This window comes from Gossypium raimondii, chromosome 1, assembly GCF_025698545.1.
Source record: "Gossypium raimondii isolate GPD5lz chromosome 1, ASM2569854v1, whole genome shotgun sequence".
NCBI lineage: Eukaryota > Viridiplantae > Streptophyta > Magnoliopsida > Malvales > Malvaceae > Gossypium > Gossypium raimondii.
This window is the reverse complement of record NC_068565.1, coordinates 9,203,293-9,264,240: the sequence shown is the minus strand read 5'-3', so window position 1 is coordinate 9,264,240 and position 60,948 is coordinate 9,203,293. Positions and strand designations below refer to the sequence as shown.

Below are 60,948 nucleotides of genomic sequence, written 5' to 3'. Positions count from 1 at the left end.
AATTTGGAAACATTTCGTAAAACAATACTTGATAACAATATTTCCAATTTTTAAAGTAAAATTGTCTTATTTAGTTACTTCATTTTAATTTCAGAAAAACACATACAAAATTACTTAATTTTGCAACGGGAACCTCAAGTTAAAACAAAGTTTTGAAAATCATAATTTGGTTTTGAAATTCAATGCATTGCAATTTGAATTAAAATAATCTACAACATTAAAGCAGTTCAAAATGAAAAATAAAATCCAAAACATAAACAATCCCCAAAAGTCCAAAAACAATCTAACAAAAAATAATATTTAACTGAACAAAGCAATTAAAAAAAACTTTTTTCAATCGAGCTCCCACCACATCGGTCTGTCCTAAGTCTGTTGGTTACCTAAAAGAAAAACAAACATAAAGTGAGCTTACGGCTTAGTGTGTAACACATCTCAAACAACAAATCATTAGCATGTAAATTAACAGATAGTATTTCAGATTTATGCTTAGATGCAGAATCAGAAATATTTTTATTAATAGAAACAGATGTAGAATCAGATCTACACTCCATCTCTGATCATCCTCACACACCAATTAGGGTATCAAGTATCCATCTAACCCCACACACCAATAAGTGAGTGTATGTCACTTTTCAGAAGTAGTGCAGTCAAGCTGCCAGTTAATAATATGCGGTAAATCGCCAGAAGCATATATACATGGCTGAGCCACTAGAACATATATATGTGGTTTTAAACCACCAGATAAGCCAGATAATTAATCTGCCAATGTTTCTTTCATCATATTATATCTCAACCCAATGCACATGTACATACTAACAAGTAATCAATATACATATGTCATGTATGCCTTTCGTATGTAATCATGCTTTTAGAATTGTCATAACACAGATCATACATATATGATTCACATACCTTAATCTAGAGGTGATCATGGGTTAGGCTACCCGGCCCGGCCAGACAGCCCGCTCGAAAAATGAGAGGGTTCGGGTAAAAATATAGGCCCAAAATATGGGTTTGGGCAAAAAAATGAAGCCCGTTTAGAAAACGGGCCGGGCCTCGAGTAAAATTTTTTTTGCCCAGGCCCGACCCGGCCTGAATTATATATTAAATATATATATATTTTATTTTTAATCAAATATACTTTTTAAAATTTAATATGCTATTTTCTTTTTAAAATATGCTATTTTAGTGTTGTAAAATTTAATATGGGTCGGGTCGGGCTCAAGCTTAGCAATTTTCTTTTAGGTCGGGCTTAGACAAATTTTTAGGCCCATATTTCGGGCCTGACCTGGACCTAGAAAAACGGGCCTAAAATTTTATGTGAGTCTGACCTGAACCCGACCCAGCTCGACCCATGATCACCTCTACCTTAATCATATCACCTATAGACGCATATTAACAGATATCATGTTTTCAATACTCATTTTAGCAATATGGACCCTACGAATAGTCTAAATATAAATCGCAGATCAAAATGACCCTACGTGAATTTCCAGAAAATAGGCCCACATGACCCAACTAGCTTAGCGCATGTGACCCACACAGCCTACACATGCCCCAAACAACTCAGACCGTGTGGTCCATATAATTTGGCACACGACCATGTGACGTCGACAATGGGGTTTTTGGCTTTTTGCTGTTTATTGTTTTTACGAGATCGAGTCACACACCTAGATATTTTCTGATGCGAAACCAACAACGTGAATATCAGAATCTAAAATCGACATTTAATACGCTCAAATCAATAACGATTATCTAAAACTAACCTATTAAATCAACAACATATGCCAAGCGGGCCTAAAATTTTATCTGGGTCTGACCTGAACCCGACCCAGCTCGACACATGATCACTTCTACCTTAATCATATTACCTACAGACGCATATTAACAAATATCATGTTTTCAAGACTCATTTAAGCAATATGGACCCTACGGATAGTCTAAATATGAATCGCAGATCAAAATGACCCTATGTGAATTTCTAAAAAATGGGCCCACATGACCCAACTAGCTTAGCGCATGTGACCCACACAGCCTACACATGCCCCAAACAACCCAGACCGTGTGGTCCATATAGTTTGGCACACTGCTGTTTATTGTTTTTACGAGATCGAGTCACACACCTAGATATTTTCTGATGCGAAACCAACAACGTGAATATCAAAATCTAAAATCAACATTTAACACACTCAAATTAATAACCATTCTTTAAAACTAACCTGTTAAATCAACAACATATGCCAAGCGGTAGTCCTAACATCACCAATTAACCACAAGCCCAATTAACAATTACATACCCAAAATGAGCAACAACTCCCAACAAAAATTAATTTACTGGAGGAACGATTGTCTCAAGATCCTCATTCACACATATTAAATCTACGCCACATAAAAATAATAAGTTCATCCTTCAAAAACCTCTTTTAAAATCTAGTAGCAAAACACTTACGCACAACTGCACGAAAGATTAATAGTGCGAAAGGTAGAACACAAAGAAGCAGATTTCCAGCACGAAGGTAATAATAATGAAAGAATGAGAGGGAACAAAGATTGTATCACAAGAAAGGCGTAAGGAAGAAGAAGAAGAAAGAAAATAAAATAAAAGAAAAAGAAAAACAAGAAAGAAAAGAAAGTAACATACATGAAAAGAAGGGAAAATAGTGGACGGCAGTAGTGGGGAAACTTATGGGCAGTTTTGGAAAATAAAATTCAAAAAGAAAATAAAATTAAACTAGCCACTTACCTACTAACCTAGTCATCATCTAAACTGATTTTGTTTTTGTTTTCAGAGTTTAAATTCAACCGAAATACTTCTATATGGACGGCACATTGAAAAGTTAGCAAAAATTATTCTCGTTTGCTCACGCAGGGATTCAAATACAAGACCAAAAAATTAGCTGAAATCTTACCACTGAAGCAACATGTTTGTTCCTATCAATGGACGCGCACAAATAGTTTTTAGCCTAGATACTCAAACTTAGGGGTTTTAGACAAAATTTAGCCAAAATACCAGGAAAATGATTTGAACCCGAAACCTCTTACACACTACTCACAACATTTAATCACTGAACCAAATTAAATTACTTATCAATTTCTAACAATTCAAAAACTTAAAATTTTGGGGTGTTACACATAAATGCCTGGATCCCATCCAAAAATTCGTCACAAGTTGACTAATCTTTTCAGTTTGAAAATTGGCAGCTTGGTTGAATTCGTGCATGTATCATTCATCATTTTCTCGAAAAGATTCATCCTCATATATTGCTTTTAATCGAATCTTGGTTTGATTTGCTTGGCCTTTGACCTTGTTGTTGGGCCTTGAGGTAGTGTAAGCCCATCACATCTATGGGTCTAAAATTGGGCCTTGAGACTCGCATTAGCTTATTTCTATTCCTAATTACTTTATGCAGTCCATGATGTTTCTCAAGTGTATCTATGAGGAGATCGAGTGTGTAGACAAGCAATTTATTTGGGGAGCATCGAATGGTAGGAAGAAGATGACTTTAGTTAATTGGGATTTTTTGTGTCAACCTTTTGTTTGTGACGGCCTTGGAATCTGACACTTGGAAGACAAGAATGCTTCATTTTTTATTAGGTTGGGAGTTCGCTATAGTCTCAAAGGATAATATTTTATGGGTTCGTGTTCTTCTATTGAAGTATATCATAAATGAGAGGATGTCAGATAGTATAGCCAGAGGGAGAAGTTCATTCTTTTGGAGGGCCCTTGTTAAGGTATGACCTTTACTTCGTGAGAATTTAGTGTGGTTTGTGAGTGATGGTTGATCTATTTGATGTTGGAAGGACTCTTGGATTCTGCACTTAGGGTCATTGTTTAAACAAATACCCTTTCATGGAAATCTTTTATCAGATTGTCAGCTTAATGAAATGGTTACAGGAGAGGTGCGTGGAATCTTGAATTGTTTCATGTTTGGCTATCGAAAGATTTTGTTAAAAGAATTGTGAGCATTCTCGCTCCTCATCCATCAATAGGACTGGATTAGATCACTTGGTTAAACACTCAAACAAGGTCTTTCTCTATTAAAAGTGCGTATTGAGCTATTTAGGAGAGTTCATGGCATGTTAAAGCAAGGTTGTGGAAAGTCCCTTGGATGTATAAAGGACCACAATGAGTTCGAGTGTTCCTCTGGCTTGTTTTCAAACAATGGCTCCTTACTAATGAGGAAAAAGTAAGGCGGGGCATTGGACAAGATCACTCTTGCTCGTTTTACCATAACGAGTCAGAGGATATTCTACATGTGCTTAGAGATTGCTTAGCTACAAAAGAGGTTTGGAGTGAGGTTGTGTCTTTCAATCAATAAGGTAGTTTTTTTTCCCAAAAATTTACTTGAATGGTTGGAATATAACTTAAATGATCACTTATAGATGCCTAGTGTGGGGGTTAGCTGGTCTTGCCTTTTTGGGTTGCTTGCTTAGCGTATCTGAAAAAATAGAAACCTTTTCACTTCCCAAGGAATAACTTGGAGCCTTCGTGAAATTGTAAAAGTCTTTGATAGTTGGGTGAAACAATATGCTTTGGTTCATATGAAGATCTCACTTGGATAGCACGAAACTGATTCAGGTCCTTCTTATACAGGTAATTGGTGCCTCTTACATACTGATGGGGCAGTCAAGTCGGGTGTAGGCCTTATTTCTGCAAGGGGAGTGTTGCAAGATCATAATGGAGAGTGGGTCTTTGGATACAATCATTATTTGGGGAGTGTTGTGTTTGATGTTGAACTATGAGGGGTTTTGGATGGTCTGATTCTCTTTCACAGGCAAGGACTTGACAAAGTGATAATCTACATTGTTAGCTTAGAGGTGGTCAAAGCTATTTAAGATGGGCAATTGATAGTTTCGAATTAACCTTGATAAGGAGGGTTCTTCAAGTTTTAGACTTATTGGACAATGGAGATTAATGTATGTTCTTAGGGAAAAAAAATAAAACTGCAATAAGAAAGGTGTTTGATTTTTTAACGAAGTTCTTGGGGGAGCTCATAAAAATTTGGTCAAGTGAAACTTTTTCATAGTAGTTTAATATAATTATTTGTTTATCTTTCAAAAGAAAAAAGAAAAGAAAATCAAAAGCTTTACTTTTTATTTGTACCAAACAAGGTAGATTGCTTCAATACCAAACATTTTCTTTTATTTGTCAAAGGAGCCTTTAAATTTAATATAAGAAACATGTGCCATGAGATGAATCTGGCTACTTGCTATACATTTTATTATTTTCCTGTTACTTTTGCTTATTTCTCACTCCTATTTCTCATTTTTTAATACTGACTTTGACATTATTTAAATATATTTTAAAATTAAGGATTTGTTTGAATGTAAATTAAATGTTAAACATTTATTTAAATACAATAAAAAAGTTCTATGAATGGAATGATAAGAATAATTCTAAAAAAGGCAAATATACTGAAAAAATCAAAGGGAAAAAGGGAGATTTGGACAACAAAAATATGGAACTTTTTCCTCCATTTATGGTTAATGAATAATGATTTTTTTTTGAAAAATAATGTAAGAAAGTTGAGAAATAAGTTGTTAAGATATATAAAAAAGTTGATTTTGTTTGAACAGCTGGCTCTTGCTCATGGTTTCCCATTACAGATCTATAATATGGCAGACACAACATGTAATGTATCAAAACAAACCCAAAATAAAATTTTGGGAAAACAGTGTTGAAAGATGTAACATCTTTTGTTTTAATGTCTAAGCTACATCAGCATGTTTCACATCATCATTTAAAGTTGATTAAATGTAAAAATTATTGATATTATTAATAAAGTATTAGTCCGGTTAACATTGATATTATTATTTATAGAAGAAAATATGAATTTGAATATGTTGAGGTGCGTTTATTTTCTTATTTAATAAAAAATTATTGATTATTTGGTTTCTTCTAGATAACCTCACAAAAAATCATATATTTAAAATAATTATATTATTGGTTAAGCAATTAGTAAATAAAAGTGGGATAGTGACCCAATGTTAATCCATTGAAATCATATGGCACGAGAGAATATATATTTAATTGTCCAATTGGAATCATAAAATGTCCTAATCAACTACTATTTAGAGCGTTGAGGGCATGCCCTATTCGTTGGGTCCATTTTGATCATCACGCCAATTTATAGATGAGCCTCTACAGTTGTTGGTTCAAATCTTGTGGTACATCTTTATATCATGCATTTTTTAAGGGTAAATTAGAAAGATAGTTATTTTTATTTGTCTCAGATTATATTTTAGTTATTTATGTTTGAAATGTTATGTTTTAGTCATTTACATTATCGTTTTATTACAAAGAAGCGACTCTGCCGTTAAGTTCCGTCACCTCCCTAATGACAGTCCTATATGGCAGTCCAAATGAATTTTAAATGCTAACTTGGATGTCCAATTGAGATAAGAATAGTTTTTTAGTCAAAATGAAAAAAAAAAAAAGAAAAGAAGATAAACAGTTTTTTTTCCAATTCAAAGTGTAATTAATTTAAAATTTTTAATTAATTAAATTTATTTAATTAAATACCTATTCTCGTCCCAATTGGACATCCAAGTCAGCATTTAAAACCCATTTGGACTGCCACATAAGATTGCCATTAGGGAGATAACAGAACTTAACGGCAGAATGACCACTTTGTAACAAAACAATAACGTAAGTGACTAAAATATAATTTGAGGCAAACAAAAGTGACTATTTTTGCAATTTACCCTTTTTTAATGTATTTAGTTTTTATTATAAATTTATTTATTTTCTGAAATATATTTTTTAGTATCCAGGTTAATTTGTTTTCATTAATTCCATCAAATAATTTTAATTTTTTATCTTATTTAAATGTGTAAAATATTTGTCTAACTATAAAAATGCTAGATATATACACACTATAATTTTATAGATCTATAAGTAAATTACAATTATATTTTAAATTTAATTCATCAACAATTTCAAATATTAAAATATGTTTTATTTTATCTATTTACTTAGGTAATATGTTTATAAGGTTAAAAAGTATTAACTTATATGTCTCTATCTTTGCTTTGTATCAAATTAATTTCTAATATTTAATTTATATCTAATATTTTTGTTTTTTAAATTTAAAATGAGGTCTAATTAGATACAAATCTAAAAATAATGATTTTCTTAAATACAAGGACATAAGAAAAACAAAATAAAACCCATGTTCTCCGCAATAACTACCAAGGAAAATAAATATCTTGCCTATTTTTTATTGAATGCTGTTTAGTCTAGTTGTGTAGAGCATGCCTAATATTAACATATACCATTTTTTTATTTTAAAAATTGATTTGACTTTGACCTTATCTGTAATTAGTTAAAAACTCAAAAGTTAAAACAAAATTACTAGGAACAAAAGGACAATAAAATGTACAGAAGAACGACCTTTCAATTGTCCTATGGCTGCTACCGACAAGTCAAGGAATATAATATAAAAGTAAACTAATCTCCCAGTTTCACATTTCATTTTTATTTTAATTTTGAGGTATTTTTTTCTATATTTAGAACTTATATTAACAAATTTAATGGAATAATTTTAACCATTTTAATAATTGAACTTAAATTTTAAAATATGAAAATATAGAAATTAAGATTTTAAAAATAAAAATAAAAATATTTTACTCATTAAATCAATTAACTTTATTTTAAGTTTAGATCTAAACAATAAAATTAGGGAACTTTTTATTTGAGTGATAACAGAACTTGAAATTTCCAATGGATTTTAAATTTAAGAGTTTTTTCTTTTATGGGGATGAGACGGGAAAAGGCAATTTTTTTCTTTTTTCTTTTTGCTTGAAAGGCGGGCATGGAATAATTTTGACATTTTCTTGCTTCGCTCCGCCTCCTCTCGTCTCAAAAATTTGAAATTACCATTTTAACCATACATGTTTAACTTTTAAAGAAAATAAACGTTAATTATACATTATACAACAAACATTAAAATATTTAGATGAGATATTCATAGATCCCGAGTTATTGCAAAGTAAAAAAAACAATGAAATTATGGAAGTAAATATTCTCGCATTTATTGCTACAACACTGTTCATTCTAGTTCCTACCGCTTTTTCACTTATAATATACGTAAAAACTGTCAATCAAAGTGATTAATTTAAATGAAACTTGACTTTTTATCAATGAGTTAAAAAAAAAAGATTCAAATCTCACGTCTTAAATAAAATGAATGGACTAGAATCAGCAGTATCCTATAAAACTCGATAGTATGGTAGAAAAAAATATGAATCTTTATGCTTCTATATATGTGAAATGCACGTTAAAATTATTAAAAATAAGAGGAATATAACGAGATGATTGTGAATGTATCCAATAATAAAAATAATTAAATTAAATCTTAGATCTAACTTAAATTTTATAATATCTCAATTAATATTTTGGACATATTCAAATTGATAAAAGAAAAGAAAATTGAATAATTGATGTATGATTTATAATTTTAGTGGAATAAACAAAATCAAAATCATATTATACTTTTGGGGAAACTTAGGATACCTTTTGAATAATAAAAAAAAGAGAGAGATCCTTGAAATGTTGCATTGAAAGAGGGGAGGGAATCACAGAGCAACACTTTTAGCACTCACGAGCTTTCTCATCTCCTCACACCTGCACCATCACTACACACAAAAAGCTCCCTTATCTCTTCTCTCGCCTTTCATCATCTTCACCCCCACTTTTTTTTTTCTTTTGTATATCATATTTTTATTTGTTTTGAAATATTACGTCTATAATTACAAGTAATAAATTTAGAAACAGGGTCAAATTAAAAACCCATAATTGATAAGTTTTCAAAGTTGAGGAATACTTAAGTAGCAGAGGTGTTTATGTATCGAGCCAGTCGAAGTTTAATTCTAATTTTTAAAGGACAAACTCGTTAAGTCTATTTTATATATTTTTATTATTAAAGTTAAATTCAAATCAAATCAGATGAACTACTCAACTTATGAACAAATCTAATAAACGATGTTTTGGCTTCTTTTAAATATTCTAATCTCTTAAATAATATTTTATTTTGATTTATAATTGAATTAAGCAAAAGGAAAAATGAAGAAGTTGGAGATTTTTATTGTATAAAATAAAACTCATAACTTAAAGTAGATAGGACTTAAGAAAAGAGGTATGCGTCTCAAATAGCAATGGGTGATCTCACCGCTGACATCATAATTAACTTCAACATCAAACAACAATTTTTTCTTTAAAAATAATTCTTATCCACTATCATCTTTGCATATAAAAAGTAATCCTTTAATGATTATAAAAAAAACAAATTGTTTATGGGTAAGTTTGAGGCGCTGAATTTAAGGTTTTAAAATTAATTAAATCAATTATTAAAATTTATAATAAAAATAAAATATTATTAAAAGTAAAAACTCGATTCAACTAATTTTTTAATCTAATTTAATGATTCCAAATAGTTGACTTTTTATTACATGTCAATCAATTCTAACCATCATAATTGAATCAAAATTGAATTTTATTTTATATAAATTAAATGCGGATTTAAATTAGAATTTTTCATATTTTATAATGGATAATTATTTAGATGGGTATTATTAATATTTGTTTTAAAAAGAATTTATAAGGTTAAAAAACAAAATTACTTTTCAAATGTAAAATAAAATTAGGAGATTAGAAAGACTAATTGCAGAATAATTTTTCAAGTAAAATAATATTATTTTGTAATTTTCCCAATTAAAGAAATTGATGTGTAAATAAAATTAACGAAAAGGAAAAAGAAAAGGAATTTTACTGTGAGATAGTTTCATACAGTCACAGATAGTAGAAGACTCCTTCCTCTCTTTCTTCTCTCTCATTTGTCTTATATAATATATATAAAGGAGAGAGTATCTGTATATTTTCGTTTTCTTCTTGACTTTTCACAGCTTATTTTTCATTTAATTTGCTCTTTCTTCTGTGGATTCAATTGATCACTGCATTTTCCGGCATTGGCGCCGCCGAGCTCACTCCGGCTACTGCTTTTTTGGCCATTCCATTTGGATTCGTTTTCGAGTAAGTTTTTGAACTTTTGTTCCTTAAGATCTATCTATCTATATATATTGAAAGAAAGAACATATTTTTCTATAATTTTTAAAGTATAATTTAGATCTAATTTTTTTTATTTTTTATTTAGTTAATTTGGAGCGAATATGACTGTGGATGAAGTGATGGCCGTGCATGCGGTGGAGGAGGAGATGGCGGCATCGTCTTCGTCCAAGGTTGAGACTGTGGTGAAGGAAGATCACGGGAAAGAGAACGAAAAGGAAGATTCCAATGGCACCAATGGGAAGACTGTCAGGGAAGACACCGATGGTGACGGTGATTACGTTTTCGTTAACGGAAACGAAGCCGAAAACGGAGATCTAGTGGAGTCGGATCTTGACAAAAACGGCAATGGCATTGGTGTGGAAGATCAGGGGTTTGAGAGTTTGGAGACTAAAGGAGAAGTCAAATCTAAATTTGATTTGGTAGAAAAGGATGAATCTTGTATTGGAATTGTGGATCAGGACAAAGAATCAGTGGAACTGTGCCACGTGAAGGCTCCCGTTGATGAACAAAAATCGGGGGATCTTGTCGAGGGCGGTCCTGTTTCTGCTACTAATGCTGGGATGGCTGATCAGAATGGAATCTCTGAATTGACTGAAGATGTATTTGTTGATAAGAATATAGTTAAACACACTGTTTCAGAAGCTGCTGTTGTTGATTCCAGTGCTAGACAGAGTGATGAGATTTCTCCTGTCCCTGGCCCTGATGGTAATGGCTCGGCTAATGATAGTGCCCTTGATTTTAGGTCAAAAGAGAATGAGGGCTCCGAAATAGCTGTAGCTGATGATGGTGATTGCAGTGGAGATGGTTTAGTTAATGATAGTGTTGAAGCCCCTGTTTCTGAAGCTGATGTTCTTGATTTCAGGTCAAAAGAGAGTGAGGGCTCCGAAATGACAGTAGCTGATGATGGTGATTGCAGTGGAGATGGGTTAGTTAATGATAGTATTGAGGCCCCTGTTTCTGAAGCTAATGTGCTCTATTTCAGGTCAAAAGAGAACGGGGGCTCTGAAATGGCTGTAGCTGGTGATGGAGATTTCAATGGAGATGGTTTTGTCAATGACAGTGTTGAGGCAACTGTTTCTGAAGATACTGTTCTTGATTTCAGGTCAAAAGATAATGAGGACTCTGAAATGGCTGTAGCCGATGATGGTGATTGCAATGGAGATGGTTTAGCTAATGATAATGCTAAGGCCACTGTCTGTGAAGCCAGCGTTATCAATTCCAGGTCAAAAGAGAATGAGGGCTCCGAAATAACTGTAGCTGATGATGGTGATTGCAATGGAGACAGTTTAGCTAATGATAGTGCTAAGACCACAGTCTCTGAAGCCAGCGTTATTGATTCCAGGTCAAAAGAGAATGCGGGCTCTGAAATGGCTGTAGCTGATGGTGGTGATTGCAATGCAAATGGTCTATCTAATGATAGTGCTGAGGCCACTGTCTCTGAAGCCAATGTTATTGATTCCAGGTCAGAAGAGAAAGAGGGTTCTGGAGTGGCCGTAGCTGCTGATGGTGATTGCAGTGGAGATGGTTTAGCTAATGATAGTGCAAACGCCACTGTCTCCGAAACTAATGTTATTGATTCCTCGTCAGAAGAGAAAGAGGGCTCTGAAATGACTGTAGCTGCTGATGGTGATTACGGCGGAGATGGTTTACCTAATGATAGTGCTAAGGCCACTGTCTCTGGAGCCAATGTTGAGGAATCTGAAGTGGCTGTAGTTGTTAATGGTGATTGCAGTGGAGATGGTTTAGCTAATGGTTCTGCTGAGGCCGCTGTCTCTGAAGCTGCAGTTGTTACTAGGAATGAACATAAAGGGGTCTGTGATGATGAGGTTCCTATTGTCTCTGTGCCTGACAGTAACGGGGATTGTTTCCCTGATGTTAGTGAAAATGACACTGTTTCAGAAGCTGTTCTTGTTGATTCCAGGGTTGAACAGAACGACAGTGTTCCAGGCTGTGTCTCTGGTTCTGATACTGTGGAAGATACTTCAGAAGTTTTCAAGCCTGAACAGAATGAGTCTGAAGCTGATTCTCCTGGTCCTGTATCTGATGGTGATGGTTATGGATACAGGCCTGAGCAAAATGGGTTCTCTGGAATTGCTGAGACTGTGCTCCCAGATGTTGCATCTGGAAATGAATTGGTTAAAGATGGGGAAAGTTTAACAGCTGTGGATGACTTTCCTGTGGAAAGTGGTTCAGATTTGGAACCAAATACTGAACGAGATTTGTGCTTGGAGGCAGATATCCATTTAGAAAAAGAAACCGGTAATGGTTCTTTATCTGATGAATGTGGAGAGGCCTTGCAGGATGTTCACACTCAGGATGGTATTTCAGAGGCAGTTCAGATTGACAACTCCAGTGATTCAGGTTTAAACTCACAACAAGGTCAGTCTTCTGAATTTGTGGAAAGTATAAATGAGAATGTGCATGTTGAAAGGGCTACTACTAATGATATGGTAACTGACTCAGCTGATGTTGCGGAAGGCTCATCCTCTAAGGTTATGCTCAGTAATAATTTAAGTATTGAAAATGGTGTTAGTGATACTACAGATAAGACTTTTCCACCTTCTTCTGTTGATGATGAGAAACTGGAAACTGAAGGTGAGAATAGCAGAGTGGGTTTAGATCCCTGTCTTGTTGAGAACTCGGAGATGGATATAAAGGCTGAGAGTGATTCTGTTGATGATAAATTTAAGTCAAGATGTGTGGCAAATGATGATGATTCTATCATATCCAAAGAGGCCGAGGTTTCAAAAGTGCTTGTTGAATGTCATAGCACTGAAACTGATGAGAAATTGGTAGCTGTGGTTGATGTTCAAGATGATAGTAACTCGGTTGCTGCTGTAAGTAATGATGAGAAAGCAGCCGCCCCAATTGAACAATTGTCTGCAGATATTTCTGACAATGATGAGCTTGTATATGAATCTAGAGAATCAGATTGTGATACTAACAACAATGAGCAAACTTGTGCTGTCATAAAGGGTGGAATTCAGTTTGGTAGTGTTGTTACAGGTCAAGAACCAGAAGAACCAGAAGGCGTTGATGAGGTTGAAAGGAAAAGTCCATTTTACTTCTTGATCAGGGTCCCAAGATATGATGATGAAAATTTAAAAGAAAAAATCAGGCTTGCTCAAATTAGAGTTGATGAAGAAACTCAAAGTCGGGATGCCATTCGAATTGAAATACAAAAGATGAGGGTAAGAATGTTCATGATATCCTTTCTGAAAAAGAATTCATATATTTGTTTGTTTCTTTTCTAATGGTTGATAAAATGCTTAAATAGGCTGTTTGCAAGAAATATGGCGATAACATTGATGCTGCCATATCCCAAGAAAGAGCAGTACGAGATTTGCATAGGTCCAAACGTCAAGAAATAGACTCTATTCAATCTATGATGAACATTGAGGATATTGATGCTCAGGTAAGTTCCTGTTTTATTCCATTTTGGATATTTTTGTCTATATTTTCTTTTTAAATATATGATTGATTGTTCTCACCATATCACCTGCAACCAGATACGAAACATGGAGCACATGATACAACATGAAACCATGCCTCTTAAGGATGAAAAACAGTTTATTCATCAAATCAAGCAATTTAAGCAAACTCGTGAACGGATCTCTTCTAGTATGAGCAAGCAGGATGAAGTTCAGCAGGGTTTGGACCAAAAAGACCAAATTAAGGAGCGCATGAAGGTAGTAATTTCAGTTTACTCTTGTTATACCTGCCTTTATGTTTTTTTTTTCTTTTTCCTACTTTGCTTTATGATGATAGATTCCCTTAGTATTGTCTACTAAAATTGTGAAGAATTGAAGGGAGTCATTCCTTAGTTTTATTTATTTGATAATAATTAATGTAGGATGATATCCACCATGTTAGTTGTTAGACCGTACATCTTTGTTCTGTAGTGTTAATACTTTTTTTTATTGCTTATTTAATTTCATTCTTCTCCATGTACAGCCTTTAAAGAAAGAAGCAGATCAATTGAAAGTCAATCTCCTGAAGGCCGAGGCAGTTACTAAGGCTGCTAAGAAAGAGTATCACGATGAAACTGAAAAGTTAAATAAATTGCAGTCCCAGTTCAAAGCTGCTGATGACATTCGCCAAGAAGCTTACGCGCTGCTGCAGAGTTTGAGGAAACAATCATATGAGAAGGTACTTCTAATCCCTGCGAGCCTTTCTTATTATGTATAGGAAGATGGTCATTATTATATCTCTCTTACATCATGCTAACTTCTGGTCACTCTAAGATCCAAAAAAAAGTGAAAGCGCATATTATAGGAATGAGATGTGGAAGTTATTGTACACTTGTTTTTATGATGTATCATGCATTGTTAGTGTTTCATCCATTGAATTGTATATTGCATACCAGGATTGCTTTAAGAATGTTTTCCCATTATTTTCCTGCTGTATCTGTTGATTCAGCAGGTGTTCCTGCTGGAACTAATTTTGTGGTTTTTATTTTCTATTCTGAACTATGTTTAAGGTCAATTGAGTTACTGCTTCTTATCTTCTAGGCTTCTTGCTGAAGGTTGATCACCATTCCTCTAGTTTTTTACTTCGTATCTCTTCAATACAGTCTGGTGTTGTAGTGTAATAAAATTGCATTTTATTTTTCTGTTTAGGTTGAATATTTGTTTATGAAAGTAAAATATTGATAAAAGATGATGACCTACTCTTGAATTTTGCAGAACAAATACTTCTATCAGTACAGGGATGATGCAAAGGCAGCAAATGATTTGGCTTTGAAAGGGGACAAAGAGGCACTCCAAAATCTGTGTGTTAACCAGGTGAGCTTATGCTTTTAATTTTAATTCTTGAATGTCAAAATCGTATGTATATTTGTCTAAAACAGTTGATGGTTCAGGTGGAGAAATTTATGGAATTGTGGAACAACAATGATGAATTCCGTAAAGAGTACATCCGATGCAATACCAGAAGCACATTAAGGAGGCTGAGGACATTAGATGGCCGTGCACTTGGTCCTGATGAGGAAGCACCTGTAATTCCTGCAATTCCTAAAGTTGTAAACGAACGAGTGGCCAAGGATCAAACAGTTTCCAGCTCAACTTTGGAAGAGCGAACTCAAGAGAAGACTGCACCTGCAAAAGCTGAAATAGCTAAGGCTAAACCTGCGGCAAAGTCCATGGAACAAAAGAACCTGACAAGTAAATCAGAAAAGCCTGTGAAATCTGTCCCTCCTGCAAGTGGTTCAACCACTGCTTCTAGCAGGGATAAAATTGAAGAAGCAGAAGAAAAACCGAAGATAACAAAGGAGGAAGAGGAAATGGCTAGGAAGGCAGAGGAATCGAGAAAGGAAGAGGAAGCAGCTAAATTAAGGGAGCAACGTCGGTTGGAGGAGATAACTAAAGCTAAGGAGGCACTAGAAAGGAAGAGGCGAAATGCAGAGAAGGCACAAGCCAGGGCTGCACTAAGAGCTCAGAAAGAAGCTGAGCAGAAGGAGAAGGTAAATTCCTCTTGTTCATTCACACTATAATATTCGATATTGGGTCCTTGTAATGTAGCAATACTCGATACATTTTGCTTGTATACGGATTCAGTGGAATAATCCTTCATGCAGGAAAGAGAAAAGAGGGCAAAGAAGAAAGAAAGAAGAAAGGTGGCTGCAGCAGGAGTAGGGGATGCAAGTGTTACAGACGAAACCGAATCTGCTCTGACTTTGGAAACTCCAGCTGAAACTCCAAAAGATTTTGAAAGTACAGAGAAACCTGTGACAGTGGCAAAGAGGTCTCAAAAGCCACCACAGTTCACAAAACAAAGCAAGGCAAAATCCATTCCGCCGCCACTTCGTAACCGTGGTAAGAGAAGGATGCAGCAATGGATGTGGGTCCTTGTTACATCCCTGATTGTTTTGGCCTTGTTTTCGGCCGGAAACTATAACTTCTCTTTCAACTTTGGGCTGCTGCAAAAGTTTAACTTTTAGACACACACATATATATATACATATATTGGCTCAATTAGCTGGCAAGTAATCAACATAGACTGGGTCGATATCTCCATTTGATATAGGCAATTCTTTTGTGCTCTTCTCGGGGTGGGGTTTTTTTTTTTGTCATTATTTATTCCTTAGTCTTGAATTCTATTACAATAGTGTCATTGGATTAGATTGGTTGACGGTCAACTGCTAAGTTAATATAAGAGAACTTCCACTGGTATTGTTAAGTTGGTGTGTTGATGGACGATATATTATTATTATTTTATTATTATAATAATAATAACGAGATACTATACTGGTTTCTTTATAGACTTCTCCTCTACTATTTCTTTCTCCTTCATCAGAATTATTTTGTTAAGGAATCTTACTTTTTTTCCTATGTTAAAAATACTCAACAATTAAACTCTGCGGTCATAGAAATTATATTATCATTTTATCATAGAAGAATATCCACAAAAGAAATAGATACTTATTTTCGGAAAAAAGTATTGTTAGATGGCTAAACAATCTTATTTAAGGGTAAGGGTTAAAGTGGGGCTTTGGATAGTTCTAGACATTATATATATAAAAGAAGAAAGAAAAAGATGGCTAAACCATCATCCTGAACTATTTCAATACGAAAATATTTAGTACAAAATCAGTGAAAAGGACTTATTTAGAAATAAAATAAATTAAAAGTTCTTGTTTATTGAAAAATATAAATTAAAAGTTCCGGTTTATTGCAAAATTAGAGATGAATAACACCACGGTTAACCCTTGAATGCCAATGAATAAAACAATTTTGGATGTGATTTTGTCATCAATATATACTTATTATGTACCAAAGGTATGAGACTTAGATCCATATAAAAAGTAAGAGTTTTCCTAGTGGAGTTTATATGGATTTAGACTAGACTAATTTTAATAACTAACTTTTAGGGTGTGATTCTTTAAAGATCTATATCACCTTTAATCGAATAATTCAAATATTATAGGATTCATTCTTGAATTTTACGTTTGTTAGTTGTTTAAATATGAAATGACACAAACCTTGAGAATTTACACTTAATTTTCTTTAATTATTTGTGAAAATTAAATAAAATCAAATTCTTATGTATAAAATTGCACAAAATCATAGTTCATATATAACATTACACATTTGACTAAAATCTATATATAGTTTTAAGATTTATCCATAAGCACAAAAGATAAAAGACCTTGAAGCCAAACATGAGAATCAAACTCATTTTTTACCCTTAGTCAAATGAGTTCCAACATTCAATCTTTTATCTCAAGTGGACTTGATCTTTGAAAGTGGAACTCAATTGAGCTCTAGCCAAACTTTGAGCTTGAGTTTCGACTTGTGCTCTACTTGACTCAATTACACCCCATAAACATACCCCATAAACATACGTCCATGAAAGGCGCATACAAAAATCAACAACTTATACTAATTTAAGCGTGCCCTCCAAAGTTCCATTTGTCTCCGAGAGGATGATGATGGATATAGGCAAAGAATGCAAAATCAAAGTTATTGCCAAAGCCCTTGCTTACTCCATCATGTATTTTACAGGTTCTATTACACATCCCCGTCCCCCAAAAAAACGAAAATAAGGTGAAATGATGAAAGCTTATGGTCTATTAGTGCAGCACATTTAACATATCTTGATCAGCTTCGACCATGTAGAGATTTGGTTGCTTTTGAGGCCAAAGCTAATGCCTTGGCTCGTGTACTTGTCATCATCCACTCCCTCTCTGCACGGCGCTGATGCTGTCTTGCATTTTTTGCACGCTTTGGAGCTAAACGTGTGTCTCTTTCCACAAAGGCAAGTCTAAACTTTTCTGCTATGGATACCTCATTGGCACTTGAAAGTGAAGGAGATATTGCCTTTGGCATAGATCGACAAATAGACCATGTTTTGGGATAAATGTCCTCAACAATCGGATCATCCAAAGCAACATCTGGAAATGCTTCCCTAGGAACTTCAGTTCCTTTAAAACAAAAGAGTGAGGGCTTCGGATTTACAATTATCCGTGGGCATTCAGCCGACAACATCTCCAATGAGTCTTCATCAATTTTCGGCTGCCGAAGAAAAGCAACAAGGTTTATTATCAAGCCTTGACCACATAGATTTAACGGGATGAAAATAAGAAAAAGCACGTCATTACCCACACAAGCCAACGCAAAGACTGTGCACCATGACCAATCTCCATGGTATCAAGCTCCTCCCAAGAATCTCCCTCCACATCATTCAGCTTTGGCTTCAGTATGCCTAAACATCGCCGGGCTGTAGACTCGCTTGAAGGGCACCCTCTGCAATATTAACTTTGGTTCATAGCCTGTTTATGAGGTTTATACCCCTTGTCAAACCTTAATGTCCTGCTTCAATATCATTGCATGCGATTGAAACAGGAAAATAAAAAAAGGGTCGAAAGTACCAAGTCTAACTAGTTTCATGCGCAAAACAGTTCAGTAAGCTACAATTCTGTCTTCAGGGTCTGACAAGTTCAGAACATTTTAGAATCAAAGTGCTTATTCATTAATTGAAAACTAACAAGGATCAACCAAAATACCACACATCTATCTATTCTACATAAACCATCTGATATGAGATCATTATTATTTATAATGTTAAAGCATTCAAGATTATCTTGTTAGTGAACCCATAAATTTGAAGAACTTAGAGTGGAACTCAATTATTCATATATATAAAACATGAAATTTGCATGAACCCTAATAAATAACATGCATGGAGATGAGAGTTTACCCGCATCTCATCGTCTCCAATGAATGACAGTGCCGTACAAGTTCAGAAACACCATTGGCAGTAATTTTTTTGCATTGGCTGCATAGAAGCTGTCTCAGAAACCGGTTTATCAATTGAATTCAAAAGATAAATTACATATTTTCATACCTTATATCCACAGCCCGAAGAGATTTGCACATTTCAGCTACTTTAGCTAAGCCAAAATTGGAAACATCTGAACCAGAAAGGTCAAGAATTTCCCAAGAACTATCGGCCAAGGAGACGATGACATCATCATTCAGTAATTTTCTTCTCCTTGCTATTGCTGCCAATGGTATCTGTCATCATCCAGTAATGTGACTAGGAATACTAATAAAATACTTCTCAAGCAAAGATTGTAGAAATAAAATCAGAAAATACAATTAAACAATCCAACAATGCAGTTCCCATAAGCATAAAAATGAACCCTAGAGAAACATAAGATAATACATTAATCATCTTCATCTTCCCTCTAAAGCTAATCCTTACAATTGCTGCCAATTTTATCTGTCATCATCCAACAATGTAGCTTAGAAGAATGCTAATACAAAGTTTCTTCAGCAAGGATAGTTGATATAAAATCGGGACATATAATTAAACAATCAACAATGAATGAAAGCAATTCCCCCAAGCACTAAAATGAACCTTAGGGAAATAAATGACAATACTTAATCATTTACGGGATGGAACTATCAACCTAAGCAAACAAAGTCTTACAAATACATCATCTCCTCAAAAGCTAGTCTTACAATTGCCAGCAATGTGCCCTAGAAGAATGCCAAATACTAATACAAAGTTCCTCAAGCATGGTTCTAGACATAAATAGACATATCATTAAGCAATTCAATGAATGAACGAACGCAATTCTCCTAAGCATGAAAATGGAACTATAAACCCTGGGGGGAAAATACATTAATTACCTACGGATGAAACTATTAACCTAAGCAAACAAATTCTTCCAAATTAATCATTTCTTCGAAAACTTTAGGAAGCAAACCCTAATACAAGATTATTCAACACACGCAATTAAGGATTAACAGATAAAATTAAATTTCACCTTAATATCCGCGGGAAAATTAACAGCAATTTCACTTAAATCCTCGATAATTTCCTCCAGATGCCGACCAATAACTCCAAGGCACAAGCTCACTAAACTAGGAGGTTTCGTCTTCTCAATGCGTAACTCTATCATAAAAAATCGTAGTCTTTTTTAATTAATTCAATTACAAAAATTTTCTTGTTCTTTCAATTTCAATTACAAATAACATAGAACTTGCATCAAAATTTAAGAGAAAAAATGCAGAAGAGAAAAAGAGAATACTTGATGAGTGAAGAGAAGGTATCAAACGAGAGGATTTAAAGTTCCGATCAGCGTTCAGATCGAGCTTCTTCAACGAGATTTCTACGGCTTGTCGAGCAGATTTTCCCTTTTCCATCAAAATTTTATTTTTTAATTATTCAATTTCGTATAGAAAGAGAGGCGATGCGATGAATTTGGATTTTTGATTAATTTCGCTCCTCTTTTATACGATGAAAAAACCATACCAAAATGATTGCCGACTTCATCAAGAGAGAAAATAAATAAATAAACTTCACCAATAGTCCCTATATTTTATTTAAAATTACGTTTCAGTTATCAAAATTTTAAAATTAACAAAATTATCCGTTATTAAATTATTATAAAATAATCACTCTTATTATTGAATAATGTACATTTGATATCCCAACATTTTGCACATGTATTGCCACATAAATGTTCTTACAAGAACATGATACACATTTAAATTATTTGGCAATTTGCAATTGTAGCATATCCTAGGGCAAGTACTTGGAGTCTGTGTTGTTTAGCGTATCTTATAGTATAGCCTTTTTATATGTCTCAGGGTGTTGGTCTTCGCTTGAAACTTATGTAAAGGAGTTGATATCAGGATTACATAAAATAAAGTACTTTTTAAGGGTGATTGCACATAATGATGAGTACAAATTGTGGCCCTCAAGCTGAAGACCATATGGATCATGTCAAGGCACACAGGTCTGAATACGGTTTAAGAAGGCACAAATGCCATACCAATGGTCATGTCGGAAGAGCTAAGCCCCAAGGGCAGCCATTCTATCGAACATGGAAGAGATGGAAAACCAAATGAGTGGGCAGCAACTGTTAGTGTGAAATTCATTCTCCCTAATGCGTCTACTTGATGAACAAAACCAAAACCTATGACAAGAGTCAGAAGGGCTATATCAAATACAACAAAAGCAAAACGGGGAGTTAGCATCGTCCAGCCTCGGTGCACAAACACCAAGTCCTTTGAGGCCAATCGCAAAGCAAAATAAAAGAAGCATAATAGGAAAACTGTAGAGATAGTCAAAACCAAACACAAAGGAGCAAAGGAGGAATGTCATACCAAATGGGCAGAGAGGAAAGCATGATGGTCGCAAGGTGGGGAGTGAGCGCAACCAGCCAAGCCACTCACATGGCACTCAAAATACATGGTTCTGCATTACAAATTATGCATCTAAATTTGATATATAAGTGTAGAAGCCCAAATTTCCTCGGGCATGCACCAAACAAACAGCCCACATAAACAAAAAATTAATAAACAGTCCATGACCCAAAACCCAAATTACACCCGGGGCCCATTACAAGCAAACCCAAATAAAACCCAAACCCGAATGGCCCAATACCCTTCAGTCCAAACCAATACCCAAGCCTGAAAACCAAAGTCAACTTAGGGTTTCAGTGTCTGAAACCCTAAGCGCCGCCTGCTTCAGACCTTTGGTCTTCTACCGCCACCACCGCGCGTCTGCCACCACCATCACATCAACCGTCGCCCATCAACCTTGCAAAACAGAGAACACGCAAGCAACAAAATAATACAATAAAAATAGCATAAAAATAGAAGGGGATCGGCTATAAAAGGCCGGATTTCCCCTCTGTATTTTTTCTTTTTTTCAACGAGATCAATACAAAAAAAAAGCAGATTAAAGAAATAGAAAGGTTGATCCCAAAGTTTTTCTTTCTTGTTCTGTTCTTGCGCATTTCCATTCACTGTTATTATTATTATTGTTTACTTATTTTCTTTATTCTTTTAAACTAAAAGAAAGTGAAAAGAGAAAGGGGGAGAGGGTACCTACCGGTTTCGAAAGCCTGTCGCCGGAACTCCTTTCCGGTGTTGGAATCGGACCGAGAGGGGTACGAAGGACCCCTCTTTTTTCTTCTTTCCGAAACTAAAGGGGACAGATCTCTAGCGGGGTTTGAAGGTGGGGTTAAAAACCCGATTTTTGAAGGCGCTGACCACCGCCTGCGGTGGAGTCACGGCGGCCTTTGGCCTGGAGGCCCGACGGTCGGACTTAAAGAGGGAGAGAACTCTTTGTTTTTTTGCTATTTATGCAGGCCACCATACGGCGCCGTTTTGAGCCTGAGTATTGTGGCCAAAACGACGCCGTTTCGCCTAATGCCCGTGACCCGACCCGTTGGCCCTTAGGATCCGCGTGTTTCTACGGTGAAAGGGTTATTTGCAAAAGGGCCCTTTCTCTTTTGAGTTGTGGTGCAATCAAGTCTTCATGGTTTTTGTAATTTTGGCCATATAATTTTCCGATTCTTTTCTTTTAGTCCAGATTATTAGAACACTGTGTTTGGGGGCTGGGAATATTTCCTAGTTGGTCCCTCATCCCCTAAGCGCATTTCATTTTAGCCCCGAGCCATCTTCTTCGTTTATTTGCGACTCTGACCCCTAAATTTCGGTCCGTTTTTAATTCGGTCCTTAATCTATTTATTCATCATTTTTATTTTATTAAAAGAAGGAAACAAAGCAATTTTATTTAACACTTCATTTAATGTTATTTACATACTTTCGTTATTTATTTATTTTCCTTTTTGGTCAATATTACTTAGGTATTTATTCATCTTTTTATTCGATCCTTTTATTAATTTTAACCGATTATCATTGCAACCTTATTCTATTATTTATTTGTTGTTTTCATGCGTTTTAACATTTAGATTTATTAGTGTTGTTATTTCATTACTGCTATTGTGACATTATTACTTGCATTATTATTATTCATATATTGGCACTAATATTTGTTGGTTTTAATGTTGTTACTATTATATTTCATGATTTATTATTTATTCTTTAAATATTCTATAATTATACTTATCTTATGTTATTATCGTGCTTTACATTATATAAAGTAATTGTTTGCCTTCACATGATATTTGTATAAATTAAATTTATGTCTCGTTAAATATTTTACTACCCTTTTTACTCAAAATTCAAAAGGAAAATTTTCAAAATAAAATAACATTTTGCATTTAGAAACTCAAGAAAATCGTACCCTAACTTACGGGGTTCTGATTTTCTCGAAGATTTAAATAAATGAATCACTTCAAACCAAGTTTTAAATCTTATCGGGGATTAATAAAAATTTTGTGTCCTAACTTACGGGACATAATCCTTTTATTAAAACCCGAGATAATCAAACTCTTCCAAAATAAAATTTTCTGGCATTATTTCTCTTATCGAGAATTTTAGATATCATGTCATAATTTACGGGATGTGATTCTTTTTCACGTATAACGTGAAAATATGCCCCTTTTTCCAAAATTTTCCACATTTTAATATAAGGATTGCATTTTTAAAGTTCTTCCAAGTTTTTTAAATTTTCGACATTAAGACATTAACTAATCAATTAGGTATCAATTTTGGGCGTTACGAGGGTGTTGATCCTTCCTCGTACGTAACTGACTCCCGAACCCGTTTTTTTGAATTTCGTGGACCAAACTCGTTGTTTTAATAAAGCTAAATCATTTATTAAAAACAACATCTTTTCAAGGTGACCCGATCACACCTCATCGAAAAGGATTGGTGGCGACTCCCGTCTTCGTTTTCATTTTTTAAAACCCAAGTCGACCCTGTTTTCAAACAAAAAATGGTGTCAACAATAAGTAGACTTATACATTAGTTGGATTGCATTAGAGGTGTAATGGGTCGAGCTAGGCCCTGTTCAACTAAAATCTTAAGCCCATTTGTTAGGCTCGGGCTTAAAAATTAGTTTAAAGTTTTGTCTAAGTTCGGCCTGAATAAAAATACTAAAACCAAGTCTGACTTGATCCGGCCGTATTAAATTTTTTTTATATAAAATATTTTTAAAAAAATATAATACATCAAAAATACAAAAAATATTAAAATAAATATTTCCCAACAAATTGAAAATAAATTTAAAAGAATGTATACTTAAATAATGCTAAAATAGATGCAACTTACTAAGTAACTGCTTCTAAAATAGTAATAAAATTAACAATAATACAAAAGTTATACAATATATCCAAACAATAACAATAAAATAGGAGCAACATAATAATAAAATGGTAGTAAAATAGTGAGAAAACAATAAAAAAATAACAACAAAACAGTAAAAAAAAGCAAGAAAACAACAAAAAACAGTTTTTGTTTTATAAATTCGGGCTGAGCCGGACTCGCACAAAAAACCTTAACTTCTAAACGGACTTTATTTTTGTCCAAGTCTATTTTTCAGATATATATTTTTGCTCAAATCCTTTTATTTTTCAAATAAGTATTAATCAGACCGACAAGTTATGAAGGGACCAAAACTGAATTTAATAAGTACAATTCAATAACTCATTTTTAAATTTTTTATAAAAAAATAAAAGTAATTTTAATATTAACTCCAATTCATGAACGTGTGTGCGCCCGGGTAACAGCTGGTGGGAGTTAGCAGTCGACGGGGTGGGACGCGGATGCTGACCTTTACTTGCTTGACTTAAGAAGCAAGTTATACATATGGTCAACCTTGTTGACAGAAAAAGAAAAAGAAAACTAATATCTTATCTAAAATTTCAAACAGTAAAATGTTGAAAAGAAAACAAAATTCAACAAGAAAATGTGCAGTTCCTTTTGGCAAAAGCAAAATCAAATTGGTGGCTAAAAGAGGCCAACCTGCCAAGCATCAGTTCCGATAGCCAAATCGAAGCAGAACAGAATAATCTAATAATATTTGATGGACTATCTAACATTTATAAATATTCAGATAATTTTTAATTTACTAATAATATATATTCCAATGGATTTTGATGGAGTTGGGAACCATAGCTTTTTCTTCGATTTCCAGATTCTTCCCCCTTTTGTTCTGTTTTCAATCAAACTCCATCTCATAATTATTCCTACTCAAACAATCTCGACCATCCACGTTTCAAAATTCTGATCACAACTCATCCAAAAGACAACCTTAACGTTAACCACAGTTAAACCTCCTTTTCCTATATAAACACCCCGCTTCCCTTCTCATGTCTTCATCCTCATCATCGTATCAAATCAGAGCAAAACTTCCAAAGCTTTCAGACAAGACTAGGTTTGGTTTCTTGTCAAAAACCCTTTTCCTTTCTTAGCTTCATGTTCTTGTTTGGTGCTTTTATGGGATGATCTTCTAACAGTTAAAGGTTTGTTTGTTCTGTTGCAGTGATTCGCGTTCAAAGAACCAAACAAGCCAAGTACATGGTTGATTTGGACGTTCAGATCCCTACAACTTTCGATCCATTCGCCGAGGCTGGGGAATTTGGTGGCACTGGAACCAAGGAGTATGTTCATATACGGATTCAACAAAGGAACGGGAAGAAAAGCTTGACGACGGTTCAAGGCCTGAGGCATGACCTGAGCTACGAGAAAATCCTCAAGAGTCTCAAGAAGGACTTTTGTTGCAACGGCAACGTTGTTAAAGACAAAGAGCTCGGCAAGATCATTCAACTCCAAGGCGATCAACGCAAGAACGTGTCGCAGTTCCTCGTTAATGCCGGGATCGTCAAGAAAGACCAAATCAAAATTCATGGTTTTTAAGGATAACCCAAGTTGCTATTTATGAAAAAAAAAAATCAGCACTGTCCCTTTATTAGCTTAAATAAAACTCTAGTGCTGCTGTCTCTCTAATTTATACACCCTTGGTGGTTCTATACTGTCATGGAATATGGGATTTCTTTAATAAAAAATGGGTTTTTTATTTGCTTTCAGAACTTTGCCATTTGAATTCTTAGCAAAGGTCTATGAAACTTGGTTATTGGTTTAACTGATCTATAGACCTGTGATTTTAAGGCAAAAAAATAAGGCATCATGTACAACTTTATATTTAGATTTATCTGCTTGACCATGTTGTCCGAGTGGGATCAGGTAACCGGTAGGTTCGACCGGAAGAACCCGTGTCGAATTTATGATTGCCCACCAAAGGGATTGTTGGCAACAAAGATGGAATCTAAACCTTGTAAGAGAAGTATAAATAACAACTAGTAATGAATCATATGAAAACTTTCCATAAACCCTTTCAAGCTAAGGTTTTATGGAGTTTCTAGGAGAAAGGCCGTTCGTGGAGGTAGGTTCAATATTTACTTTAAACAAATGGAAATCAACATAATATGCTGTGCATTCATGGGTTTGAGTTTTCCTAGCTCTGAGAAACCATAAGTTTAATCTCTCTTCTCAAAATCCGTCGATAAAAAACCATATGTGAATATATTACACTCAAAATGAAAAACCAAACCAGAGAAAGTCATGTAATTGACTGCCTACACCATCTCTTAGAAAGTCATTTTGCACTACATTTGGGGGGAACCTTTTAGCTGATTTCTGCAAGTCCAGTGTCGTGTATAAAATTTAAAAGAGTTGTGTGTGTTGGGTTCCGCTTCTCATCATGTCCCGGAACTCCTCGTAGTTGATCTTGCCGTCCTGTAAACAAAGGCATAAGTGAGAACCGATGCATCATATGCAAGAAAAGAGAATGTGCTTCAAAAGGTAGAAAACAGGGGGGCTTACATTGTCGGTGTCAACTTCGGATATTATTTCCTTGATTGTGTCATCATCACCCATTCCGTATTCTTTCATGGCTGCTTCTAGCTCATCTCTTGTGATATACCTGCAAAATGTTTCAAACAAGTTATTCAATCCGATCATATAATATGATTTAATGGTTAATTCGTGTCATTGATGGAGTGTTGCCCCAAATGTGATTAATTCACAGCAGCCAATTCTTATACGCTTCACACAAAACTCGGAATTACGAGCTACTGTCCTAAAATGATGCTGCAATTATACAAAAATACTCACCCACTGTTGTCCTTATCAAAATGTTGAAAAGCTTTATAAAGATGTTCATCTCTTTCAAGCCTATGTCTATGCATTGTAGCAGTGATGAATTCAATGTAATCAATACTACCATTTCCATCCACGTCAGCCTGCAACAAGTAAAAACCGAGAGTTGGAAGCTATGATATGAATCGAAAAAGATAGACATACTATAGATTGAATTATTATCTTACAGCTTCCATTAGTTGCTGCACCTCTGCCTCTGTGAGCTTTGATCCAAGTCGAGCTAATCCAGTCTTAAGTTCTTCATAGGTGATCGTGCCACTGTTGTCAGTGTCGATGTTTGCAAACATTTGCTTCAGACCCTGGATTTCTTCGCTAGAAAGATTTTCCGCAATGACCTATATTATAATCCACCAGGCTTGTTACTTGATGGCAATTAAAGTTCACATTATCAATGGTATAATTGGAGATTGCAAAATGACTACCTGGTTGCTATCGTATATCAGTAACAAACTACAAATTCCGGAAAACAATTATAGCATATAAATAAAACCAAAACTTACCTTTAAGGCAAGTTGCTTTAGTTTGTTCATTCTTCTGAATTGCTTCATTCTAGAAAGGACTGCACTATCTATAGGCTTGTCTGATGCACTTCCACCCTCTCTTATCCATGGATGCTCTGCATAAACCACATAATATCAATCTTGTTCGGCTTGACATGAACTACAATAATCCGTACGCAGTAGAATAACACACACATGTATAGGATGTGATTGAGCATCATAAGTACCTAGGACTTGAGTAGAAGTAATCCGCTTTTTCGGATCCTGTGTTAACATCCGGCGCACTAGGTCCTTGGCACTCTCTGAAATAGAAGGCCATGGTTGACTTTCGAAGTCAATTTCTCCTTCTAAAATAGCATCGAATATCCCCTTCTCCGTTTCTGTGAGGAAAATCGTTCGTTTAAATTATTTACTAACATGAAATAGCAGTTCTGAAGGCAATTCAGTGAAGTATTTTCCTTGATCAAGCTTTGAACTTTACCTGCCCAAAATGGAGGCACACCACTGAGTAAGATATATAATATAACCCCTGCACTCCAAATATCGATTTCTTTCCCATATTTACGCAGTAATACTTCAGGAGCAACATAGTACGCGCTCCCGACTATATCCTTGTACACCTTTCCTGCAAAAGGTACCAAGAACAATCAGAAAAAAGGAATGCCAATGGTTATGTTGCACATGAAAATTCAATTATTGCTATGCTAGTACATATCACGCGGATGGATATGTGAATCAATGTATCCATATGTAGAAAAAAACTACAAACAGCAGCTATGCCTCTTGCTTAAATGAAACTTAATCTTCTGGTTCGGTTTAAACAAAACTTATTCACTGCTAAACAACATTAGACCACTGACCTATTCAGCTTCTAAACACAACTTAATCGGCAAAGTAAAACAGACTGCCATTCACGGTCTTATTTAGTAACAAATGATTATCTCAGAGAGCAGAAGTTGAAACTTCAAAATGCCATAGTCACACTCACAAATCTTTTACAATTAAACCAATTTCAAATCCACATGAAGACGATGAAGTGAAGGACATGGTCAAAACAGTTGGGAAGATTACCCTACCTTCCATCTTAATCAGGAAGTAAATGAAGGCCTAACCAATAATATTTCAGAATTCAATTGAACTTAATTGACTTATTCTTCTTTCACTACTCATAATATCATTTAGGGGTTAAGGATAAGGTCAATTAACCAATTTACACGGACATCATATAGATCCTCAAACAGAACATGCTAAAACAATTGGAATATGCATAAATTTACTGAAATTAGGAGTGGCAAGAATTTACCATCTTCAATGAACACTGACAAGCCGAAATCGGTGGCCTTCAAAAGAGCATTCTCACCCTTGCTAGACAACAAGAAATTCTCAGGCTTAAGGTCCCTATGCATCACTCCCATAAAATGGCAAGCATGGACAACATTCACAATTGCCCTACAAATGGAAGCAGCTGCCCTTTCACTATAATGTCCCTTGGCAATAATCCTATCAAACAATTCACCACCAGCACATAATTCCATTACAAGGTGAACAGATAGCTTATCCTCATATGCACCTTTAAACTCCACAATATTAGGCTGTCCACTCAAATGCTGCATAATTTGTATCTCCCTTCTCATATCCTCCTTATCATTCCTCGTGACTAATTTCTTTTTGGATATGGTCTTGCAAGCATATTGCTTTCCAGTTGAATTTTCAATACAAAGATAAGTCACACCAAACTGACCTTTCCCTAATTCTTTACCAATTGTGTAGTGCATCCTTATATCTTCAAATGGTTTACCAAGAATGGTGTCAACCCTTGGGGCAACAGGCTTGGGGCTTGGTGATGGAGCCACTGGCTTCCAAGATGTTTGAGTACCTGGTTTTTCAGGGATGTGGTGGAATTGGGATTGAACTGGTGCAGGCCTAACAGGCTCCTGGTACCTTTGTTGGTGCACAGCAGCCGTAGTTGTCGGTCCTGATCCATACCCATTATGCTTTGGCTTCGAGTCTTTGCTTTTCGTCAGGCAAGAACCCATCTGGTTTCACTTGTAACACCCAAAATCACCAACACTGAAAAAACAAAAATGACCCAGATTCAGAAACTGAAAGAAAATTAGGAAACTGGATCAGAATTCAATGATTTACTAGAAACAAAAACAACCCAGATTCAGAAACTGAAAGGGAAAAAAGAGTACCAAGATAGTGACTCAGGAATCTACTGAGAGATTTGATGAAAAAAGAATCAAACTTTAGGTTTGTAAAAGAAAAGGATTTATATGGGATTAAAATAAATATATAGAAGTTTCAGGCTTTGAAGAGGCTAATTGCTATGAGACAAAGAAAGAGGGGGAGGCTTGGCTTGGGTTATTGAGTTGGTCAACTGAGTTATGTTGGAAAGATGAAATTTTGATGAGACCAAAGACAGAGAATCTTCTTGGCAAGAGATGACAGCAAAGACAAAGAGCAGCCAATGCATCTGAAAACCTGTCAATCAAAATATTAAATAAAAATGAAGATGCATTAGCTGTCTCAAGTCTTAAAATATTTTTTTCCTACCATCATACCATGTTTTGGGGGAATAAGATCTACATCTTCTTTATTATTTACGCTGCCATATTATTTTAAGTACTTAATTATTTTATCAATTCTTGTAATATATGATTTACACAAACACATTTTACTTTAATTTCCTTTTAATACCAAAAAAAAAAACCCTACTATGCATTATGCTTGCTTGGATGCTAAGATATTAGTTTATGGCAAAATTTTTAAGCAATATTGATTAAAATTGTATTTATAAAATACTTTAATAATGTTATTTTTCGATAAAGATAGGTTGTTAGTGTTATTCATATATGGGATCCGAGACTAAGAATATCCACTTGTGAGTTAGTATATAAAACTATTTGAATGATGAATGCATTATTTCTCTTGAATATGATTTGATTAAAAGGTGGTGTACTTTATTCTTTTTAAATTTAAATATTTTTTTATCTGAAAAAATCAAATCATTCGCAATAAATCTATTTATAAACCACAGGATCAAGCTTTTGGAATTTCTTTATTTAAGATTCATATATTTATTACTTAAGAAATAATATTGTCACTGAAAAACATGGCATCAACAACGGGGAGACAAACCCAAAAATCAGAGAGCCGAGATTCAATGATCATGAAAAGATGTGAGAAATCCTGAGCCGCACGATCATCATAGGAATTTTCACAAAGTGGGTCCCAATATGATAAAGTGGGGTCCAGCCAGTGGTAGAAAAATTGACGTGGAAATTGGTTGGAGTTGTTAATGACTCAAAATTAGACGCTGGAATTAACACGGTTTTACTAAAACCCAATTCAATTCCCAAACTTAAATCAAGACTTGCACGACACACGGTTTTCTTGTATAGAATGTTTCTTACGTAGAAACAAGAATGACTAAATTTGAAGCTTCCTATTTTATTCTTGAATTTTCTTTATGTCACTATTATAATCAATGTTTAAGTCCGAAGATCCGTTTTTAGAACAATATTTTTTACCTGAACTCAACCCGATCTGAATATTATATATATTTATATTTATATTAAATCACTAACCCAATATCAATTAAACCCATTACTCAAAATTTTGAAAATAACTTTTAAAATTATATCTAATAAAATAAAATATTTATTATGTCGAAACCATTTTTTTGAAAACAAAAATTGGAGTCGCCACCGATCCTTTATTAATGTGTGATCGGCTCACCAAAAAAAAACAATTCTGGTCTGCAAAATTTGAGAAAACAGGTTCGGGAGTCAGTTACGCACGAGGAAGGATTAGCACCCTCGTGACGCCAAAAAATCGGTACCAAATTTGATTATTTTATGTCTTGATGTCGAAAATTTGAAAAGATTTTAAATAAAAAAAAATTAACTCGTGAATGAATTAAAATGATAAACATCCTTATTTCAAAGAAATAAAACATCACACCCAGTGAGTTAGGGCACAATATTTTTAAATCTTCAAAATCAAGTTCGTCTTTGGTTTTAGAAATTCTTATTTCGAGTTGACAAAATATCACGACCAGTAAGTTAGGACTTGACATTTTGGATTCCCGAGAATAAGCTTTAATTTAAAAATTGCAAATTTATTGTGAAATGAATACTTAGCTTTCAAAATTCATCGAAAAAAAATGATCACGATCCAGTAAGTTAGGACACGATCTTTCTCGAGAATCATGATTGCCAAATATTAAATTTTAAAAAAAAAACTTTTGATGCTAACGAAACCAAAATAAATTTTCTTTAAAAGTATGATGAAATGCTCGTGCATATATGCGTATACGAAATCACGAAAATGAATCAATAATTCAATGTACATGCATTAAAAAAAAATAAACATAATAATGTATAAACATAATATATTAGTAATTATAAAAATATGGATATATGTATATTTAAAAAAACAAATTTAAAATATATTTATAAAGGTATAGAATAATATATATCTATGTATACGTATATATATATATAAATATTTGGATCATAAAATATAGAAAACATATATATATTAAAAGTATATACGCATACATATGTATATAAGGCTAAAAATAAAATAATAATAAAATCTATAATATGTACATATTATAAAATGTATAAACATGTGAATCATGAAACATGAAAATATAAATAATTATAAAATATGAATATATATAATATGTATATAAACTATATATAAATTTTTTTGTAATAATAATAATAATAATAAAATACGTACTACATATATATTTAAAACATTTAATATATATATATTATATATATATGCACACATACATACATACAATAATAATATAATAATAATTAACAAGTAATAAACAATAAAATAACATAATAAAAATAAAATAAAAAAACAAATTAAGGACTAAATTAAAATATCAAACAGAAGTTGAATGCCGAATTTTGAAAATAAAGACAAGAAATGGAGTAAATTAAAACCGGTGCAATAGATAAAGGATCGAAAAAGTAATTTTCCAACCCACCCTAAAACGCTGCACACCATCGGACCAATTTGAAACAAAAATAAAATGTGCAGTAAGATTTAAAATAAATAAATAAGCTAATTTTAAAAGCACCGAAAATCATGAGGATTAATGGCGAAAATAGTCTATTTTTTTAAAAAAAAAGCGGATCCAAACGGGTTTATGGGTCGGGTCGCACTGGTATTCTGGTACACCAAATACAACACCGTTTTAAAACCAATTAAAAGCCCCTTTTTCAAACCCTAAAAACCATTTTCTTTCTTTCTTTGTCATTGTGCCGAGGCTTCAACGATGCCACGCTGGTAAATTTTCCTTTACTCCCATTCTTTAATCTCTTTTGTTTTAGAAACAATAGAAAAACAAAAGTAAAATGAAAATGGTAAAAGAACAGAAGAAAAGAAACAACCAGTCGTCACCTTCAAAAATGTCTTTTATTTCTCTTGTATTTTCTTTTTAATTTTTCTCTCAAAAATTTGCTCACCCCCTTTACATATATTGATTCCCCTTTTATATTTCCCTCAATCGTTTTACAAGTTTTTTGACGTTTATCCTCTTAATGATGTTCGTGGTTTTACAGGTGCACTAGATAAGAGTTCATGTGCAAGGGTGACGTGCGCGATAAGCGGGGCTGTGGTGCGTTCATGCGCGAAGACAGTTGCTGCGGCGCCAAGGCTCTGGAGGGTTCTTTTCTCTCTGTGTTGTATTTTGGGCTAGCTGATTAGGGTTAGCAATTTGGGCCATTGGGCTTTACTTATTTGGGCCCCATTTTGATTTGTAATTATTTAAATCTGCTTTATTTTGCTCATGCGAGTCTGGGCCTAAAAATTGGGCATTACAGCTGCCTCTCTTTGCTCGTTGTTGTGTAACAGGAACTGAGCAAAGACTAAAAAGCCCAATTTTGCCCAGTCATGCTGGACCTTGGCGCACTTCTTCTTCAAGTAGCCACATTCCTTCTTACTGCATCTTCAGAAGTATAGGAATTAGTGCTTCGATCCACTCCACTGCAGCATCAGAGAGATAGGATTTGTACTTTGTAGCTTCTCGAAAGATCAAAATTTGCTATTTTTAGTCTGCTCCACTGCAACTTCAGGGAGATAAGATTGGATGCGATCTGCTCTCTGCAACCTCAGAAAGATAAGATCTGGATGTTAATCCGCTCCACTGCAACTTCAGGGAGATAGGATTGATTTCTTCTATCTTCTCCACTGCAACTTCAGGGAAATAAGACTGGATGCGATCTGCTCTCTGCAACCTCAGAAAGATAAGATTTGGATGTTAATCCGCTCCACTGCAACTTCAGGGAGATAGGATTAATTTTTTCGCTCGCCCACCGCAACTTCGTGGAGATAAGATCGGATATGATCTCGCCTCTCGCAACCTCGTAAAGATAAGATCTGGATGTTAATCCGCTCCACTGCAACTTCAGGGAGATAGGATTGATTTCTTCTGTCTGCTCCACTGCAACTTCAGGGAGATAAGACTGAAGTTTCACCAGTTTGTTCTCTGGGGAACATGACCTTCATAATTCAATTTATGAACCTAATTATGCCTTATGATTAGGATGTCATGATCAGAATAAATCAAATGATCCTAACTAGACGTGTATGAATGAATGTAAAATATTATTTTTAGAGAATGACCCCGCTTAGGTTGTCATTACTCAAAGTTTACTAAGATTTTATCACCGACGTCCTACAACGCCTTCTTGCTTGGCTGACATCTCCAAAGAAAAACTTAATCAGATTGCCCCCTACTGTAAACTTCAAAGTTTAATCCACTGGGACACAAAATTTGTATCATCTTTTCACTGTAACCCAAGGGTAGAAAAACATGACTTCTCGATCTTCTCTTATCGCAATGTGAAGCACTTTGGACCTCTATACCATTCTCAGGGTGTCATACCAAATGCCTATGTACAAATGAAAGATTTTCTTCTCCGAGAAAACATCCTCTTATTGCAAGGTGATCATTGCTTGTTTGTTCATTGACGTTTTGTCACCAATACGACATCTTGTCATTTTGTTTAATCAATGCTTTTAACAACAAAATCCAAAGAGATAGTCTTAATTTAGACTCTTCCCTCTCAGATTTCCCACATTTAAACCATGTGTGTTCTGAACAATAGTCCTGTTTCAGGTTCCCATATTATTTAGAAACCTCCAAAGTAATATACAAAATCCTTTGTAAAAATTTTATTACTCTATTAATCGTTATTCTAATGCAACATGCTTTGCCAAAAGAAAAAAAAACAATGAATATATAGAATTGAATTGAGAGCATAACTCGAAATGAATAAATTATCAATAATATTGAGAATAAAAGAGGAATTGACTTGTATCTTGGAAAAGAATAAAGTATTCAAAGAATAAGCAATTCACTATAAATAATATGAAGACTAGGTGTCCCAGATATCGCAGTTTGAACTTCTCTGCACAGACTTCCTGAAGACCACTCTGAATCCGACATGTGCTTAAAAGATTTACAGTACTTTGTCGATGCCCCAAGATGTTTCGTCCCCTTTCCTACTGGTTCAATCATCGCAAGATCACCGAATGCGTCACCTGATCAGCATTTGAGCTGCCCTTTTCCGGGTTTTCAACTCAAATCCCCTTTTGTCTCAAAGTGCCCTTTACGGGTTTTCACATTGGCCTCTCATTTTCCTTTTTTTTTTCTTTCTTTCTTTTTTTTTTAAGAAAAGTATTTCTTAACTGAATCCGAGTTTACAGGGTTTGGCAAGTCCTTGCCATCCATTTCACTCAAAATCAAAGCTCCCCCTGAAAAAGCTTTCTTTACAACATATGGACCTTCCCAATTTGGCATCCATTTCCCTCTGAAATCCTTTTGTATAGGAAGGACTCTTTTCAACACCAGCTCCCCCTCATTAAATTCTCTAGGATGAACTTTTTTGTTGTAGGCCCGCATCATCCGCTTTTGATACATTTGACCATGCCGAACAGCTTTTAACCTTTTCCCTTCAATTAAGTTCAATTGATCATAACGAGATTGAACCCATTCTGCCTCATCCAATTTCAACTCAGATAATACTCGGAGAGAAGGAATTTCTATCTCAATAGGTAAAACTGCTTCCATGCCATAAACCAAAGAGAAAGGTGTTGCCCCAGTCGACGTCCTGACAGACGTTCTATAAGCAAAGAGAGCAAATGGTAATTTCTCATGCCAATCCCTGTAAGTCTCGGTCATCTTTCCCACAATTTTCTTGATATTCTTATTAGCTGCTTCTACTGCACCATTCATCTTTGGGCGGTATGGCGACGAGTTATGATGTTTGATCCCGAATTGACTGCAGACTTCCGCTATTGCACTATTGTTCAAATTCAGTGCATTATCAGATATGATCCTCTCAGGCATTCCATATCGACATATGATTTCCTTTTTTAAGAATTTGCTAACTGCTGACTTCGTGACATTTGCATATGAAGTCGCCTCCACCCATTTGGTAAAGTAGTCAATAACCACAAAGATGAAGCGATGCCCGTTAGAAGCTTTGGGCGATATTGGCCCAATGACGTCCATACCCCACATAGAGAAAGGCCATGGAGAAGTCATAACATGAAGAGGTGAATGAGGTGCATGCATTTTATCACTATAAATTTGGCATTTATGGCACTTCTTAGCATAGCTGATGCAATCTTTTCCAAAGTAGACCAATAATACCCAAATCTCATGATCTGCCTGGCCATTGTGAAACCATTTGCATGTGTACCACAGATACCTTCATGGGCTTCTTCTAGAATTTTTCTAGCTTTTACTGCATCCACACATCTTAGCAATACTTGATCCTTCTCTTTTTTGTACAAGATTTCTCCATCTAGAACATAGTCAATAGCCAATCTTCTCAGTGCTCTTTTATCATTTTCCGTTGCCTGATCTGGATACTCACGATTCTTTACATATCGCAATATATTCAAATACCAAGGATGATTATCCTTCCCCTCTTCCTCGACATTATAGCAATGAGCCGGGGTTTCAAAAATACTCATCTGGATAGGCTTCATGTCCTCTAACCTATTCACTCGGATCATGGAGGCTAAGGTAGCCAACGCATCAGCCATTTGATTCTCATCTCGTGGAAGATAACAAAAAGTAATGTCATCAAACTCGTCCATCAATTCGAGAACCATCTTTCGATAACTGATCAGTTTAGAGTCCCTTTGTTTCCCATTCTCCCTTGAGTTGATATATCACTAGTGCAGAATCCCCATACACTTCTAACACTTTGATTTTTCGCTCGATGGCTGCACGAATGCCCATAATGCACGCTTCATACTCTGCCATATTATTTGTACAATCAAAATCCAGCTTGCTAGCAAAAGGATAATGATATCCGCTTGGAGATATTAGGACTGCCCCAATTCCATTACCCACAGCATTTGAGGCTTCATCAAAATTTTACTTCCACACCTGATCCATTTGGGGATTTTCTTCAACGGTTGTCGCATACATCAAATCCTCATTTAGGAAATCAAAGTTCAAAGGCTCATAATCTACCAAAGCTCTGCTAGCTAAGAAGTCACTATTAGCCCCTTTCACATGACCTTCTGACTCACATACACTATGTCAAATTCGAAGCAAGATCGCCATCCGCCATCCTTCCATTCAAAGCAGTCGACTCCATCATATACTTTAAGGGGTCTAACTTTGAAATTAGCAATGTCGTGTAATACAACATATATTGTCGTAATCTTCAAGTGGTCCAAACCAAAGCACAACACAACTTCTCAATAGCTGAATATCTCACTTCACAATCAGTGAATTTCTTACTGAGATAGTATATTGCCCTTTCTTTTCTCCCTGTCTCATCATGTTGGCCTAACACACACCCCATAGAATTGTCAAATACTGTTAGATACAGTATTAATGGCCTATCCAGATTAGGTGGTGATAGCACTGGAGGATTAGACAAATATTGTTTTAATTTGTCAAAAGCCTTCTGGCATTCTTCATCCCATATGCCTGGATTATGTTTTTTTAGGAGACGGAATAGGGGATCACATTTCTCAGTCAGTTGTGAGATAAATCGAGAAATGTAGTTCAATCTTCCCAGAAAACCCCGTACTTCCTTCTGTGTGTGTGGTGGAGGCAAATCTCGTATTGCCCTGACTTTGTCTGGATCAACTTCAATTCCTTTCCCACTGACTATGAAGCCTAACAACTTCCCCGACCTAGCTCCAAAGGTGCATTTTGTTGGATTAAGCTTGAGCTGGAAATTTCTTAGTCTAAAAAATAATTTTCGCAGAACTTGAACATGCTCCTCTTCCGTTCTGGATTTCGCAATCATATCGTCAACATAAACCTCAATCTCCTTGTGCATCATGTCATGAAATAAAGTTACCATAGCTCTTTGATAAGTTGCCCCCGCATTCTTTAATCCAAAGGGCATCACTTTATAACAGAACGTTCCCCATAAAGTGATAAATGTGGTCTTTCTCATGTCTTTTGGGTGCATCTTTATTTGATTATATCCATAAAAACCGTCCATGAAAGAAAACAATGAATAGCCTGCAGTATTATCTACCAAAGTATCAATGTGAGGCAACGGAAAATTATCTTTTGGACTAGCCTGTTCAAATCCCTATAATCTACACACATTCGCACTTTCCCATCTTTCTTAGGGATAGGGACAACATTAGCTACCCATTCTAAATACTTAACCTCTTGCAAGAACTTGGCATCAAACTGCATCTTGACTTCTTCTTTTATCTTTAGCACAATGTCAGGCCTCATTCTTCTGAGCTTCTGCTGAACTGGCTTGCAATCCTTTTTTATAGGAAGACGGTGCACCACAATATCAGTGCTTAACCAAGGTATATCTTGATATGACCATGCAAAGACATCTTTGAATTCACGGAGTAACTCAATGAGGTCTTGCCTTGTCTTGGCAGAAATGTCAATTCCAATCTTTACTTCTTTTCCTTCCTCCAGACTCACAATCTCCAATGATTCTCTATGATGTGAGATTTGCTGATCCTCCTCTTCTACCATTCTCAATAAGTCCGGAGATACATCACAGTCTATGTCATCTTCAAAATTCTGTGATCCTTCTAAACATCTATCTCGTTCGAAAGGTGATTCTGAGTCTGAAGCAGCGTCACTCATATCATTGATATCTGGGGACCTATGATAGGTGCCAAAGAATATACAAAGAATATATGAATTTATGAACAAAATATGATTATGAAATGAATAAATAATGATGTAGCAAAAAAGAATAAAAGAATAATTACTCGAAAAAAGAATAAAAGAATACTGGCTCAAAAATGCATACGAAAAAGTATATTTATTATAATATCTAAGATGTGCCTAATCCATAAAGAAATTATATTTTAAGTCAAATTGACAAGGATGTTCCGCATATTTACTCTGAACAAGCTCTAAAAACTACAGGAATCTCTTCCGCAATCAATTGTCCGAGATCACTTCCGTGCTCGTAAAGGCTAATCTCTAGCCAAGTCTCTCTTTCAACCGTGTCTAGGGCATTGATGTGAATATCTCCTAATATTTCTTCAACACCTTCCACCTCAAGCACTCTTTGTTCCGGATGAATAAACCCTCCCGAAACGAAGGTCTTGGATATGTGAGGAAAAACCATAGGCTCCCAACTAACTTCATTTCCAGTCAGACGTGCCTTTCTTCTCTCCTGTCTTCTTTCTATTTCCCTTCTTATTTGTTTTATATCCTGTCTATAGCCCAGACCAAAGTGATCAAACTTTTCTTTCATCACTGGTGCTTCAACTCTTCCTTGCAAATCTCTTCCCAAACCTTTTCCGGGTACAGCTCCTCTTCCCACCATTAATTGAAGGCCTATTCTTGTAGTCTTGGATATCTTCGGTATTTCAATTCTATTCCCCTCAGCAATAAATGTTGTATTAATAAACTCTAAAGTCCGGAAAGAACATTCCACCGCCTCTTCGTCCGTCTCCACATATGGTGCATTGCTGGTCACTGACGCAATAATACTTTCCTCGGCATTTATTGTCACTAACCGTCCTTCTGTCACCAATTTTAACTTCTGATGCAGCATTGAAGGCACGGCCCCCGCCGAATGTATCCAAGGTCTGCCTAATAAACAGTTATATGAAGGCTTGATATCCATAACAATGAAATCTACTTTATAAGTATTTGGGCCTATCAGCAACAGTATCTCAATCCTCCCCAAAACCTTCCTTCCCGTCCCATCGAACGCTCTTACCACGTTTTGACATGTTTTCATATGTGAGCTATCCACAGGTAGCCTATTGAGAGTAGATAAGGGCAGTACATTCAATGCAGACCCATTATTAATTAAAACTCCCGACACCAGGCTTCCTTTACACCAAGCAGTAATGTGCAGAGCTTTCGTGGACCCCATACCTCCAGATGGTATTTCGTCATCATTGAAGAAGATAAAATTATCAGCGCTTATATTGTTGATCAACCGATCCAATTGGTTGACAGAAATATCACTTGCCACGTAGGCTTCATTTAACGCCTTCATCAGCGCATTTCGATGCACCTCTGAATTCTTGAGCAAGGCCAACACCGATATACGAGCTGGCTGTTTATGCAGCTGCTCTACAACACTATACTCACCGTGTTTTAAAAATTTCAAGAATTCAGTAGCTTCTTCTTCTTTTATTAGCTCATTAATCAATTGCCTTAATTCAGCCTTCTTCTCTTCCTTTTGCTCTGCTGCAAAGACTTTTCCCTCTACTGATTCTGCTTGAGAATTTATCCCACTACCATACTTCTCAGTATTCACACGAATACCTGTCTTTTGGTTTTCTTTCGCAACACTAATTGAAGCTTCCTTCCCCGAAATTGTTATCTCGCATTCATAATTCCGGGGGACTTTCTTGCTATTCTTATACAAAAACTTTGTCGGCTTTTGAATAACAATCTTCGGTGTCACTTGTGTCTTGACTTCAGTAACCCTAGGGCGCGAGATGATAATCTTCGGAATCCTCGTCTCTAACTCCGATACGCATATACTTCCTTTTCTTTCTTCCTCTTCAAAAAACTCTATTTCTCCAACATCCATCATGCTCTGGACCAGAGCTCTGAACTTCTCACATACCTGAATTTCATGTCCTACCTCATGATGGAACTCACAATAATTTTGGGTCTCGTCACTCTCCACCACATCCGAAACAATCAACCCTCTTCTTACCATTTCCTTCCAAACCCTCCTCAAAGGGATCCTTACCTCATCAATATTCTTCTTGACCTTCTTCCCCGTAACTTCACCTACCATGTTTACCCTTGCATCAGTATGTTTGGGTAATGGATTTTCTGTACCTGATGAATCATCTATCTTGACAACGCCCATCTGAATCAACTTCTCAACAAGCTTTTTAAAAGCAGTACAATGCTCTATGGAGTGCCCCGTAACTCCTGCATGGTAATCGCATTGTGCATTTGCGTCATACCATTTAGAATATGGAGGCTGTAAGGGAGTCAAATAAAATGGGGCAACAACATGCGCGTTAAATAAATTCTGATACAACTCTTTGTACGACATAGGAATGGGTGTAAACTGAGGCCTCTCATTACTTGGCCTTGTACCAGATTCCTGTTTTGATGAACCCTGTTGACCTGCCACCACCTTTCTAGGCTGATTCACCGTAATTGACTTGCTATGTGTATTCACGTTGTTTACCTCACCTTCTTTTTTCTTTGAATTTTGTCTTCTGTTATTATCTCCAACATCTATTTTCCCGCTTTTTACAGCAATTTCAATTATCTCACCGCTCATGACTATGTCAGCAAAATTTTTCGTGGCACTGCCTAGCATGTGTGTGATAAAAGGGGCCTTTAGCGTATTTACAAAAAGCATCGTCATTTCTCTTTCAAGAAGCGGTGGCTGGACCTGCACTGCCACCTCTCTTCACCTCTGAGCATATTGTCTAAAACCTTCATTCGACTTTTTCTCCATGTTCTGTAAAGTGATCCTATCAGGAACCATTTACATTACATGACCAGAGATTGCTTCATAAAAGCCTCGTGCTAAATCCTCCAAGAGCTAATCTTAGCACGGCTTAATTGATTATACCATTTTGACGCAATTTCGTGAGGCTATCCTCGAAATAAAGTGTATCAATAACTGGTCGTTATTGACATACCCAGTCATTCGCCTACAAAACATAGTAATGTGGGCTTCAGGGCAGGTGGTCCCATTATATTTCTCGAAATCTGGCATTTTAAACTTGTACGGAAGCACTAAATCTAGTACCAAACTTAAATCCTTAGCATCCATCCCATGACACCCTTCAGTAGTCTCTATCGCTTTGAATTTCTCCTCAATCCACCTCTATCTTTCTTCAAATTGCTTTGGTAATTCCTCTTTTGTTTTCTCTTTTTCAACTGCCTCATCAAAATCAGGAACAATAGGATTGGCAGTATTATTCTCAGGAATGGAGCCTGATCTGACCTGAAAATTCATCGACCTTGAAGCATCGGCTTGAACTTGCTGAGGCCTAATCGTGACAGAAGATTTACGCGGGTACACTTTCGCTTGGTGCTACATATGTAAAGGAGTGAAGCCTGGAGGATACTGGAGTCCATCCTCGTCTTCCTCTTCAATATTTGTTACAGAGTTCTTTCCCTTATCTTTCCCTTCGGTCAACAATCGCTTTAACTTTGTCATCATACTTCCTTGTGATTCCTCCATTTTATCCATCAAACTTTGTTGAATTTTCTCAAGTTGTTCCTTCATTTGCTGCTGAAGCTGATCTTACATTTCTTTTTGGAACCCTTCGAGCTTTTCCAACCTTTGGTCCATATTTCTTGATTTCGCTCGTGTACCGTAACGATGCTGAATTGGCTGGTTAGATTCCAGGTTAACTGAGGAATGATTTTGATTAATCAGAACCCTTTGATAATTTGCTAATGCATGCAATGCGATGTATGAAAATGCAATGCAGAAAATGCGTTTAATTCTAATTTCAATTACTTTCAGAAAAATTTATTAGAAAATAAATCTCTTTACATAGAATGGGCTACAAATATGGCTTTGCCCTAATACTTAAGACCTTGATCTTTTTAAGCAACGATGCTAACTCTTGTCCCCGATTTGACTCTAGCTCAAACTTTACGCTCAACGTGTCGGCTTGTACCGCCAAAGTTTGCAAGTGATCTGCCACTTCACGAATCTGCACCACAGCTTCTCCCATAACGTGATCCCTATTTCTGACTTGATCCTGGAAATAATGAAGCTGCTCATTCTGACGACCTTCCTTTTCCTCTAGATGCTTGATTCGACCCTCACAACTTTGTAATGCTGCTTCCAACTATTTTATTTTACCCTTCATTTCTTCGATCTTACTCAGGCTTGCTTTTATCTCTATTACAGAATTTCGACTTCTATGTTGACGAAGAGACCCTTCTAACTCAGCTACTCTGTCTTTTAGTTCTCCCTTTTCCTTTTGGCTCTCTGACAAGCTCCTTTCTAATGCTTCATTTCGTGCTTGCATTTCTTGGAATTTTCTTTCCCACCTGTCTGACCTATTTTTTTCTTCTCGAATCTCTTCACGCCACTGCTCTGAAGTTTTTCCGAGCCCTGCAGTTCTCATCGACAAACGCAGCTGCTTATAGTCGATCTTTAAGCTATCTAGCTCTTCCTCAGCCTTATTCTTCCCCTTTCTTAGTTTATCAGCCTCGAGTTTCTGAACATCTACATCCAGTCTCAAATTCACCTTTTCTTCCTCCATCTGCTCTATTTTCTTCTCTAATTCTGCATTCTTCTTTTCAAAGTCCTGTTTTATGATCTCCAGTTCATGAGGACAACACGCAAATGCTCTTCTATCGACTGACTATTTTCCAGACTTGGCCCAGGAATGTTATCGTTGATCCTCTTAACCTACCATTCGTTGTACTCGAGAGTTGTCATTGGACCCACAGCTAATCTGTTCATTCGGCGAGTTTGATTCCACGCATTGGCCATATCACGAGCTTTTCTTTTGTAACCATCATCTTTATACGAGAATTCACACTCAGCCAGTCCATGAGTTGCAGGCACAAACTGTCTTGACCTGTATTGCCTCAACACTAACAGTGGGGCATAACCAACAGCTCCCCAAATTCCAATCAAAGGAACCCAGTCGAAATCTCGACACCGATATAGAACCTCATCTGGAAGCAACCACGGAGCTCTCCACTCAATATCCTCCTCTTGCAAATTCTGAAAAATTGCCATCCATTTCTCCTCCGAGATGTCATCTCTCCTAGGTGTAGTCACTATCTCCTTCAATGGTGAATAGCTTTCAAAGAAGACCCGATATGAAACCTTATCCTCCTTCCAAAAATGACTGTGGAACCAAGCAAGTAAGAGCTGCGCGCATCCAATGAACCTACCTCTCCGCTCTTCTAAGACACATTCGGTGACTCAAGGTTTCTGCCAAAATTACCGGGACTGGCATAACTCTCTTATCAAGCCGATCGAATAAGTCAGTATCGCCTCGTCAACATGCCCCAATGTCTTAGGAAACACAATCAAACCATAAATACTTAAAGCAAAGATATCTACCTTCTTCCTCGTGTCTGGGTGCGCTAAAATGAGGTCTTTCAAAGTTTTCCAAGGAATGCACCTGCTATCCCCTTTTTGCTTAATCCGAGCTGTAACCCATTGCTCGCTCATCCCCGTTATATTCATCAGCTTCCTCAAAAAGGTTGGCACATTTACCGCTTTCGAATAGATTCATCTCACCAATCCTCGAACATCAAGTAATGCCACGTACTCTCTATTGTAGGCACCAAATCAACCTTTCCAAACGTGAAGCAATCAGTAGGTCGGGTTCCAAAAGCGGGCAAGAGCTCAAAAAGACGCTTGTCTACCTTCATATCAAGTAAATAAGGTAAATCCCCATAATTTGAATAGAATAACTGCCTAACCTCATTATTCCACTGATCCCAAATCTCCTTCAACTCCTGCAAGTTATTTTGAGCTACGCTGACACAGGTGAAGTCCCATAATTTTGAGACGTATCCCTCGGCCAAACTATCACCTTTTTTCATTGTGTCATCTCATTTCAAGTTCTGACAAACCGCATTGTCCTCCACTCTATCAAGAAACCCATTTCCCATGGTAAGCTTTCTGTTTAGCAACCGAATATGAACCAACGCCTTTATAATGGAATGCAATGTAATTGTAATGCCATGCAATCAGAGTAAAACACAAGAAATCAGTAACAATTAAATACAATACAACCAAGAAATAGTAAAAACTCCTAATTAGATGTCTACTAAGGTTCAAAGTAATTTTACCTAGGGTAGGTTCCTAAGGTTCACTATATGAGGTTTTGGCTTCTAGAGTAAAGGTACCCAAACCAGCAGATTCATCGATCTTCACCCATTATAGGCTCATACAGACCGAGTTCAGTTCAGGGGGACACATTTCCCTATGGCTACACGGAGATAAAAATCTCACGAAGACATAGGTACAGATGTATCCCGAAAGCGATCCACTACCCTGCACGGAGGTGAAAACCTCACGAAGGACTAGCTTCTCACTCCCACTTAGAGGGGTAAAATCGATCATGAAATGCAAAATGCAAATAAGCTAACAGCCTTAAGCTAATCAAGCAAACATATAACAATGAAAAAACAATGAATGCAAAAAGGAAATCATGGTTTAAAATATCTTTAATTTTCGACAAAAAGACACCAAATAATCAAGTTTATGGCTCGACTCTCGAAGTCCCCAGCGGAGTCGCCAAGCTGTCGAAACCATTTTTTTGAAAACAAAAATTGGAGTCGCCACCGATCCTTTATTAATGTGTGATCGGCTCACCAAAAAAACAATTCAGTCTCGCAAAATTTGAGAAAAACAGTTCGAGTCGATTACACGCACGAGGAAGGATTAGCACCCTCGTGACGCCCAAAAATCGGTACCAAATTTGATTATTTTATGTCTTGATGCCGAAAATTTGAAAAGAGTTTAAATAAAAAAAATTTAACTCGTGAATGAATTAAAATGATGAACATCCTTATTTCAAAGAAATAAAACATCACACCCAGTGAGTTAGGGCACAATATTTTTAAATCTTCAAAATCAAGTTCGTCTTTAGTTTTAGAAATTCTTATTTCGAGTTGACAAAATATCACGACCAGTAAGTTAGGACTTGACATTTTGGATTCCCGAGAATAAGCTTTAATTTAAAAATTGCAAATTTATTGTGAAATGAATACTTAGCTTTCAAAATTCATCGAAAAAAAAATGATCACGATCCAGTAAGTTAGGACACGATCTTTCTCGAGAATCATTGCCAAATATTAAAATTTTTAAAAAAAACTTTTGATGCTAATGAAACCAAAATAAATTTTCTTTAAAAGTATGATGAAATGCTCGTGCATATATGCGTATACTGAAATCACGAAAATAAATCAATAATTCAATGTACATGCATTAAAAATAATAATAATAATGTATAAACATAATATATTAGTAATTATAAAAATATGGATATATGTATATATAAAAAACAAATTTAAAATATATTTATAAAGGTATAGAATAATATATATCTATGTATACGTATATATATATAAAATATTTGGATCATAAAATATAGAAAACATATATATATTAAAAGTATATACGCATACATATGTATATAAGGCTAAAAATAAAATAATAATAAAATCTATAATATGTACATATTATAAAAATGTATAAACATGTGAATCATGAAACATGAAAATATAAATAATTATAAAATATGAATATATATAATATGTATATAAACTATATATAAAAAATTTTGTAATAATAATAATAAAATACGTACTACATATATATTTAAAACATTTAATATATATATATATATATATGCACACATACATACATACATACAATAATAATATAATAATAATTAACAGTAATAAACAATAAAATAACATAATAAAAATAAAATAAAAAAACAAATTAAGGACTAAATTAAAATATCAAACAGAAGTTGAATGCCGAATTTTGAAAATAAAGACAAGAAATGGAGTAAATTAAAACCGGTGCAATAGATAAAGGACCGAAAAAGTAATTTTCCAACCCACCCTAAAACGCTGCACACCATCGGACCAATTTGAAACAAAAATAAAATGTGCAGTAAGATTTAAAATAAATAAATAAGCTAATTTTAAAAGCACCGAAAATCATGAGGATTAATGGCGAAAATAGTCTTTTTTTTAAAAAAAAGCGGATCCAAACGGGTTTATGGGTCGGGTCGCACTGGCATTCTGGTACACCAAATACAACATCGTTTTAAAACCAATTAAAAGCCCCTTTTTCAAACCCTAAAAACCATTTTCTTTCTTTCTTTGTCATTGTGCCGAGGCTTCAACGATGCCACGCTGGTAAATTTTCCTTTACTCCCCTTCTTTAATCTCTTTTGTTTTAGAAACAATAGAAAAACAAAAGTAAAATGAAAATGGTAAAAGAACAGAAGAAAAGAAACAACCAGTCGTCACCTTCAAAAATGTCTTTTATTTCTCTTGTATTTTCTTTTTAATTTTTCTCTCAAAAATTTGCTCACCCCCCTTTACATATATTGATTCCCCTTTTATATTTCCCTCAATCGTTTTACAAGTTTTTTGCCGTTTATCCTCTTAATGATGTTCGTGGTTTTACAAGTGCACTAGATAAGAGTTTGCGTGCAAGGGTGACGTCTTGCGATAAGCGGGTCGTAGTGCGTTCGTCTTGTGAAGACGATTCTTCATGGCGCCAAGGCTGTGGAGGGTTCTTTTCTCTCTGTGTTGTATTTTGGGCTAGCTGATTAGGGTTAGCAATTTGGGCCATTGGGCTTTACTTATTTGGGCCCCATTTTGATTTGTAATTATTTAAATCTGCTTTATTTTGCTCATGCGGGTTTGGGCCTAAAAATTGGGCATTACATATTATATTTATGGTAGTGTTTTTTAATATAAATACTTTTTAATGTGTTAGAAAACTTTTATTTTAGTGCATTTAGTGTGTTATATTTAAAATAAATAAATAAAAATTAATCTTAAAAAATCATATATGGGTAGACGAGGTTGGGTTTGGGTTTACATTTCTTAAATTGGGTTAAACTTAGGCGAAAATGTAAACTCATTTTTCGAATCAAACCCAAACTTAAAAAATTAGTTTAAATACCTTGTATCAGTCTGACCCAAACCAAACCCGCCTTGTCCCGTGAACACTTCTAATTACCATTTTTTTTAAACTAATCGATGTTAAAAACAAAAAAAAATCAAAACCCAACCCATCGAAAATCTAACCTAAGAAAGATGTGAAAGGGTTGCGTAAGATAGGCATGTTAGTGTTGCTTTAGAGAAGCAAAACCTAAGGAGGAAAACTCTCTACTTTAGAAGTTTGTGCTTTTTAATCCATTTGTTTTTTCTTTCCCTACAAATATAATTATTTTTTATATTAAATTATAGATTAAAAATTAAATAATATTATATATTGTAAGTTTATGTAATTTGAACTTAAAATTTAGATCCAATTATTAATATCATAAAAATTCTTTTATTAAAACGTGTGGATGTGAAATTTTAGAAATTAAAAAACACTCAGTAATCATATAATAAAAAATAAAATTATAATAAATTTGAATTTAAAAGAGTTAATAATTCTTAAAATTTCACATAACTATTTTAATCGAATAAAATATTTACATGATATATAAAAATTGAGATATTAAATTATATAAAAAATTAAAATATAAAGATTAAAAATCTCAAATATAAATATAGCATAGGAAGTAAAACTAAAATTTGGATTAGATTTAAAAATTAACAATCATTTAAATTATTTTATTTGTGTTTTGTAATGTTTGGCATTTGTTTTAAAGTGAAGTTCATGGGCTAAGCCCAAGAGAGTATCTTTCAATTTATCGTATGGGGATTTAGGCCCATTAAATTATGGTTCCATGGTTTTGTGGATATTTCTAAATAACATGCATAATGAAAATTTAAATTGTTAATTTTATTTAAGTACCAATTCGTAAAAATAATATTTTTAAATTAATACTAAAGTCTAGTTTAGGAATACTTTTAGAAAAAATATTTTTGGGGAGAAGTTAAAATTTTACGTTTTGAAAAAAAAATTTTGGCCAATTTTTGACTTGAGAGAATAACTTTTTTCTCAAAGTAGCTTGTTTAGGAATATTTTTGTCCTTAAAAATATTTTTGAAACAAAAATACTTTTGAGAAACATTCCTAAACTAGATCTAAATAAACCATTGACAATAAAATGGGTTTAAGTACTTTAAAAAATTCTAAATTGAGTTGAAATAATTCTATTAGTAGCCCATTTTAAGAACTTGAATTTATACTAAAAAACATTTTGTATTTTTATATGAATATCAAATACAAAAATTGAACTTAGATTGGGTAATTCCAACCTTGGAGTTTGATAGCTAAAATCTAAAATTTAAAATTCTTTCTTGAAATTGAAAATTTACAAAATTTATCTATTGATTTGTTCCTTTTCTAGTTCTACATTGTTATTCAACCTTAATTATGAAAAATACAACTTTATCATATATATATATATATATATATATAATTTTAATAATATATACAAATAATCTCTCAATTCAATAATATTATTTATTTTGTTGGTATTTTTTATATAGATTCTATGCTGAGAAATCTTAAGTAAAATGAAGTGTGCTAAAAGGCACACCTTTTATTACACATGCATATGTTACGGCCGCGCAAATGAGTTTGTAGTTGTGCGTATATTTCAAAATCTTCATATTCCCTTGGGATCATTTGGCTCGTTGGGATTGGCCCATCACATAAAATAGATTCAAGGCTCATCTATTTGAATCCTGATTGAATTGAAACACCCCAGTAAATTATATTTTATCAGAATAATTCTTGTAAATATTTAAAGATAAATATGCATAGAATTTAAATCTTGTAGGACTCTCTTATTGTAGATGGAAATTATTCTCCGCTATTGATGTAATTCGATCTGTACCATTGGATCTAGGGGAGCTCAACTATAAATAGAGGCTTCTCCCTTCATTTGTAATCACTTCATTTCTTTCTGAGTTAAAGAAATATTTGAGAACATTTGCTCAAACACTTGGCATGCACTTTCTTTCTGTGGCTTTCTCTATTTGTTCATAGTTTCTTCCTTTTCAAAGTTTACTTCCACAATTTCTGCAAGAGTTCTTAGTTTCTAACCCTAAGACTGACTTAGATAGATTTGAATCCAAGGAATTGTCTAGGGTACGAAAATTCTAACCTTGTGATACATACACAAAGATAAAACAAGAAAATAAAATATAAAAAAGTTATTAATGTAATTAGGATTACGAGCTTTGTTTAGAGAAAAATTCTCGGATAGGATGATTGCAATTTTATTCAAGTAGATTTAATAGTATAGTATAATGCTTTACCCATTCAAAATGAAAAAGTAAATCACATAAGAGTTCCCAACAAAATAATGCACATGTGTGTCTATGCATTTTTAAATGTTATGTTGAATTATATTATATAAAAATGTGAGTCTATTTGCCAATCTTTTAGAGCTCTAATGTTATGTCAGGTGTTATCCTGTTCATGCTATTTATAATAGTCTTAGTAATTAACCTAGTAAATTGAAAGTATAGCTATCAACTAAGTTAATTGTTATAACTACTATAACAAATACCAACAAACTCAACAAATATGGATACTCAAACATGTTACACCCATATTTCGTGACCCCATCTTATGAGTCAACATTTTTTACAAAAGAAGATCACGTTACGAACTTGACATAAACGAGACTCACAGATATTTAATCCCCAAACATGTCAATCAATACCTAAACCCTGTCAAGGACAACCTACAACGATAAGACACCTATAGACTTGTAATACCCTGAAAATTACTACAGTAAGAAAGTAAGATAATATCCTTGATGTAGTAAAATAAGAAAATAAAGTGATAAAAAGGGTAATATTGAGTTATGTCAATATTGGGAAGTATATTATGACATATTAATTCAAGAAAGGATTAAATTGCAAAAATGAGAAAAGTTTTGTTGCCCAAGAGTAAATACTCAAAATTTGAGGGGTTAAAGTGTAAATACAAAAAAATTGAAGGACCAATAGTGTAAATATTTTAAGGATGGAATAATCTAGAAACTAAGGAAAATGGATGAATTAGGACCAAATTGAAAAGGTGAAGAACTTTGAGGGACTAAATTACAATTTTGCCAAATTAAATGATGACTCGAGGATGAAATTTCAAAAGATTATGTAGGGCAAAATGGTCAAATAGAGAGAGAGAATTCTAGAAGGTAATGATGATGTTTTTGATATTTTTAATTAATTAATTAGATAAATACTATTTAATTAATATTTTATTAAGATTTTTAGTATTATTTTATTATTAAATGATTAATATAAAAGGGAGGAAAGATGATGAAAAAAATTATCATCTTTCCATGCAACCAACGTTAGAAGAGAAGAGAAGAAAGAAAGTGTTGCTTTCTTTACAATTTGGTCATTTCACCAAAAATTCACTATTTTCACCTAGAAATCAAAAGAATTTCCATAGCTTCCAAGAGAGAAAAATAATAAGGAGACAACGGGGAGCTAGAATGTCAAGTTAGATTCAAGAAATAGAAGCTGGAGGAGAGAGAAAATCAAGTTTAAGATTGAAATCAATAGCACAAGGTAAGAACATCAAGATTTTAATATATTTTTAAGTTTGTTATTGTTGAAAAAGCATGGAAATGATGTTATAGTAGAGTTTTCTTAAATAAATTCTTATGTTCTTGATATATTAGTGAAGGGAAATAAGTGAAAATGAGGGGAAATATTATAGAGAAAGGGAATTAGGGGGTTATAAACTTAGTAATCAACATCTTGCACTAAAACAGTTTTGGACAGCAGTAGTAGGTTAACTTTGAAAAATCACCATAAATTGTGGAAATCGAATTAGAGGATGAAAAAAATATGGAATTAAATCTTATTAAGTCTAGTTTATCATAGAAAAAACGGTGTAAGTAATGGAATTGTAAATCATGAGATATAATAAATTTTGTGAGACAAGGTCAGAATGAATTCATATTTTATTAATTAAACAATAATATTTTAATAAGTAATAATATTTTATTAATTAATATTATAATACATAAAAGAGAAAAAGAGAGAACATCCTTCTCATCTTTCTTTCTTTTTACGAAAACTAAGTGGGGAAGAACAAACAATTTGTTTCATTATTTTCCTTCAAATTCAAGCATAAGATATTGTTTTTCTTCAAAATTTTCATAGATTTTGAATCTTTAAAGCTTGTTTTACATATATGTATCAATAGTTTTTTTATTTTATTTTATCAAGTATATTGAAAGTTGTCATTAAAGGGCATTGATGGAAGCTTAGAAAACTTAAGTGAAGTAGGTATATTTTTGGATAGGAAATTATTAGTATATGAATTCTAGCTTGTTAGCGTAAAAAAGAAATAAAAATGGATGGAAAGTCTACTTGGCACATTTGGCCATGGAGGGGAAGTAAAGAACCTTGGCCACTTTGTGTAATATTGGTGCTAAATGATTGCTTGTGAAGTAGCGAGTATTCTGATGAAGACGAAATTAAAAACGGATAATCGAGTCGAAAGATATGTGAATTTCGGACTAGAAAACTTAAGTTGTCAACTTGATTAACCATGCATATTTAAGTTTGTTATTATTAGTTGTAGTATTAGAATGAATAAATGACATTGTTTCATATTTAATTGATCCTATTGTAGCTAAAAACAAAGCGAGCATTTTGAAGGAGAAAGACGAAGAAAATGAGTAAAGCGATTGAAATTTCGGTTTGTGTTAATATCTTATTTTCATTACATAATGCTTTAGAATATCTCGAGCTAAATGCACTTTCTGAGGCAACTGTTGAGATAAGAATAGCAAGAATATCTTGAGCCATTTGTGCAATAATAAGGATTTGTTAACACAATAATAAATCAAATAAACCTGAATTGTTTACTTCTTCCTCCTCACCCAAATACCTATCAAACTCAGATTTACTTTCTAGTCCAACTTATTTTTTCTTCTTAAGGTATTTTTCCTTGGCTAAGTCCGTTTGCATTTCTGGATGATCTATTTCCATTGAATTGAAAAGATTTGTCAACTAGATCTACCTTCAAACAATTGAATTCTCTCGGCATTAGAAGAATACTCATTGATAGGGCTGTGCATTATTCGGTAAAAACTGAAATTTTTCGGTTAACCGACCGAGTTCGGTTAATCGGTCGGTGAACCGAAAAAATTCAGTCAGAGGTCGGTTAAATTTTTTTGGTTTGTTCGGTTATCGGTTAAATCGGTTCGAAACGGACCGATTAACCAAAAAATTCGTAAACCAAATTTCTGAGGCCTAACCAGTTAAATTTAAACCAGTGCCCCACCCAAATTTAAACAGCCATTTCTCACTTCTCAAGACAAAGAAGTCATTGTCCAATTTCTCAACAATTTCTAACATCAATGACCCAAGTGCCGACTACTCTGATCTACCCCATGCTCTCAATGAATCCCCCTCCCTCCCTATTTTCACTTTCACTTTCACTTAACACCCAACCCTAATATTTTCAATCTCGATAAAGACTCTCAATGAATCCCACCCTAAATCACACACTTAAACTTTCACTCACACACTATTTCTCATTTTCTCTTCTGCCGGAGTCGCCGAGTCAGAGTGTCGGACCACCACACCAATACCTAGACCAGGGCTAGGTTTGCTTTCTTCTAATTTCCCTTTTGTTTTTTTTTTCAATTTCTTGAATGGGTCTGTACTCTGTCTGTAGTTGACTGATCTGATCTAATATAATATTCATTTTTTTTCTAATTATTGAACTTGTAGTTGACTGATAGTATTTTTGCAATTAATGCATTTTGCGACCATATTTTTCTGTAACCTATCTTTTTCATTTCATTTTTTTCTCATCAATTATTGTTGAACACTAAACTACGATTACAATGATACATTTAAAAAAAATGTACCAAGAAAAATATATAATTTTTAATATATATAAAAAAAAGGCACATAATGCTTATTTATTTGGAAATAATTGGAAATGCCTTAAAATCACTAAAAAACAGCTTTTGTAATGTTAGCAGTTTATATAGGGTTATCATATATTTGGATTTGGGTAATTTTCGGGTAATTCGGGTAATTTGGATAATTTTCGAGTAATTCGGGTAATTCGGGTAATTCGGGTAATTTTTAACCAAAAATGAACAACACATATTTTTCGGTTAATTCGGTTAACCGACCTTATTAACCGAAAAAAATTTCAGTTCGGTTAATTATTTTTAAAAAAATTCGGTTCGGTTAACAGTTAAAAAATTTTGGAGGTCGGTTAATTCGGTTATAACAATTTCGGGTCCGTTAACCGACTGAACACCCCTAATCATTGAACAAGCAATGCAATTATTTATCAATCATTTTCATAATGTCATTAGCAACATTAGGAAAAAGCAAGTTGACCCCAAAGTCCAAAAAGCTCATTTTACATCGCATATCAAAGATAACCGCCACAATCTTGTTTCCTTCACCCTAATACTTATTATAATTATCCCTTATTTTTGAAGTCATGGAAATTATATCTAAATCTCCACAATCTTGCCACCCATAAAAAAGACAACGCACATCTATCAATACTTTAAAAAGTGAATGAGAGGTAACATGCAAAGATATAGACACCTTTAATGTAAGATAATAAAAAGGCTCTAGCACTTTTATAACTATTCGAACAATTTCCCAATCATCAAATGTAGAAACTCCATCTTCAGCAATGAGATCAAGAAAAAAGTTATGATCATCATGTACATATGATTCAAATGCACGCTCATATTTTTCTTCCACCTTTAACATCATATAAGTTGAGTTCTATCTAGTAGTCACATCTAAACATAATTAAGCCTTACTATTTATCATTTCTTCTTTTGCTCGTTGGTTGAATTTTTTTTCAACCTTGATGGTAATGCTCTTATATACCTCACAACACCTCTAACTCAATCTACAGACACAGAAGCATCCTTAATACTATATTGTAGAAAGAGATTAAGAATGTGTGCAACACATCTCATATGCATAAATTTCCAATTTGCAACAGAAGCATTTCAATGATTCAATTTCTTTCTCAAATATTCAATGGCAACACTATTAGTGGATGCATTATCAACCGTAATAGTGAAGACCCTCTAAATCCCCCAATCTTGAAGACATTTTTCAAGAGCTTGACCTATGGTTTCACCTCTATGAGTAGATATTGGACAAAAATTTATAATCCTTTTTCGCAACCTCCACTCATCATCCACCCAATGTGCCGTTAAAACCATGTAAGATATCCTCTGCAATGAAGTATAAGTGTCTGTTGTCAAACAAACTCTATTTATATCCTTTTCAAAATAATTCTTCATTATATTTTTCATGGAGTTAAATAAATTTAGACAATCCCTTCCAATTGTCCAACGAGATGGAATACTAAACTGTAGGCATGCTATAGAAAGAAAGTATTTGAAACCCTCTTCCTCTACAATTTTAAAAGGTAGTTCATCCAATATTATCATATAAACCAATGCCTTTCCAACAACATCTTTATCAAACACCCAAGTTGATAAATCTGTCGTTTCTTGGCTAGTCTTCACAAATGTTAATTCCGATTGCTTCGGGTCAGAAGTATTACCTTAAGGTCTTTTTACACATGTTTTCAAATGATTGTTCAAATTCGTTGTAGAAACAGAAGTTGATTCCATGGTGTAAGTAGCATCACAAGCATTATTCCTTGCTCTCTTCTCCCCCTTTTCAGTTACATATTTGGTGAAATGGCCCCAACAAGCTGCCCTTGGAATAATCTTTCTTCGAACATTTCCCTTGGTTGTTGTTTGATCATCTCTACTTGGCGAAGAATTTTGTGAACTTTGAGTTGAACCATCTCACTTTGGATCACTCATCTACAAGTTAAAAAGAACAAATTAACTAATGATAGAGTCAAAAAGAACAAATTAAACCCTTACTAGAAAAAAGACAAAATTAATTAGACAAGGCTGAATTAACTATCTATTTTAGTATCTGATTTAAAGTTCTAAATTGAGTTTCATATAAGCAATTATTAAATATAATAATTACAAAATTAATTGGTTGAATTGGCAGTTGAGATGTTATATGGTCTAATATATGTCTGTTACATATTAACTAGTCAGGCAATGTCTTGCTACAATAAAATTGTTGTCGCTTATTTCGTACATTGTTTTGCTCTCTATTGACTTAGTCATATCTTGTTTACAGAAAGCTTACTAGTATTGTGGACAACATTATCATCCAGTTGACCAATCAAATATTCCTCGTCCAAGTACTGTCCAAAATGTGAAGATGTATATTATCCTCTATCCAAGTATCAATGTAGTATCCTTTCCAATTTTACTAGCAATGGAGAATAAGATGTTTACTGGTTTTAGAACTAAAATACCTATAGCTTAACTTCTTTACTACATTACACTTTGCTAGTTGCTTGTGACATTTTACTGAACTCAATACCTTCAAAATTGAAAAAAAATTAAATTATTTCTTTTTAAAATACTAATATCGAAAATGAAAGTAACCAAAATGGGATTTTTTAACTTCAATAAATCTATGAAGTCTTGTTATAACCATCAAAACAAAACTAGTTGCAGGGATGAAACAAAGGGTAGGTACCTCAATTATCGTTGCTCTGTCTCGACGAATCACCATGTTTTCTCAGTTTTGTTAAGATGTATGCCACTGCCCACTATAACTTTGGTACCCAAGGCGGAGTGCGCACGATATAGGTAGGTCACACCCCCAAGAAGAAGTAATGTTTTTGCCACAAACTTCTTTGATGGTCTTTTTAGTAACTTTTTCTTCCTAGATTTGTCATTATAAGGATTTTGATTTGGGATGTTTGAATGAACTGACGAAGAAGAGAAAGAAGAATTGAGGGTTTAATTTAGGGTTTTTTTAAAGAAAAATGATAAATTTTGCATTTGGGAATTGGGAGTTTCAGGTTTGAATTGAAGAAGAAGAATGGACGATGGAGTCTTGACTTTCGGGGAAATTGGGAAAAAAATGGTAAGGCTGACCAAGCTTTGGGAAATTGGGAAAATGGCAAATGGGCTTTAAGGGGGAAATAGGGTGGGTTTAGGCTTTGGGAGGAAATAAGTATTGTAAAAGGATTTTGGCCTGGGGAATATAAATTTAAAAATTAAAATTATATAGTTTGTATTTGATTTATTCAAATTCAAAAATTCAACTTGGCTCTAACTCGAAGTTTGAAAAAAATTTGATTTGATTCAATTAACTCGATCAACTAATTCGAAATTTGAAATTTTTTTCGAATTTTTCAAGTCGAATCAAATTTTGCTCACCTTTAACTATTGCGATACCCAGAGGTGGATATCATGATATTCCCTGTTTTTGGACCTTGTAAATTCCCATTTTGTTTGAGATATTGTGATACTGAGGGTTGGTTATCGTGATACCACTATGTAAAACCAAAATTTTTAACTTTTGAAATTCCAGGGGTATCGTGATACCAGGGGTCCGATATCACGATACCCTAAATATTTTTAACCCTCAATTGAAACTATTCGAGAAATTGTAATACCTCCTTTGGATATCGTGACTTCACTGAACAAACCCCAAAATACTTATAAAATTATCAAATTTTCTCTCAACTCTCAAAAATCCAACCTACCAAGTTCAAAATTAAACCAATATAAATTAAAATTCTAATATAAATGTAGAAAATATGTGGAGTCCATGCTTAATAATCCAAATATTTACAAATTTTTGGTTCAATTGCTACACGCAACAAGTTAAAAATTTCTCTTAGGGTGATATGTAACACCCCCATAGTGATGCTTGCACAAGGTTCCGAGTACCAACAAACGTCTCGTTTTCTTTAGCCGTATGGGTTGATTCACTAATCGTCTCTTCATGATGCCTCATTTCCTCACTCGAATGCCTTGCATCCTCGAATTTGAACTTGCAAACATACACCACTTCAAATTGTTGGAACATTTTCAAATATTTATAGTATCCCAATAACTATAAATGAATGGGTGTAATTAATCAAAAGATAAATCTTTTGGTCATTGGTCAAAAGTTTTGTCATTTGATTTTTTAAAAAATAATTATAATTATTCAAAAAATATTATTTGAATAGTTACAAAATTAAATGAATAATTATTATTTATTTATTCATAAAGACACCTATTGAAAGATGTCTCTATGAAGAGACAAGAAAATTCCTATAAATAGGAATGGGTTTTCATTTGGAAATATATCAATAAATTCTAATATTATTTCTTCTCTTCCTTCATTTTCTAATATTATTAGATTATTCTATAAAGTATTACTGAAGAAATCCTTTGTAGAAATTGAGTTTTTTGTTATACATTACTCAGTGCATAGTGGACTATTCTCGTCAGTGCAAAGTGCAAATAGTCATTGGCTTCATTGTATCCTCGAGGTTAATTTGCTTGGAACTCATTTGCACACTGAAGATAAGTGGGGGCGAATATAACCTTAAAGATAGTGCCTTGATACACGCCTTGGAGCCTTGTCCTATTTCTTCTTTTCTTTTCGAGTTCTGATCGTGTGTTCGAGATTTTTCTTTAAGGGAGTTTTGTACTAACAATTTTAAGGTTATAATACATGATGACTACCACAACACATGAAAGTGGAACTCTAAGGGAGTTGGCTTCCAACTTAGTTAAACTTGATCGGTTTGATGGTGGCAATTTTCGACGATGGCAGAAAAAGATGCACTTCTTATTATCAACATTGAAGATTGCTTATGTTTTGGATACTCCAAGACCTGAAGAGAATGAAAACGAATCTGTTGCTGCAACCCGAGAAAGACAAAAATGGGACAATGCTGACTACATGTGCAGGGCCATATATTGAATGGTTTATCTGATGGTTTGTTCGACACCTACCAAAACGAGGTCATTGCTAAAGAATTATGGGACAAATTGGAGGCAAGATACATGACCGAAGATGTTACAAGTAAGAAATTTCTTGTCAGTCGTTTTAATAATTATCAAATGGTTGATGGTCGTTCTGTTATGGAACAATTTCGTGATATTGAAAAGATGTTGAATCAATTTAAGCAATATGATATGAAAATGGATGAAATGATTGTGGTATCCTCCATAATAGACAAACTTCCTCCATCTTGGAAAGACTTTAAAAGGAGTCTAAAACATAAGAAAGAGGAAATATCTCTTGAGGCTTTGGCAAATCATCTTCGTATTGAAGAAGAGTATAGAAAACAAGATCAGAACCTAAATTCTAAAAATGCCAAAGTACATGTTACGGAGGAAGTACAGACTACTAAACCATTCAAGAGAAAGTTCAAACAGACTGATTGAGCACCTAAGTTCAAAAAGAAACAAAAGGGCTCATGCTATCATTGTGGAAAGCCGGGACATTTCAAGAATGAATGTCAATTTTTAAAGAAGAAATCATCTTCTAAGGCTGATAATAACGAAAAGTTCGTTGCAATGATAACTGAAATTAATATGGCACAAGATGATAATACATGGTGGATTGATACCGGAGCAACCAAACATGTGTGCAAAGACAAAAGCATGTTCACAAAGTTCACACAATGTGAAAATGGCAATGTCTTGTACATGGGAAATTCTTCCACCGCAGCAATTAAAGGCAAAGGGTCTGTTGAACTACAATTCACTTCTGGAAAGGTTTTAACCTTAATTGATGTATATTATGTACCAGAAGTTAGGAAAAATTTAGTGTCTGGAAGTCTGTTGAATAATTTTGGTTTCAAACTTGTTTTTGATGCAGATAAGTTTATTTTGTCTAAAGGAGGAATTTTTGTGGGAAAAGGGTATATGTATGAAAGCATGTTCAAACTTAATATTATTAATAAGAATAAAATACTATTTCGCTTATATGGTTGAATCTTTTGTTTGTGGCATTATAGGTTAGGTCATTTGAATTATAGAAAATTGAATGACATGTATAAATTAGATCTAATTCCTATTTTTAATAATAATATTGAAAATGCAATACATGTATGTTGACTAAAATTACAAGAAACCCTTTCCCTAAGGTTAAAAGGAAAACAAAATTGCTTGATTTGATACATAGTGATTTATGTGACATGCATAATACTCCTACATTAGGTGGAAAGAAATATTTTGTTACTTTTATTGATGATTATTCTAGATATTGTTATGTATATTTATTGCATTCAAAAGATGAAGCGCTTGATAAATTTAAAGTTTATAAATCTGAAGTTGAACTTCAGTGTGAATCATTTATCAAGTGCTTAAGATCGGATATAGGTGGAGAATACTATAATCCAAGTTATTTTGAACTCACTGGAATTGTCCATCAAGTTTCAGCCCCTTATACACCACAACAAAATGGTGTAGCTGAAAGAAAAAATAGAGTCTTAACTGAAATGGTAAATTCAATGTTATCATATTTAGGTCTTGGACAAGGTTTTTGGGGAGAAGCTGTTCTAACAGCTTGTCATATATTGAATAGAGTTCCTAATAAGGAAACTAAAATAACCCCCTATGAACAATGGAAGACAAGGAAACCAAACCTTAATTATTTGAAGGTTTGGGGTTGTAGAGCTATTGTAAAATTTCCAACACCTAAACGTAAAAAGTTAGGTGAAAGAGGAATTGAATGCATATTTATAGGTTATGCACATAATAGCAAGGCATATAGGTTCATGGTAATTGAACCAAATGATTCAATTTCAATTAATACTGTTTTTGAATCAAGAGATGCTATTTTTGATGAAAATAGATTTAATTCTATATCAAGACAATTACAACCACAACAATTGATTCATTCTTCAAATGAGAATGAGATTCCATTGAAACAAATTGATAATAATGATGAATCTTGTCAAGAATTAAGAAGAAGTAAGAGGATTAAAAAGGTCAAAGATTTTGGACCAGATTTTATTATGTTTCTTGTAGAAGGAAAATGTGAAAGTATATGCAATAAGATACCTTATTGTTATAATACCAAATCTGATCCTATTACATTTGAAGAGGCAGTGAAATCTTAAGACTCTGCTTTTTAGAAAGAAGCAATAAATGATGAGATGGATTCAATAATGTGAAATCAAACTTGGATCTTAGTTGATCTTCCACCAGGTTCCAAACCAATAGGTTGTAAATGGATCTTCAAAAAGAAAATGAAGGTCGATGGAACCATTGATAAATTTAAAGCAAGGTTGGTAGCAAAGGTTTTACACAAAGACAAGGTATTGATTACTTTGATACCTATGCTCCAGTAGCAAGAATTGCTACAATTAGACTATTAATATCACTTACCTCTATATATAATTTGGTTGTTCACCAAATGGATGTTAAAACTGCATTTTTAAATGGTGAATTGGAAGAGGAAGTGCACATGGAGCAACCGGAAGGATTTGTTGTTCCAGGACAAGAGCATAAGGTATGTAAGCTTGTTAAATCTTTATATGGGCTTAAACAAGCACCAAAACAATGGCACCAAAAGT

The 60,948-nt window shown here is 34.2% G+C and overlaps 5 protein-coding genes and 1 long non-coding RNA gene across 8 annotated transcripts; 2 read left to right on the top strand and 4 right to left on the bottom strand.

Moving 5' to 3' along the window:
• Positions 1-9,861: 9,861 nt before the first annotated feature.
• On the top strand, positions 9,862-16,323 carry LOC105780759 (hypothetical protein). Of its 3 annotated transcripts, XM_052631368.1 has the most exons (9): positions 9,863-10,030; positions 10,152-12,445; positions 12,530-13,257; positions 13,344-13,481; positions 13,576-13,755; positions 14,021-14,215; positions 14,752-14,850; positions 14,928-15,527; positions 15,642-16,323. In XM_052631368.1, exons 2-9 carry the CDS (start codon positions 10,168-10,170, stop codon positions 16,002-16,004), a joined length of 4,581 nt encoding a protein of 1,526 aa, XP_052487328.1. In that variant the 5' UTR covers positions 9,863-10,030; positions 10,152-10,167; the 3' UTR covers positions 16,005-16,323. The 3 variants fall into 3 exon arrangements, with proteins under 3 accessions (XP_052487325.1, XP_052487328.1, XP_012460711.1); XM_052631365.1 differs by having other exon boundaries at positions 9,862-10,030; positions 10,184-13,257; XM_012605257.2 differs by having other exon boundaries at positions 10,152-13,257.
• Positions 16,324-17,133: 810 nt separating this feature from the next.
• LOC105780751 (hypothetical protein) lies at positions 17,134-20,335 on the bottom strand. Its single transcript, XM_012605246.2, has 6 exons — positions 20,103-20,335; positions 19,839-19,966; positions 18,911-19,080; positions 18,764-18,841; positions 18,165-18,309; positions 17,134-18,078 (listed from the first exon to the last, which is right to left on the bottom strand). Exons 1-6 carry the CDS (start codon positions 20,215-20,217, stop codon positions 17,665-17,667), a joined length of 1,050 nt encoding a protein of 349 aa, XP_012460700.1. The 5' UTR covers positions 20,218-20,335; the 3' UTR covers positions 17,134-17,664.
• A 4,650-nt stretch (positions 20,336-24,985) lies between these two features.
• Positions 24,986-25,802, top strand: LOC105780742 (protein translation factor SUI1 homolog). The gene is made up of 2 exons (XM_012605234.2): positions 24,986-25,147; positions 25,256-25,802. Exon 2 carries the CDS (start codon positions 25,291-25,293, stop codon positions 25,627-25,629), a length of 339 nt encoding a protein of 112 aa, XP_012460688.1. The 5' UTR covers positions 24,986-25,147; positions 25,256-25,290; the 3' UTR covers positions 25,630-25,802.
• Positions 25,803-26,150: 348 nt separating this feature from the next.
• LOC105780733 (calcium-dependent protein kinase 33) lies at positions 26,151-29,942 on the bottom strand. The gene is made up of 9 exons (XM_012605224.2): positions 29,627-29,942; positions 28,735-29,501; positions 27,913-28,056; positions 27,659-27,811; positions 27,432-27,547; positions 27,099-27,266; positions 26,887-27,014; positions 26,596-26,695; positions 26,151-26,508 (listed from the first exon to the last, which is right to left on the bottom strand). The coding sequence occupies exons 2-9, from the start codon at positions 29,465-29,467 to the stop codon at positions 26,437-26,439; spliced, it is 1,614 nt and encodes a 537-aa protein (XP_012460678.1). The 5' UTR covers positions 29,468-29,501; positions 29,627-29,942; the 3' UTR covers positions 26,151-26,436.
• Positions 29,943-36,606: 6,664 nt separating this feature from the next.
• Positions 36,607-41,284, bottom strand: LOC105786759 (uncharacterized). The gene is made up of 5 exons (XM_052628320.1): positions 40,101-41,284; positions 38,826-40,025; positions 38,212-38,581; positions 37,287-38,026; positions 36,607-36,769 (listed from the first exon to the last, which is right to left on the bottom strand). The coding sequence occupies exons 1-5, from the start codon at positions 41,282-41,284 to the stop codon at positions 36,607-36,609; spliced, it is 3,657 nt and encodes a 1,218-aa protein (XP_052484280.1).
• Positions 41,285-54,518: 13,234 nt separating this feature from the next.
• On the bottom strand, positions 54,519-56,556 carry LOC105780730 (uncharacterized). Its single transcript, XR_001129355.2, has 3 exons — positions 56,112-56,556; positions 55,102-55,369; positions 54,519-54,766 (listed from the first exon to the last, which is right to left on the bottom strand). It is a non-coding gene; the product is annotated as an uncharacterized LOC105780730 (long non-coding RNA).
• Between the last annotated feature and the right edge of the window lie 4,392 nt (positions 56,557-60,948).

Excerpts from the sequence above, each read along its gene's own strand:
- LOC105780759 (XM_012605257.2), top strand. The coding sequence starts at position 10,168 with ATGACTGTGGATGAAGTGATGGCCGTGCATGCGGTGGAGGAGGAGATG. Across the intron at positions 14,216-14,751 it reads GGAAACAATCATATGAGAAG|AACAAATACTTCTATCAGTA; the intron begins GTACTTCTAATC and ends TGAATTTTGCAG. Across the intron at positions 14,851-14,927 it reads AAAATCTGTGTGTTAACCAG|GTGGAGAAATTTATGGAATT; the intron begins GTGAGCTTATGC and ends TTGATGGTTCAG.
- LOC105780751 (XM_012605246.2), bottom strand. The coding sequence starts at position 20,217 with ATGGAAAAGGGAAAATCTGCTCGACAAGCCGTAGAAATCTCGTTGAAG. Across the intron at positions 18,310-18,763 it reads TTGGAGACGATGAGATGCGG|AGGGTGCCCTTCAAGCGAGT; the intron begins GTAAACTCTCAT and ends TTAATATTGCAG. Across the intron at positions 18,079-18,164 it reads CTTTGCGTTGGCTTGTGTGG|CCGAAAATTGATGAAGACTC; the intron begins GTAATGACGTGC and ends TTTCTTCGGCAG.
- LOC105780742 (XM_012605234.2), top strand. The coding sequence starts at position 25,291 with ATGGTTGATTTGGACGTTCAGATCCCTACAACTTTCGATCCATTCGCC.
- LOC105780733 (XM_012605224.2), bottom strand. The coding sequence starts at position 29,467 with ATGGGTTCTTGCCTGACGAAAAGCAAAGACTCGAAGCCAAAGCATAAT. Across the intron at positions 27,548-27,658 it reads TACTTCTACTCAAGTCCTAG|AGCATCCATGGATAAGAGAG; the intron begins GTACTTATGATG and ends TGGTTTATGCAG. Across the intron at positions 27,015-27,098 it reads TGCAGCAACTAATGGAAGCT|GCTGACGTGGATGGAAATGG; the intron begins GTAAGATAATAA and ends TACTTGTTGCAG.
- LOC105786759 (XM_052628320.1), bottom strand. The coding sequence starts at position 41,284 with ATGACGATGCTTTTTGTAAATACGCTAAAGGCCCCTTTTATCACACAC. Across the intron at positions 38,582-38,825 it reads GTTTTTAGAGCTTGTTCAGA|GTCCCCAGATATCAATGATA; the intron begins GTAAATATGCGG and ends CACCTATCATAG. Across the intron at positions 36,770-37,286 it reads GTATTTGACAATTCTATGGG|CAAGCTGGATTTTGATTGTA; the intron begins GTGTGTGTTAGG and ends TCCTTTTGCTAG.